Here is a 71,927-nt window from a genome sequence, read left to right as displayed (position 1 = left end):
ACAAAATAGGAGAAACGCCAAGGGGGTGAATACTTTCACAAGGCACTGTATAGAATATATATTAGAGATTTGAGTAACATCCTGCTAGCGGTCTGTTAATACTGCTAAGTAGTTCCTGAGCAGACACTCTGTCATGTGAGAGGATACGTTATAAGAAACATTCATGTGTTGAATATTCCAAATTGTTTGCATAGTTAACTTATACACAGCTCTGACACACACTTACACCACCAGAAATGCCACCATGGGTCTTTTCACAGTCCTCAAATCCACAACAAATTCAAGAAAGTGTACAGTATTATACACATCTTATATTGCTCAAATGAACATCAAACCTGGTTTAAAAAAACAGACAAAGCAACACCTCACGGCACAACGCCTCTCCCCTATTTGCCCTAGATAGTTTGTTTGTGCGTATTGATATGTAGGCTACGTGTGCCGTTTTTAAATTGATGTAGTTCTGTCCTTGAGCTGTTCTTGTATATAAATGTTCTGTATTATGTCATGTTTTGTGTTTTGTGTCGACCCCAGGAAGAGTAGCTGCTGCTTTCGCAACAGCTAATGAGGATACTAATAAAATAACAAAAAAAGATACCCAGCCAAGCCTGTTTTAATTCACTGAGTGTAATACTGCTAAATATAAGTCTTTGGTCTGAATGAACCAGTCATTAAACACAAAGCTTTTATGAACCAACAATTCATCAAATCTTAAGGATACATTTGTAGCCATGCATATCTGGGGCAAAATTTATGGTGTTACCATTATACTTAATTAAGTATTATTTCTTCATGATCTGAGTGAATAAAATATGCCAGCAGATAGACGGTGGAACAAGTTAAAAGCTTGGCAGAACGGTCTGGCCAGAATATTTACAGTATACAAGAGATAAAAGTCAGATGATAGATGAGGCTGAGCTCATTAAGCAGATGAGCTTCCCCAGGCCTGTAAAACACCTACAATGTACCAGTTCTGGATACAGTCCCCAGTTAATGAGAAATAAGATAGTCATCTACCATCTGAAGAAAAACTGTCAGAGGACCGCCCCGAAAGACACAAAATCCATTCTAATTTCTAACCATGGTGTTTTTGGAAGTTGAAGCAGAGAAATTTATCCACCCGACATTTATAACAAAGGACGGTGCCATTTTTGTCCCAGAAGTTGCTGAGCTTTTTAAAGTGACTATGTGGGAATAACATGAGTGGGTCTGTGACCGTGACATCATAATGTACAGGTACTGTGTGTTCTAAAAGTCTCCATAGATCTATTGAAAGACTATAGGCTTCCAGCTGATATAGATACTATTCTTTATCTCCATTGTATCCATATCAGAGGAGGCCGGTGAGCCCATCCTCCTATAGCTCCCAACACCAGCCTCCTCTGGTCCATATGGATGACTTTGTGCACTGCAGTGTGAAAGAGACGTTACCGTAGCCCGACTACCTCATCTGTTTGTGCTGACAGGCAGAGCTGGGGCAGGTCTCCTTCTGGGTGGAGAATGAAGATATCACCATTTAGCCTTAGCAAACAGTGAAGTAGGACGCATTCCCAAAGTAGAGAGTCCAGCCGTGTCCAGTCCTGCCCATAACCAACGTTGGACTACATCACATGACACAGTTCATGAAGTGCTATCAGTCACTCTGACATTTCACAACAAGCTTCCAGAAGGAGGAAAATCAATAAGCGTACACTTACATCTCAGCCATTTATCTTCCCATCCAGACACCCCTGAGAGAGATTCATTATTGGTGAGGTGTAATCATTTACATACACCTCCATGATGCCAAACAACCACAAAGCTGTTCCAAGGACAGGAAGTAGGAGATGGTAAAGCTGTTCCAAGGACAGGAAGTAGGTGATGGTAAAGCTGTTCCAAGGACAGGAAGTAGGTGATGGTAAAGCTGTTTCAAGGACAGGAAGTAGGTGATGGTAAAGCTGTTTCAAGGACATTAAGTAGGAGATGGTAAAGCTTTTCCAAGGACACAAAGTAGGACATGGTAAAGTCTGTCTAAGTAGAACAGATACACTTCACCTCAAATTGAAGTTGTCAAAAGTGATAATTTACAAACTAGTAATTTCCTGTGAGTGACGGTGTAATTGCTGTGTGTTATTAAATATAATAATTTGTCTCTCATGATAGGACAGAATTGGTTCAATTTCACTTCTGAAAGTCGAAAGACATTGAGAGTCTTCTCCAAGGTCATCAGCATGACGCCAGCTCCAGTACTATGCAAGAGGAGGCAAGTGAAATATTATCACATTAAATAGTGGACCACTAGGATAATAACAGTTTAGTAACTCACTTAGACCTACTCAATATCTAGTAATGGAATTCTGAAAAGTAGCCAAGTTGTAGAATCATGATCCTCCTAATGGAATTGAACAAACAATAATCACTGAGATCCCTATTTAGCATTCCCACTTCATTGTACAGTGTATTTACCACTATAAAACCCACTGTTATTAAATCTTCCATGAGAAGTTGGAGTCATGTCTAATTCAGAGAGTGGAGTGGGTGGTCAGAGGGCCAGGGCTGGAAAGAGAGGGGAGTGGGTGGTCAGAGGGGCAGGAAGGACAGAGAGGGGAGTGGGTGGTCAGAGGGGCAGGAAGGACAGAGAGGGGAGTGGGTGGTCAGAAGGGCAGGAAGGACAGAGAGGGGAGTGGGTGGTCAGAGGTCCAGTGCTGGAAAGAGAGGGGAGTGGGTGGTCGGAGGGGCAGGAAGGACAGAGAGGGGAGTGGGTGGTCAGAGGTCCAGGGCTGGACAGAGAGGGTAGTGAGTGGTCAGAGGACCAGGGTTGGACAGAGAGGGGAGTGGGTGGTCAGAGGACCAGGGTTGGACTATCAAGGCACAAGGCGAGACCCAGATGCAGACACAGGAGGTTGGAGTCTTACAATGTTTAATAAGGTCAAAACCAGATCAGAGTCCAGGAGGTACAGAGTGGCAGACAGGCTCGTGGTCAAGGCAGGCAGAATGGTCAGGCAGGCGGGTACAGAGACCAGAAAGAAAAAGGAGAATAGCAAAAGGGGTACGGGAAAAACACGCTGGTTGACTTGACTAAACATACAAGACAAACTGGCATAGAGAGACAGGAATCACAGGGATAAATACACTGGGGGAAATGAGTGACACCTGGAGGGGGTGGAGACAATTAGAGGAACAGGTGAAACAGATCAGGATGTGACATGGACAGAGAGGGGAGTGGGTGGTTAGAGGGCCAGGGTTGGACAGAGAGGGGAGTGGGTGGTTAGAAGGCCAGGGTTGGATAGAGAGGGGAGTGGGTGGTCAGAGGACCAGGGCTGGACAGAAAGGCACTGAGCTGGACACAGTCCCAGGGGGAAACAGATTGAAAAGGAGCGTAGCACCAGCCATGTGGCTCCATTAGTCAGTGGCCGTGTCCGAAATATGTCTCGGCCTACTACTTACTAAAACTTAATACTGTGTACTAATCATATAATATACCATTTAGAACGTCCTGTTTAGTTAAAATGTATGCAGTAAACACCAAACATCAACATACTGCTCACCCGTACTGAGAATGCGTCATCTGAGGCCCAACTGTGTTGTTTCCCGCTTTCGTTCATTTTCATACTTGGCGTCATTATCAGCTGATAATCAGCTGTTGTCAGACACAAATTCTGAAAAGACAATTCTCATCCTCAATAGCGTGCAGTGAATTAGTCTAGTTGAAAACACAATTCTCTTCCTCAATAGCGTGCAGTGAATTAGTCTAGTTGAAAACACAATTCTCTTCCTCAATAGCACGCAGCGAATTTTTATAAATATATATTTTCCTTTATTTAACTAGGCAAGTCAATTAAGAACAAATTCTTATTTACAATGACTGCCTACCCTAGCCAAACGTGGACGACGCTGGGCCAATTGTGCGCTGCCCTATGGGACAGTTGAATGTGAGACAGCCTGTATTCGAACCAGTGACTGTAGTGACCATTCTTTCACTGAGATGCTGTGCCTTAGATCGCTGTGCCACTCGGGAGCCCATCTAGATGAAAAGACAATTCTCTTCCTCAATAGAGTGTAGCGAATTCTACGACATGAAAAGAGAATTCGCTTCCTCAATAGCATGCAGCAAATTCTACTAGATGGAAAAACAATTATCTTCCTCAATAGAGTTCAGCGAATTCTACAGGATGAAAAAACAATTATCTTCCTCAATAGCATGCAGCAAATTGTACTCGATGAAAATGTAATTATCTTCCTCAATAGAGTTCAGCGAATTCTACAGGATGAAAATATTATTATTTCATCAATACCGTGCAGCGAATTCTCATAGATGAAAAAACATTTATCTTCCTCAATAGCATGCGGCAAATTCCCCTAGATTAAAAAACTATTATTTCCCTCAATAGCGTGCAGCGAATTCTATTAGATGAAAGAGCAATTCTCTCCCTCAATACCATCCAGCAAATTCTACTAGATGAAAAAACAATTCTCTTCCTCAACAGCTTGTAACGAATTCTACTACATGAAAAGAATATTCTCTTCCTTAATAATAGCGCACAGCAAATTCTCTGAGATGAAAAGACAATTATTTTCCTCAATAGCGTGTAGCAATTTCGACTAGATGAAAAACAGATATCTCCCTCAATTGCGTGCAATGAATTCTACTAGATTAAAAAACAATTCTCTCCCTCAATAGCATGCAGCGAATTCTACTAGATGAACAAACAATTATCTTCCTCAATAGCATGCAGCAAATTCTACTTGATGACAATACAATTCTCTTCCTCAATAGCGTGCAGCGAATTCTACAAGATGAAAATGTAATTATCTTCCTCAATAGAGTTCAGCGAATTCTACAGGATGAAAAGACTATTATTTCATCAATACGGGGCAGTGAATTCTCATAGATGAAAAAACATTTATCATCCTCAATAGCATGCGGCAAATTCTACTAGATGAAAAAACAAATATCTCACTCAATGGCATGCAGCGAAATCTACTAGATGAAAAGACAATTATCTTCCTCAATAGCGTGTAGCGATTTCGACTAGATGAAAAACAAATATCTCCCTCAATTGCGTGCAGCAAATTCTACTTGATGAAAATACAATTTTCTTCCTCAATAGCGTGCAGCGAATTCTACTATGAAAAAACGAATATCTTCCTCAGTACCGTGCAGCGAATTCTACGAGCTGAATAAACAAATATCTTCCAAAAATAGCATGCAGCGGATTCTACTTGATGAAAAAAACAATTCTCTTCCTCAATAGCACGCAGTGAATTCTACAAGATGAAAATGTAATTATCTTCCTCAATAGAGTTCAGCGAATTCTACAGGATGAAAAGACTATTATTTCATCAATACCGGGCAGTGAATTCTCATAGATGAAAAAAACAATTATCTTCCTCAATAGAGTGCATTGAATTCTACTAGATGAAAAAACTATTCTCTCACTCAATAGCGTGCAGCGAAATCTACTAGATTAAAGAATATATATCTTCCTCAATAGCATGCAGCAAATTCCACAAGATGAAAAAACAATTATCTTCCTCAGTAGCAGGCAGCAAATTCTACTAGATTAAAAAACGATTATCTTCCTCAGTAGCATGCAGCAAATTCTCTGAGATGAAAAAACTATTCTCTTCCTCAATAGCATGGCTGTAACGGTAGTCTTCGTTCTCCTCGTCTGAGGAGTAAGAATGGTCGGACCAAGATGCAGCGTGGTGTGTATTCATATTTAATCGAATACTTTCAAGAACGAACAAAACAATAAACTGACAAAAAACAACCGAAGACGCTACAGTCCCGAAAATGTGAACACAGAACACTGGAACTCACGAACAGGAACAATCACCCACAACCCACAATACAAAACAGGCTACCTAAATATGGTTCCCAATCAGAGACAATGACTAACACCTGCCTCTGATTGAGAACCATAACAGGCCAAACGACAAACCCAACATAGAAACACAAAACATAGATAACCCACCCAACTCACGCCCTGACCACACTAAAACAAAGAAAATACAAAAGAACTATGGTCAGAACGTGACAATGCAGCAAATTCTACTCGATGAAAAGACAATTATCTTCCTCAATACCGTGCAGCGAAATCTACAAGATGAAAAACAACTATCTTCCTCAATTGCATGCAGCGAATTCTACTTGATGAAAAGACAATTATCTTCCTCAATAGCACGCAGTAAATTCTACCAGATGAAAATGTAATTAATTCTCTTCCTCAATAGCTTGTAGCGAATTCTAAAGCATGAAAAAACTATTACTTTCCTCAATAACGTGCAGCGAATTCTCATAGATGAAAAAACAATTATCTCCCTCAATAGAGTGATTCGAATTCTACTAGATGAAAAAACAATTATTTTCCTCAATAGCATTCAGCGAATTCTACAGAATGAAAAAACAAATATCTTCCTCAGTAGCAGGCAGCAAATTCTACTAGATTAAAAAATGATTATCTTACTCAGTAGCATGCTGCTAATTCTCCTAGATGAAAAGACAATTCTATTCCTCAATAGCCTGCAGCGAATTCGACTCAATGAAAAAAACATGATCTCCCTCAATAGCTTGCAGCGAATTCTACGAGATGAAAAAAGCAAATATCTTCCTCAATAGCATGCATCAAATTCTACTTGTGAAAAAACTACTTTCTTCCTCAATAGCACGCAGTAAATTCTATGAGATGAAAATACAATTCTCTTTCTCAATAGCGTGCAGCGAATTTTAATAGATGAAAAAACAATTATCTTCCTCAATAGCGTGCAGCGATTTCTACTAAATGAAAAGACAAATCTCTTCCTCAATAGCATGCTGCGAATTCGACAAGATGAAAAAACACTTCTCTTCCTAAATAGCATGCAATAAATTCTACTAGCGGAAAAAACTAAATGAGTATAGCATCCTAGCATTTATAACATTCTCAACTTTCAAAGTGTCACGTACTAAAAAAAGTTATATTTCGCAATCCCATAAAGCCTATTATTTAGAACGCAAGTATTAGTATTGTGTTATTCCTCTGCCTGCCTGCCTGCCTCCTGGAAGAGCAACATACCACAACGTGGTAAAGCAGCAATCTGTTATATATTACTCTCCCCCAACCCACTCTCATGGAACAGCAGTGCTGAAAAAACACAGGAAGGGGTTCTCCATCATCTGTTCTACTAGAAATGGAGAACTGCTAAAGAGGAACTGTCCAAGGTCCTGAATCCACATTTCCAATATGAGGCTCTTACTTTTGTTGTGGGTAAGACACACCACTACTCTGGCCATGGGTAAGACACACCACTACTCTGGCCATGGGCAAGGTGGTGAATCTACTCTGGCCATGGGCAAGGTGGTGAATCTACTCTGGCCACGGGTAAGGTGGTAAATCTACTCTGGCCATGGGTAAGGTGGTGAATCTACTCTGGCCATGGGTAAGACACACCACTACTCTGGCCATGGGCAAGGTGGTGAATCTACTCTGGCCATGGGTAAGGTGGTGAATCTACTCTGGCCACGGGTAAGGTGGTGAATCTACTCTGGCCATGGGTAAGGTGGTGAATCTACTTTGGCCATGGGTAAGGTGGTGAATCTACTCTGGCCATGGGTAAGACACACCACTACTCTGGCCATGGCCAAGGTGGTGAATCTACTCTGGCCATGGGCAAGGTGGTGAATCTACTCTGGCCATAGGTAAGGTGGTGAATCTACTCTGGCCATAGGTAAGGTAGTGAATCTACTCTGGCCATGGGTAAGGTGGTGAATCTACTCTGGCCACGGGTAAGGTGGTGAATCTACTCTGGCCATTGGTAAGGTGTAGAATCTACTCTGGCCATGGGTAAGGTGTAGAATCTACTCTGGCCATGGGTAAGGTGGTGAATCTACTCTGGCCATGGGTAAGGTGTAGAATCTACTCTGGCCAAGGGTAAGGTGGTGAATCTACTCTGGCCACGGGTAAGGTGGTGAATCTACTCTGGCCACGGGTAAGGTGGTGAATCTACTCTGGCCACGGGTAAGGTGGTGAATCTACTCTGGCCACGGGTAAGGTGGTGAATCTACTCTGGCCACGGGTAAGGTGGTGAATCTACTCTGGCCACGGGTAAGGTGGTGAATCTACTCTGGCCACGGGTAAGGTGGTGAATCTACTCTGGCCACGGGTAAGGTGGTGAATCTACTCTGGCCATGGGTAAGGTGGTGAATCTACTCTGGCCATGGGTAAGGTGTAGAATCTACTCTGGCCATGGGTAAGGTACAGACAGCGGTGCTGTCAGACACACTGTCAAAATGCAATTATGCAGGAGCCCTCCTGTGCTACTGAGGACAAAATAAGTCTGTGAAAAGCATACTGCTTTCACTCTATGCAAAATATTCAGCAAGCTGTCTCACACATCCAACATCGCTATCTTGTGCTGAAGCACAGAATGCCATGATCAAACTAAACAGCAGGGGGCTGGAGATAAAAAAAAGCTTTTACAGGGTAACATTGTCACAAACCAATTATGGCTTTCTCAGTGGAGGTGAGGTGATTAAAAAGTGTTCAATGCCGTGACTAGAAATATTCTACCTCCCATTCCCTCAGTGGCCTCTCGGTATCGGCATGCCATTAAACATAGTGGGAGGCATTGCTTCAGCACCAAATTAAAGTTAGCTTTTACAAAAACCATACATTGGCATTGATTATGTAATTGACCTAATAAAGGTAAGGTAAAGCCAAATAAATCACTGCTTACTGTAGAGATGAATAACATGGTGGTGGTGTGGGTATAGCTCTATTGGTAAAGTGCATTCAGAAAATATTCAGACCCCTTGACTTGTTTGACATTTTGTTACATTACAGCCTTATTCTAAAATGTATTTAACTGTATTTTTTTCTCATCAATCATTTTTTATAAGTTATAAAAAATACAAAAAATAAACACATTTACAAAAGTATTCAGACCCTTTACTCAGTACTTTGTTGAAGCACCTTTGGCAGCGATTACAGCCTCGATTCTTCTTGGTTATGACGCTACAAGCTTGGCACACCTGTATTTGGGAAGTTTCTTCCATTCTCCTCTGCAGATCCTCTCAAGCTCTATCAGGTTGGATGGGGAGCGTTGCTGCACAGCTATTTTCAGGTGTCTTCAGAAATGTTCAATCGGGTTCAAGTCCGAGCTCTGTCTGGGCCACTCATGGACATTCAGAGACCTGTCCCGAAGCCACTCCTGTGTTGTCTTGGCTGTGTGCTTAGGGTTGTTGTCCTGTTGGAAAGTAAACCTTCGCCCCAGTCTGAGGTTCTGAGCGATCTGGAGCAGGTTTTCATGAAGGATCTCTGTACTTTGCTCCGTTCATCTTTGCCTCGATCCTGACTAGTCTCCCAGTTCCTGCCGCTGAAAAACATCCCCACAGCATGATGCTGCCAACACCATGCTTCACCGTATGGATGGTGCCAGGTTTTCTCCAGATGTGACTCTTGGCATTCAGGCCAAAGAGTTCAATCTTAGTTTCATCAGACCAGAGAATCTTGTTTCTCATGGTCTGAGAGTCTTTAGGTGCCTTTTTGCAAACTCCAAGCAGGCTGTTATGTGCCTTTTACTGAGGAGTGGCTTCCAGCTGGCCACTCTACCATAACGGCCTGATTGGTGGAGTGCTGCAGAGATGGTTGTCCTTCTCCTAAATGTAGGGCTCTGTCACAGTGACCATTGGGTTCTTGGTCACATCCCTGACCAAGGCCCTTCTCCCCAGACTGCTCAGTTTGGCTGGGCGGCCAGCTCTAGGAAGAGTCTTGGTGGTTCCAAACTTCTTCCATTTAAGAATGACGTTGGCCACTGTGTTCTTGGGGACCTTCAATGCTGCAGTCTCGGCGCTCTATGGACAATTCCTTCAACCACATGGCTTGGTTTCTGCTCTGACCTGCATTGTCAACTGTGGGACCTTATATAGACAGGTGTGTGCCTTTCCAAATCATGTCCAATCAATTGAATTTACCACAGGTGGACTCCAATCAAGTTGTAGAAACATCTCAAGGATGATTAATGGAAACAAGATGCACCTGAGCTCAATTTCGAGTCTCAGAGCAAAGTGTCTGAATACTTATGTAAATAAGGTATTTATGGTTTTTATATTTAATACATTTGTAAACATTTCTAAAACCCTGTTTTCACTTTGTCATTATGGGGTATTGTATGTAGATTGCTGAGGATTTTTATTTATTTAATCCATTTTAGAATAAGGCTGTGACGCAACAAAATGTGGAAAAAGTCAAGGGGTCTGAAGACTTTCCAAAGTCACTGTATCAGGTTGGACAATAAAGGACAGTCAAAATAAACTTGACTGAAATAAAGCAGAGATTATGTTTAAATTGTACAAACACAAACATATGGCAGTAACAATGACAGTCCTCAAAACACTGTTGACTGATTTTGATGCCCTAAACAGGTATTAATCAACCCAAATTTATACATCTAGCAAAATATCACAAACAAAGTACTTGTCTCCAACTGAACAGTTCTTCAAAAAATCTATATCTAATTTGAGAGAAAATCAGTGGCATTTGAGGACTGAAAATGATTCTCGTTCTCTCCAATGCTTCCAACGTTCCTACTAATACAGACCTATCCAGAGAGGGTAACCATGAGCCTACCCTACTGTGGTAAACAAGTTATATACAGTACATCCTTACAAACACACACACACACACACACACACATTTGTCTTACCTGGATCTGTGGGTTCTGTGGCACCACAGGACTGTGTCACTGCTGTATATCCCACAAGCCTGAGAGAGAATCAGGACTCTCGTTCTGCCTGACCGAGCTTGGAGTTCATTCTCTCTGCCTGAGAGAGAATCAAGACTCTTGTTCTACCTAACAGAGCTTGGAGTTCATTCTCTCTGCCTCTCCTGCACACACACAACCGGTAAAGCGCTCTCCCGTTGCCCAAGTACAGCAAAGAGAGAGGGAGGGAGGTAGGCAGAGGGGGAGAGAGAGGGGAGAGAGGGAAGAAAGAGAGCGAGTGGGAGAGAAATTGCCTTGATAATGCACATTGCCATAGGAGGGTTGCATTTCTGGTAATCCAATCCAAGTGGAGTAAAAGCCTCTGTCATCTCACCAGACTTAATTAAACTGATTTGATTCTGGTCTCCCTCCATTAAACTGCATGGCTTCTTTGCCATTCATTTATTCACATTTTGGCTCCCCAGCTTCTGACCACAAATGAACCTGTCCTGCTGTGAAGTTAATGGGAGTTAAAGTCCTATTATTTCTCTCCAATATCTTCAGGTACAATACTGTCGAAATATAGCATGTGGTCTGGTGCAGCTACCGTGTACAGCACATATTGAACTTCAGTATGTCTAGAGTGACTGAAGTGTGTCTTGACCATCAATGCTACCTCTGTCTGTTTGTCTGGTGGTCATTTGTGGCAGTTATGATAGTATTGCTGTACTATTGCTGAATCTGTTGCCGTTATCTGTGCAGTAAATCTACTTCCATGACATGGCAAATGTATCTTGCTTGAGCAGTAAAATATAAGCACAGGACACAAGCATGTTTTTTGTATTATTGTATATTATCAGCAGATTTATACAGTGAATTAAATGTATACCTGTCAAAGGCTGACACAGCGTCTCTCATTTGAATTGTGAAGGTAGTGCCTCTCAGCCCGGCCGGCGCTCCAGCTTCCTCCGGGCGCTCTGGAAAGTCCACTGGAGTCCATCAGCGTAATTAATATGCCACGCTCCGGAAGACACGCGGTGTACTTCTCAAAATTAGGCTGCAAAAATGTGTCAGAAGGTAATGGTCAATTGATTAATATGGCAGCTGAAGGGAAGACAGTTGTGCCTCCTGTTTTAACAGCCAGGCTGCCTACTTTTCATTGTGTCCTAAATGGTGGCTCACTGGGCCCAGCCTCCCATGGAAACTTTATCTCCAAATCCATGGGGGTTTCATTTGAGTATGCACTTTAAATTCAAACTAATAAATGTGGAAATTGCTTTTGTGACAGAGCAGTAAAATACAAGGTGCTGTTTCCTCAAATATCAATGAGGCCCGCAACATTCCTCCAATGGAATCACATTAGCAGATCTCACTGAAAAAATACTGGCTCATTTTGGGCACTGGGATGTATTTCTCTCAGCACAAACATGTCCTGCTTATTGGATTGTGTTATGGATAGTAAATTAAAGGCACAATAATAGGCTATATAATTTGTTCTTAGTCAAAAGGCAGTCACCCCACTTGTTGGTTTTGGTGTGTCTTTGGCATCATTAAAGACTGTTATTTTATCAAATCAATGCTCTGTAATTATTATTACGTGATTAAACTAATCATGTAAATTGAATTAACTAGGAAGTCGGGGCACCATGGAAAATGTTCCGATTGCAAAGTTATAATTTTCTGAATATAAATCTTCCGATAATTTAATATCTGATCAATTAGTCTTCTATTAATTAATTATTCTTTACCTTACGTCAGTCTCATTCCAAACGTCCTAAATTGTTGGTTATCTGCACGAACCCAGCCTAAACCATGAATCATCCATACACCAATTGGCTTAATAATTTATTTACTAACCAACTAAATAATCACAGAAATGCATAACAAACAGTAGATATTGGTTACTAACAATGATAGGGAATCTTCCCTAGTGAGATAAGCTGATATGACGGCTTGGTGGACAAAGGCCTGTGCATACAAAACATTCCATAACACAGACGGCTCTTTCCATGACACAGACTGACCAGGTAATCCAGGGGAAAGCTGTGATCCCTTATTGATGTCACTTGTTAAATCCACTTCAATCGGTGCAGACGAAGGGGAGACCAGATGAATCCAGGTGAATCCAGGTGAAAGCTATGATCCCTTATTGATGTCACTTGTTAAATCCACTTCAATCAGTGTAGATGAAGGGGAGGAGACAGGTTAAAGAAGGATTTTTAAGCCTTGAGACAATTGAGACATGGATTGTGTATGTGTGCCATTCAGAGGGTGAATGGACAAGACAAAATATTTAAGTAACTTTGAACGGGGTATGGTAGTAGGTGCCAGGCGCACGGGTTTGAATGTGTCAAGAGCTGCAACGCTGCTGGGTTTTTCACGTTCAACAGTCCACCACCCAAAGGACATCCTGCCAACGTGGGAAGCATTGGCGGTACCATGGGCCAGCATCCCTGTGGAATCCTTTCAACACCTTGTAGAGTCCGACAAATTGAGGCTGTTCTGAGGGAAAAAGGGAGTGCAACTCAATATTAGGAATGGGTTCCTAATGTTTTGTCCACTCAGTGTAAAGCCTGCTGTAAATATTTAAAACAGTTATGCTTGCTTATGTAAGTTGCCAAATTCAGAGTAAAACCTAACACAGCTTGGATAACTTTTTTGGGGGGGGACTGATTATGCATGTCATAAAAATGTAGCAATTAGCAAAAGCATGTTTATGAGTAGAAAAAACAATCAAATAATTGCATGAATAACCTGATCATCAGTATCATGTAGTATTTAAATTTACTGTACCTTAACATCTCTATACAGAGAACTCTGGTATGAGAAAACATGTGGTACACAGAGTAATGTACAGCCTGCTTATGAATGTATTGCGAGGTCTGACTGTGACGTTACCACAGACCACACTCTAATAACAGACAACTGGCCCAGCTCATGATTCAGTCATTTCATGTTGTTTCATTTAGAAGGGTAACTACCTGTGTGCTTTCCAGTCTCCAGTTTGTCTGTGTACAGGTGACAACTTGCTGTTCACCTGCTGTTTGCGCCAGGCCTGGTGAACCTCTGGGGCATTACCAGCCATTCATTACCAGGAGCCCAAAGGCCCACCGCACGGTTCTCCATGGGCCTGGAAAATGACTCTGTTCAGGGACACCACGGTGCTAGTCAATCCCCACCCCCTGGATGATCTGTTCTACACTGGAGCCCCAGTCAGTAGAAAATAATGATTTTTCAAATCAGTTTGCTTTATTAATACTGCTCAATCAATAGACAGTTTTGTAAACCATGATCATACAGAACATTGAAAGACCTTTATACATTCAGTTTAAGAAATTGTGCTATCTTCATTCCAGATAAAACAAAGATAAAAACACAAAAACAATTTACCTTTAGCTATAAAAACAAAATGAGTCAAATAAAAAAAAAATTTGTGAAAAAGTTTTTGCTCCCGATACAATCAAGTCTTCTTCCTCATAGTGCTGATAGGCTGATGGGTCTCCTGGTCCTAGTGATAAGACATGATGCCACGCCCCCTCAGAACACGGAGGATGATGAAGAGGATTGGTGGAACTGCAACTGCCATGACCACAGTACCAGAGACCTGAGAGAGAGAAGACAGCCCAATATCAACGTTCATGGCATACTGTACCTATGTTGAATACTACACGTTCAATGTTCAAACATCATACATACCTTGATAGTAGCACTGTAGTCCTTTTGGAAAGACTGCAGATAGGCATGGAATAGGGCAATGCTGCAGGGTAAGTAGGACTCTGCTGTGCTGTTGGAGTCTCTGCACCTATGGAAAAGTATAGGAATTGTACAGTGAGAACAGCCTAACCAGTTGATAATAATATACCAGACTGGATAAGGGGAGGACCATCCTCCTCAGTGAATTTCATAAAAATTAAAATAGTGAAACATTATAAAAGTTATCCTTTTTAGATAAAACTATACTAAATATATTATTGTCACTAAATAATTGATTAAAACACACTGTTTTGCAATGAATGTCTACAGTAGCCTCAACAGTAGGGTAGCACCATGGTGTAGCTGGAGGACAGCTGGTTTCCATCCTCCTCTGGGTACATTGACTTCAATACAAAACCAAGGTTGCTCATGGTTCTCATAGATTTACACAGTAATTATGACAACCTCCGGAGGATGTCCTCCAGCCTATCAGAGCTCTTGCAGCAGGAACTGACATGTTGTCCACCCAATCAAAGGATTAGAGAATGAATCTAGTACTGAAAGCATAAGCTACAGCTAGCTATCACTATTTAAAATGTGGTGAGTAGTTGACTCAAAGAGAGAGAAAGACAATAGTTAAACAGTTTTGAACAAATTCATTTATTCAAAAATGAAGGAGAAGCGCGAGAGAGAGATTTTTTTTTACACTTACTTAGCTAGCAAATGCAGCTAGCTAGTTAGTTTAGCCTATGCAAACACCCAGCTCAAACAGAGAGGGATGCTATGTTACCTAGCTGGCTATGGCTAACTCCTCCAAGTCAAGGTAAGCTTTTGGTTTTATTAATTTATTGCCAGCAGTGTAACTGCTAAACTGCTTGCTAACTGTACACTGTACTGCATGATAGTAGTGGATTTACTAACGTGTTAGTTCTGGTAGCTATGTTGTTGACTTGATGTTAGCTAATATGGTGACAATGATGAAGGCTGTGTGTAGTGGTTAGCAGTTTTGATATAAAGGTTAAAGATTTTCTATGCACAACACACAGACAGCTGATGTGTTGTGCACTGATGTCCACAAGCGAAGGGAAAAGGTGAGAGAGCTTGTAGATGCGAGAAGGTATTATACAATGATATGGCTGCTATGAAAGTGAACTGTGTTTGCATGTGATCAGGGGTGTATTCATTCCGCCGATTCGGTTGAAAAAGGTTTCTTAAACGGAAGCAAACGGAACGAAGCGGGGATAAACATACCTGAATTATTCCAATACAAACTCTCATTTGCAACTCTTGGACTAATGATTACACCTTATATCAGCTAGATGCAGGCAAGATTGTGTAAGGCAGTATTGAATGTTTCAATGTCTGTCACCTTGATTACTAAAATGTATCTCGACTTGTGAGGTTGTAGCAACCTCATGATTGGTATAGGGAAAATTAGAATATTATGTAGTAGTCTAAACCTATCGATGTTAAATTGAACTGGGTGAATGGAATATGAATGACAGTCATCCAATATGCTGTAACAGAAATAAGTCCATGATCCTAAAAAAAATGATCGTCCTCCCAAATCTTAACGGCACCGACCGCCACTGATATACCATCATATCCTCAGGTAGTGTGCATGGCATTCTCCTGTTGTAAATGGTGTACAGTACCACAGTACATACCTGCGGTAAAGTGTAGTCGCCAGCTCAGTGTTATCTGCCATGTAATGCTGTGTCAGACCCAGTTCAGACAGGACGGACAACGGTAACCCCTGTTCCTCTTGAACAAGCACACCAAGACTGTACCAGCCCTGTGAGAAAAAGCATGCGGACACACACACACACACACACACACACACACACACACACACACACACACACACACACACACACACACACACACACACACACACACACACACACACACACACACACACACACACACACACACACACACACACACACACACACACACACACACACACACACAAGGGTTGCAGATGAGTGGGAAGGCATTTCTTTAATGAGATGGCAATGACATCACACGTATGTAACCTGGCTGGCATACCTGAGGGTCACTCCTTAGTGCTGCCTGTTTGTACATCTCTGCTGCTGCTGCCACATCTCTTGGTCTCCGCCCATGTCCTTCATACAGCAGGTCACCCATCCTGATCAGGGCTGGAGAGGATGGATGGAGGTAATATTAAAACAATTTCTCTGAGAAAAGTGCAACGACGGAGTCAATGCAGACTGTTTATGTCAAAGACAATTCACCATAGGGATCAGGATCTTGTGCCTGGCTGGTCAGGTTGTAGTGTCTCCTCATACACTGCACTGCAAAAGTGGGATCCAGGAAACCTCCCTATTGGAAAGGTCAGTTATAACTACATGTGTCACGTATTTATATATACTGAATAAAAATAAAAATGCAAAATGAAAAGTGTTGGTCCCATGTTTCATGAGCTAAAATAAAAGATCCCAGAAATGTTCCATATGCACAAAAAGCTTATTTCTCTAAAATGTTGGGCACAAATTGTGTACATCCCTGTTAGTGAGCATTTCTCCTATGCCAAGATAATCCATCCACCTGACAGGTGTGGCATATCAATAAGATGATTAAACAGCATGACCTTTACCCAGGTGCACTTTGTGCTGGGGTCAACAAAAGGCCACTCTAAAATGTGCAGTTGTCACACAACACAATGCCACAAATGTCTCAAGTTTTGAAGGAGCGTGAAATTAGCATGCTGACTGTAGCAATTCCCACCAGAGTTGTTGACATATAATTTAATGTTAATTTCTCTGTCATAAGCCAAGTCCATGTTGCAGAGAATTCAGCAGTACGTCCAACCAGCCTCACAACCGCAGCCCAGGAACTTCACATCCAGCTTCTTCACCTGAGACCAGCTACCCGGACAGCTGATGAAAGTGTGGGTTTGCACAACTGAAGAATTTCTGCACAAACTGTATGAAACTGTCTCAGAGAAGCTCATCCGCATGCTCATCGTCCTCGCCAGGGTCTTGACCTGACTGCAGTTCAATGTCGTAAACCAACTTCAGTGGGCAAATGCTCACCTTCGAGGGCCACTGGCACGCTGGAGACGATGAATGCTGGTTTCAACTGTGCCATGCAGATGGCAGACAAGGGTGTATGGCATCCTGTGGGCGAGTGGTTTGCTGATGACAACGTTGTGAACAGAGTACCACATGGTAGCGGTGGGGTTATGTTATGGGCAGGTATAAGCTACAGACATTTTATTGATGGCAATTTGAAAGCACAGAGATATTGTGACGAGATCCTGAGCCCCATTGTCGTGCCATTCATCCGCCGCCATCTCCTCATGTTTCAGCATGATAATGCACGGCCCCATGTCGCAAGGATCTGTACAAAATTCCTGGAAGCTGAAAATGTCCCAGTTCTTCCATGGCTTGCATACTCACTAGACATGTCACCCATTGAGCATGTTTGGGATGCTCTGGTTCGACGTGTAAAACAGCGTGTTCCAGTTCCCGGCAATATCCAGAAACTTCGCACAGCCATTGAAAAGGAGTGGGACAACATTCCACAATCAACAGCCTGATCAACTCGATGCGAAGGAGATGTGTCACGCTGTATGACATGTCACCTTTTTTTTAAGGTATCTGTAAACCCAATGCATATCTGTATTCCCAGTCATGTGAAATCCATAGACTAGGGCCTAATAAATGTATTTCAATTGACTGATTTCCTTATATTAAATCTTTTCGCATGGTGCATTTTATATTTTTGTTCAGTATAGTTATAGTTATGCATTGATATACTGTATCATCACAGTGGAAACAAGTTTCACCAATCAAACTCACAGGGTTTTGTTCACATAGGTACGCCACATTGAACTGGGCGGCTGCAAATCCTGACTCAGCTGCCATCATGTAATACAACAAGGCCATTAAGCTGTAAAACAGTAGAGACATTAGATTCATACAATAACAAACATTACAAATTAGTGTTATCATGTAATGTTCTAACAAGAGAGATGGTCACCTATCCCCTTTAAAATAGGAATCCAAGGCCTTCCTGAGGACCATTCCAAGGTGTCCGTTGTGCTCAGCTGCCCACTTAACCCATCTGTGGTAAAAACAGAGTGATTGGCAAGCAATGCAAAGTAATGATTTAATCAGATTCATTAAAAAGAACTAATGAATTTAGAGACTAACAATAGAGCATCTGCTGGACGCCTCTTGACTCGGCCAGGGATCCCTGTGGTCCACACATCAGCCAGCTGAATGGAGCCATCTATGTTTCCTCTTTGGGCAGACTTCAGGTAGTAGGTATAGGCCATGAACTGGGAGAGACAAAACACTGTTGGTTCATTATCTCAGTCCAATAGATACCGGTCAGTGTGTAAGCTACGTAGGAGACCACAGGGTATACTGACAGTCGACCTGACCTTGTCTGCAGCTTTCCCAGGATACAGGCCTTGGGAGTACATGACACCCAGATTCATAGCAGCATCTGCGCTTCCTTGTTTATCAGCCTGTTCCCACAGCTGCACTGCCCGCTGGTAATCTTTCTCAAACTGCTCATAGTACCAGCCAAGGGCGTTGATCGCTGGCGTGAAACCCTGCGGGATCGAATGGTATGATGAGCATTTTTGAAGGCGTCATTGTAGTCCTACAGCCCATGTAAAATGATAAAGTCCTGAACATAATTTTGACCAACCTGCTCTACTGCTTTCTTCAGGAATGTGACTGCCCTTGGAATGTCTTTCTTGACTCCTTGGCCCTTAAACGTAATGATGGTATTGTCAAAATAGGCTAGACATTACTATCATTGAACTTAGAATGACTATAGAGACTGACTGTGTCATCAAACTGAGTAATTGACCTCCGACCTGCATGAGGACTATGGCATAGTCATACATGGACACTGGGTCCCCCAGACGGACAGCTCCTCTCTCATAGTGTCTCACAGCAGTCTGGATGTCTGGAGACACGCCCTGCTGGCCCCAGAACAGCATACGGGCCACAGCTTGCTATAGAAGAGCAGTTTAACCATTATCACAAAAGATTTATTGAGATTATGTTTAATACTGAAAACAATCAGACAGATGTATAGTACCTCTGCATCTGCGGCTCCATTGCGAGCCTGGAGTTTTAACCAGTGAAAGATATCATGGTTTTCATTGGTTTGGAACCGAAGCACTTCCTCATTGTTCAGGTAAATAGATTCTACAAACATCTACAAAACAGACATACTAGATGAGGAGCAGTTCCATTAAATAACATGTTTTAGGATTGTATAATACTTGCACAGACTGAGATGATCTTGCTTCAGGCACAAAGGCCTACCTGCTGAGGTGAGGGGTTGTGATGGTCGGAGGAGGTCTGCTTGGCGATGTTAGAGTAGTAGGCATAGGCCAGGTCAGAGTCTGGGGGGATGCCATGCTCACCTAGCTGGTGCAGGTGCCCCAGACGCAGCAAGGCCAGTCTCCAGTCCTTCTGGGCTGACAGCAGGGACAGTAGCCATGCCTGGAGGATGAGGGGAATAAGAGACATGCAAAGTACAAATAGGAGGTCTGGAGTTTCTCCTGACCATGAAAAACTCCTGGCCGTAGACATGACGACATACACCTGAATACACACACTCATCCACCCACCTTATTGGGCTGCCTCTCCACTCCTACACCACTGCTGTAGAGCACTGATGACAGGTGTAGAGCTCTGTTGTTCCCCAGACAGCCAGCTTGCAGCAGAAGGGTCATTATCTTGTTAACTACTGCAGTGAATCCAGTGCTCTCTTGACGCAGCTTACGCAGAGACAAGGAGTACAAAGCCCTTCCCACTGATGCCAGATCAACCTTTCTGCCACCTGGGTATACAGTATAAACAATAACATTAGAGAGATTGCAACATCCTCATTAAATGGTGTTGATGGTGTTAACTGGTGGAACACCTTCGTAGGTTAAAATAATTGTAGAAGAGTATTATTATGACCAGCTCTTACCATGCTTGGTGGCCAGTATCTTTGCCAGATGAACTGCATAGCGTCTTTGAGGGGCATTGGGTGCCTCCCAGGGTTCACAGTGTGGTGTCACAGCTAAATGACATTTTAATGTCCACTCATGATAAGCATCCATACAGTTCTCTGGAAAACAGAGGTAGTTTCAGTTTGGATGGAGTTTGTGAGCCACTGAATATTTTATACACCATCATGCCATCTAGTGGATATTACAAGTCATTACCAGACTCTTGTTTCTCTCTGGCTCTCAGTAAATATCCAGTCATTTTGACATGAAGCTCCAACTGAAATTCCTGACAGGACTGTAGCCATCCAGTCAAATTCAGAATCCTAATAGGGTCTGGAACAATGACTTCAGACTGCGGTAGACACATTAATACAGGTGTAACATGTTTTGTTGAATTACAGATGGATTTTGATGCGTCTGACTGTGATTCTTACCGGCCTGACCTCAGGTATTCTGTTTCGATAGTACACCAACGGTCCATAATAACCTTCAATTCCTCTCATAAATTGACCTCCACTGACCACAAAGTAGCCCTCCGTGTCATCCAGGTGTATAGGATCTCTGAACCTGTAGGAAACCAGTTCCATATTCAAAATGATGCTGACATGCTATAGCAGGGGTGGGCAACTCCAGTCCTCGAGGGCCTGATTGGTGTCACACTTTTTCTCCAAGCCTAGCAAACACAGCTGATTAATCAAAATGCATTCTAAACTGAAGATCATGATTAGGTGATTATTGGATTCAGGTGTGTTAGCTGGGGCTGGGGCAAAACTGTGACACCAATCAGGCCCTCGAGGACTAGAATTGCACACCCCTGTGCTATAGGTTTCTTTCTTTTGTTCTGTGTTCATCCTTACATGTGTTCTGCAGTATGAACCAAACGTTGCTGCCCATCAATGCACACCATGGTGACATCCACCTAAAAAGAATCCAGAAGAAGAGTGAGAAGAAGAAGAGACATTACTAGTTAGACTCCCGAAACACTGATCTCCTGTCTACTGTGGGTATGGGGTTAATACTGACCATTCTGCCACGCAGCTCCACGTTGATGTGGCACCACTGGGCCAGGGGCACCTGGAACGGGCAAAGGAACGCTGAGGATCTCCCAGTCTCCCCATGCATCTGGACATGCAGCTGGCCTGCAGAACACGTTATAACTAAGGAATAGGCATTATACTGGTATAATAATGCATCTGGACATGCAGCTGGCCTGCAGAACACGTTATAACTAAGGAATAGGCATTATACTGGTATAATAATGCATCTGGACATGCAGCTGGCCTGCAGAACACGTTATAACTAAGGAATAGGCATTATACTGGTATAATAATGCATCTGGACATTTGAGAAGTGAGGATAGAAGAGCAATGTTACCTGATCTTTTAAGGAACAAATTGGGAGTGGCATAGTTATTTTGATAGTCTATGTGGTGAAAAACGGCACACAAGTTTTCCTGGCAGGATTGGGTCAGGAACACCCAGATGGAGAACACACACCTGGCAACAGGAGAGAATAAAAGTATCAAATATTATCCTATGTTAATATCCCCAACATGAAGCCCACGTCTTTTAGCAGGCACATAGACTATGTAGCTAGTGGTCTTACCATGGAAAATAAATATCTTGGAGTCGCAAGTACTCCAGGACCTCGTTGCTATAGGCATTTAAAGTCTTGGTGATGCCAAAGTTCTCTCCAGTTGAGGCATACATGGACGACAACAAATGGACTGTCTCTGAATGGGAGATTATTTGGTGATAAAATTAGAAATGCTAGGATATAAAGGTTTGTATGAAGTTTGTTATAGTTTATAGACTAAATATGTTGAAAATTAATAGATGTCTTACACTACTATACCTTGTTTGACTATGACTGCTTTTAGTGTCTCAATGCTCTATTTGAGTGGTCCACAATGTCGTTTTTAAAATCTTTACTTTGTATTGTCAACTATTGTATCATTGTGGACTGACATTTTTCTAACTAACTCTACACTACAGTAATTACCTTGTTCCACAGGGCATTGTGAGGTGGTGGTCCTGCGGGTTAACCACAGCATCTGTGTAGCCCAGCCAGGGCAGAGTTGATGCTGCTTCATGGGGCGACTGAGAGGGGACGTGGGCTGCAAGCTGACCACCGCAGTGGCCTGGCCTGACCTGTAACTGTCCTCAGATCCCTGCTCACTGACTGAGGCACGCAGCATGCCACTGAGCACCCACTGAGTGTCAGGCACAACCCAGTCAGGATGGTACACCAGCCAGTCAGGGAGGCTCAGTAGCAGAGTCCTAATCCGGTCCGGACCCGGCTCACAGCTCCAGTGTCTCTGGAATACCGTGGAGCTTACTCCAGTGTCATAAGACACCAGACACTCCACCAGCACCACAGCTGGTTTAGAACAGGAGTACAACACTTTCAGAGAGTAGCCAGGCACTGGCTCAGCTGGTGGGTTCAGAAACATCACATGATCTGAACCCCAAACCATCTGTGTGGAGGGAGAGGAGGAAAGCCACCAAAATAGTATGTACATCGGAAGTTGATACATTTCTTTAAAATTAAGCACCTAAATTGAAACATTACTGTGTGTGCTTATAACAGGTATTTAGAAAATAGATATAGTACAACATAGCCTACCTGTAAACTGAGGAGAAACAGTAATAAAAACTTATCCAAGTCATGCTGATTCATGGTCCGAGTGTGGGGGTGTTTAATTCCTTTAAGATGATGGCTGCTCAATAAAAAGTAGTTTTAAATGTTTTCATGCTGAGAAGCACACGAAAGACAAACACTAAAATATGTCAAATTAAAAGGTTAGCAGTAAAAACGCCAATAAAGGGCCATATTGTCAAATCTAGTTTAAAAAAGGTGCGTTTGCTGTCCTTTTGAGACCTGAGAAAGTTTCAATGACGAGAACCCGGACTAATATCCTGCTTTGTCCACAAGTGAAACAAGTGCTTATGTAAATATTGGAATAAATGCACACACAGCTCCACCTGTTAGCTGCGCAATCAGACGCGTCACGTAACCAATAGATTGACGGGTTATTTGATATACGGAGCAGTCCAACTCGCCTAAATTCCCTCTGAATGTGTTACGGCATTCGAAAATGTTTACACATTTAATACATATTGCGCTTGTCTTTTACTGTGAACTAGAGGAATAATAATGTTTAAAAAAATAAATAACAATACCCAAGTCTGTTCATTATTCAGTGCGAATTACTCTAGAAAACCTCTGATACGATAACAGTTTACGCCTTGCTACTGTTTTATGTGTTAGTATTCCCACTTATAGCACACCAAACAGAGCTCTTCGTATCTGATAAACAAAGGCCATGTCTTTCATTCAAAATCGTTTATTGCTATCATGCAGGAGTGCCATAAAAGTCTAGAGAACGTCACAGAAGATGCAAAAAAAAAAATCTCTGTACAAATATATGTATTCATAAATAGAAGCTCAAAAGGAGACGTCGGGAGTTAAAGTAGGGGTGGAGAGTCATGATGCTCGAGCTGACCTCTGCCTCAAGCCCATTATAGACGTTAATACAGTAGCTGACATGCATCAATACAACTCAGTGCGGTATCCTGGCAACAGACAAACACTCATAGATAGACGGCATAATCCATATTACAGCTTCATCGTGCAGAAGAGGTACAAATTACACTTTAAAAAGTACCAATTGGAAGTTCATGTTTTCAACTGATCAATGAAAGAAAATAATTACATTTTCATCCATACCATCAATCGCACTGTGTGAGGCCTCCAATGGGGGGCGATGGTATCGTTTGGAGAACTGCTGTGGTTATTACACAGATCCAGGAGCAGTCGAGCAAGTCAATTGTTTAGGAAGTTATAGGAGTCCCTACTACCAGAATGTATCGTGACATCCTTTTCTAAACCATGTGTGCCCTCAAAACCATTAATGGCAAGTGAGTTCATAATTGTGACCAGTAGATACCATTACTGTTATTGTGTGCTTGACTTTGGATCTGTATAATGTGAATATGGGTTATCAGGGTAGTCTACAGTACAAGCTAAAGTAGCAAACACCTCTCCAGAATGCTCTGAACAACTTGGGAGTCTTTAAAATACAAACGCTGCCTGAAACTCTCTGCTTGAAAGTATGTGGGTGACAATGTCAAATTGATCACCTTATTTTGGTTTGGAGTCCCCAGATACAAAAATGGAAAGCAGTGCTACTCATTCTAAAGCAGCCTCTAACGTACAGTACATATATAGCTGATGAGAATAAAGGCCACTGGACCAGAGTCTTTGTTTTGGCATCTCCAACATCCACCTACAGCACTCCTAATGATTCACATATCTCGTACAACAACTGCAAAGTAGATTGATACGATTGGCAATTTGAAAATGTAGACGTTTACTTCAATAAACATTTGACATTGATATTACATTCATATAGTTCAAGTAGTCCTTTTAATAACTTTCCCCTCTATTAGGGAACTTAGATCGTGGACAATTACTTCTTGCCCTGTGACACAGGCTACCTAGCTTTGTATGTGCTGGGGGTCTTCAAGGGGTTTAAATCAAGCACTTCTACATCACTTCCAAAAGATGCACAATCCGAGGGAAATGTTTGCCTAGTGTGTTGCTGTGTCTGCAGCTGTACTGGAAGAGTTCTGCTAACATTGATTGCTAGATTTCTTGTTCGCACAATTGACTCGGGAGGTTTTTGCAAGTATTGTTCAGCCCCCCCTCTAACAATTGACCAAAATGACTACCATTAAGTACTTAAAAAGGTCCATCTGACACCGTTTTTTGTCAAAACACAAAAGGTGGTTGGGGATTAACCAAATGAAACTGAGTTAAGTGTTGTCTAAGCAGAATAGGGACAAGAACCAAGCAAACACCACGGAACATTCAGAGACTATCAGTCAAACAAAGGTGAAGACATGCAAACTGATACAGGTTGAAGTAAACCAAAAGACATCCACCCAGGAGACTTGTTTCCCTTTCAGAGACTGGCACCCTTTCCTACTAAATAAATAGTGCTTTACATTCCACTATACAATACCACCCATTCCCAACATAAATCAGGACAAAAATCATATAATCAGATAGCTGGTTGCTCCCACAGTTCCTCAGGGAAAGTACCTACAAATCCATAAAGGCAAAGAGTTGCTCCATCGAGTGTGACCAGTGAACAACCCAAAACAACTTCTCCAAAACAGAAACAATAATAAGTGAAACACATTGGACAGCTCTTTAATAGTCTTTAGTAGCCCTCGTTATTATTTCTTCTGTTTTTTGAAGATCTTGAAGGTGTGTTTCTTACAGCTGGCGACGGAGTCTGTGTCTTCTCCCGTGGAGCCACTGTCTTCCTCCAGAGGGCTCTTCTTGGAAGAGAGCTGTGGGATGCGGCTGCTGCCCTTGGTCCCTGCGGCCCCAGGCTGGCCCCCCGTGGGGGAGGGGGTGTCAGCATCAGTGGAGTTGGGGCTGAGGGAGCGGGAGGACTCTGACATAGATATACCAACGGGACCAACATTCATCTCTCCCAGGCTGGCTGACTTCTCGATGCTGTACACCTTCTTCATCAGGATAGGGCTCTCTGGGACTGGCTCGACCAGGGCTCCTCCTTCATGGACACGGTTCCCTCCGTTAGGGGTGTGGGCATGCAGGGAGGGCTCGTCGGAGCGGACGGGTTGGCCATACAGGAAGGAGGTGGGTTTCACCAGCTGGCCCTTGGAGCTGTAGGCGGACAGACGATCACCGATTTGGGAGAGGGACAGGGAGGAGTCTGAGTCTGAGCGGTTCAAATCCCTGTGGAAGAACAGAAGAGAGTCGGTGGAGGAAGAGAGGTACAGTGAGGCCCGGTCCAGAGACATTCTATAGCCTCTACCCCCTAGGCACTTCAAGTAGACCCGAAAGAACTGGACAGATATAAGCAATGGTAGTATCTCCATTTTCCCCTCTGATAGGCTAGGTGGCTTTTTTACCATCAGATGGAATGCCTACATATTTCTAATCCTTACAGAACTATGGGGTAAAGGCCTATGGGGTAGAGGCTGTTCTGGACTGAGCCTGACTGAAAAGTGGATCCAAGCTAAACCACTGCATGCTTGAAGTAATCTATCCCATGCCTGTAAAGCCAAGGACACAGTGGGCACTACTCGCCAACAGCAACTCCACCTCCTGTTAGTAGTGCAGGCAGAGGGACGGGTTGTTTGAGCTATCGAGAAAGACAAGAGTTGGGAGTGGATGGCAAAAACTAAAATAGGAAATAATGAATTAGGCAGAAAAATGTATTTAAAGAAAAAGTAATAATGCATAAGAATGTACGCAAAATGTCACAGGTTGCAAAATGGGTGAGTTATAGTTCGATGAAACAATCGTTTATGAAAATGAGAACACTGCAACCCAGATAAGAAAAACATTTATATATATGAAACTATGGGGGGTGAAAACGTAGGCAGAGAGAAAATCCCACGCGCATGCGGTGCGTGTGGAGGGAAGAGAGCAGAGGGGTACCCGAAGCTGCTGCTGCGCTGGAAGTCTGGGATGGTGTCCATGGGCTGAAAATAAGACGAGTGATAGACATGGGAGGAATGAGGAGTGGTGGAGTGTAAGGACGAGGAAGAGTGGAAGTGGGAGGAGTGGGGCTGACAGTAGGAAAGAGGTGGGGAGGAGCAGATGATTGCGGGGTGAGAGACAGCCGAGGACAGGTGAGGCAGGGGGAGAGCCTCAAACTGTTGGAAGGACTGGCTGTGTGACTGTTGGAGGGTGGCCCTAGACCTGGATGAGTAGGAGGTACCGTCTCCCTGCTGCCCCGCCAACAGGCAGGTCTCTACCAACCTCTGGGAGCCCATGGCCAGCTGGGTGTCCATGTGGCGCTGACGCAGGGACATCATACTGGGAGCTATAGAGACAACACAGAACACCACCATTATCAACAACCACTCTCTGATTATATACATACACACACAACACAGGGTGAGGGACAAGAGTAGGCTGGAATTCGACTGGGAGGGCACTAGCAGAAGACATGGGTGTTTGAGACATTTCAGTATTGAATTAGTGTTGTTGACCTTTGTGTTGAGCAATTCAGTAATGTTCGGTTGGGAGAAATGCAAGTGATGGATGCAAAATATCAGATGTTCAAACACCTGGGCCTTAGCTATGCCAGTATTGACAAGAGAACATGAGGGATGGCACTGTCTGGTGAGAAGTTTGTCTGGTGAGAAGTTTGTCTGGTGCCTGGTGAGGATTCTTGCAGGGGGGACGAAAGTTATATCTTTAATCATAACCAACCCTTCCCCTTCATTGTAGATCATTATTTGTAAAATCAGTCAGTGGCAGTATGTTGTGAGGGGGTCTAAGAACATGAGTTACTGGTGAGTGGAAGAGTGATCTGGGTGATGAGGAAGAAGATTGAGGATCAGACTAAGGAAGAAGAGTAAGTCATTGGACAGCTGGAGACAGTACGGCCAGGGGTATGTGGACGCAGCATGGAGAGTTTTCCTTATCCATCTACAGGCCCTGTCCCAGGCCAGAGTGTTACAGCTATATCCATTTACAAGCCCTGCCCCAGGCCATAGTGTTACAGTTATATCCATTTACAGGCCCTGCCCCAGGCCAGAGTGTTACAGTTATATCCATCTACAGGCCCTGCCCCAGGCCAGAGTGTTACAGTTATATCCATCTACAGGCCCTGCCCCAGGCCAGAGTGTTACAGCTATATCCATCTACAGGCCCTGTCCCAGGCCAGAGTGTTACAGTTATATCCATCTACAGGCCCTGTCCCAGGCCAGAGTGTTACAGCTATATCCATTTACAGTCCCTGTTCCAGGCCAGAGTGTTACAGCTATATCCATCTACAGTCCCTGCCCCAGGCCAGAGTGTTACAGCTATATCCATTTACAGGCCCTGCCCCAGGCCAGAGTGTTACAGTTATTTCCATCTACAGGCCCTGCCCATAGTGTTACAGTTATTTCCATCTACAGGCCCTGCCCATAGTGTTACAGCTATATCCATCTACAGGCCCTGCCCATAGTGTTACAGTTATTTCCATCTACAGGCCCTGTCCATAGTGTTACAGTATGTGCTCTGTGGTTTTGACAGGGGTGGGTGACTTTAGGAGATAGAGGGAGGGTTGAGGTCAGGGCGAGGGGTAGCTAACAGGCCAACCAGAGTATTTCCTGAGGGACTGGCTGTCCGAACCCACAAACCACTTGCTCGCTGGTCCTTGAGCCAATTGGTGTCTGGGGGTTGACCAGAGACACAAACGGCCGCCGCAGCCAAAGAGAAGTGTTGGTGGAGGGAGAGGGGTAGTGAGGGAGGAGGGGACATTATTAATGTGGATTAGAAGACTTACTAGCGGACTGCAGTGACAGAGGTCAAGAAGGAGACTGCAGAACTAGAGCTCAGCTTACCGCTGCAGTTAGGATCAGCCCTTCTCTCTAGGTCTGCTATAATCATAACTCAGTATCAGCCTCTCTAGGTCTGCTATAATCATAATTCACGACAGTATCAGCCTCTCTAGGTCTGCTATAATCATAATTCACGACAGTATCAGCCTCTCTAGGTCTGCTATAATCATAATTCACGACAGTATCAGCCCTCTCTAGGTCTGCTATAATCATAACTCACAGTATCAGCCCTCTCTAGGTCTGCTATAATCATAACTCACAGTATCAGCCCTTCGCTCTAGGTCTGCTATAATCATAACTCACAGTATCAGCCCTCTCTAGGTCTGCTATAATCATAACTCAGACATTATCAGCCCTCTCTTGGTCTGCTATAATCATAACTCACAGTATCAGCCCTCTCTTGGTCTGCTATAATCATAACTCACGATAGTATCAGCCCTCTCTAGGTCTGCTATAATCATAACTCACAGTATCAGCCCTCTAGGTCTGCTATAATCATAATTCACGAGAGTATCAGCCCTCTCTAGGTCTGCTATAATCATAACTCACGACAGTATCAGCCCTCTCTAGGTCTGCTATAATCATAACCCAGTTACTGCCCAGTAGAGCTGGTTACCAGAATACCATAGAACACAATTTTGACCTATTAAGTCAATAAACATGTTCCAATAAATATAATACATTTAGGTTACCAAGACAAGGACTAGAAATAAGAAGTAAAGTACGTTGTTCGCATCACAACTCCCTTTGAGATCGTAACTGGTTAATAAAAGCTGTAATTCTTCATTTCAAAATAAGAAACCCTGAGTATTTAATTCCTTAGTGGCTGAAACAAGGTGATAAATGTGTACCCCCAGGGGAATGACTTGACAACAATAGAAAGCAAGGCTCTATGTAAGGAGAGAAAACTAAAAGGGTCTTCCGGGCAGCACTAGAAGAGAGACTTAATTGAGTGCATGCACCATTGTGCCTTCCTCTTTCCCAAATAGGTCTAGATCAAAGCTAAACCTTATAGGACGACAATGGCCTTTCATATTGCTTACTAATACATGTTCAGTCCTTCATTTCAGCCGTGTCCAAACAGCACCTTCCATTGGTCAGACTAGGAGATAACTGCTAAAAATAGATCAGCACAAAGATTTGGTGTCATGATGTATTTCTTCAGAGGTTCAATTTCCACAACAATGGATATCAACATTGTGCACCTTGTTCTCGTCTTACACTCCATCCCAGAAGTGAAATTCCCATATATCGAGGCACTCATTTCCAAAATGAGAGAAAATAAAAACACCAACCAACTGAAAATATGTATTAAAAAAATATGAAATTACAATTCATACATTACAGATTTGCAAACACAGAACACGTTTTGGGGTATTTTATTAGGATCCCCATTAGTTGTTGCGAAAGCAGCAACTACGCTTCCTTGGGGTCCACTGTGGGACTCTCACTGTGGGACACTCTCAATCACAGACAAAACAACCCAGACAAACACCCCGAATACCTTCACAAACCTGGCTGCTCATTTTAATAAATTGAGATAATCGTTTATAATGTTAATATTTTGTGTCTGTATGCTAATTTTCATATGAGGGTTGACTTTTGGATTTCCCCAGGAGGCCCTTGGTGTATTTAGGAGGTCTTTTGCTACAGAGTCCCACAGTGGGGCCGAGGGAGTCGGACCAGCCCTTACATTGCAGAGTACCGGGCGATATGATGTCCTCGTCCATGTCGTCCATGTCATCAGACATAATGAAGTGCTGGGGTGTGGCCCGGCCACCCATGAGGCTGGGGTCAAGGTTCAGGGTGGAGGCCAGGGAGGAGAGCCCAGGGTTATTGACAATGGTGAACCCAGTCAGAATCTCAATCTGCTGCCAGCGGTGCAGCCTCTCCCTCAGAGCAGCAGTCACCTCACCCAGGGCTTGTCTGGATCGGAGGAGAGGAGGGGGCAGAGGAATACAAGCAGAGATCACAATGTGAACATAGATATAGGAGATATTGGCTTTAGACAAATCCCAAAATACTCTATCTGTAATGAAACTCACTTGGCTGTCAGAATCTGGTGATCCACATTGTCCAGACAGGAGCTGTGTGCCACATGGAAGGTCCCAAAGATGGTGTTTCTCTTCTTCTTGATCTTCTCTGCCTGCAGTCACAAACACGATAAAACATTCATCCCAGGTTCTTTCAACTCTGTCACACTAAGGGTCCAGAGTTTCTCCTGCTCACATTGTCAGAGAAATCTCCTGGCCCTACTCATACGGTATATCTAGTCCCCATACTGTATACAGTGCATTCGGAAACTATTCAAGCCCCTTCCCTTTATCCACATTGTTACAGCCGTATTCTAAAATGGATAAAATATTTTTTTCCTTCAATCTACACACAATACTCCATAATGACAGAGAACAGGTTTATAGAAAATGTTTAAAAATAATTAAAAATAAAAATACCTTATTTACATAAGTATTTAAACCCTTTGCTATGAGACTTGAAATTGAGCTCAGGTGCATCCTGTTTCCATTGATCATCCTTGAGATGTTTCTACAACTTGATTGGAGTCCACCTGTGGTAAATTCAATTGATTGGACATGATTTGGAAAAGCACACACACCCGTCTATAAAAAGGTCCCGCATGTCAGAGCAAAAACCAAGCCTGGAGTTTGAACGAAATGTCCGCAGAGCTCCGAGACAAGATTGTGTCGAAGCACAGATCTGGGGAAGGGTACCAAAACATTTCTGCAGCATTGAAGGTCCCCAAGATCACAGTGGCCTCGATCATTCTTAAATGGAAGAAGAGCTGACCACCCGGACAAACTGAGCAATCAGGGGAGAAGGGCCTTGGTCAGGGAGGTGACCAAGAACCGGATGGTCACTCTGACAGAGCTCTACAGTTCTTCTGTGGAGACGAGAGAAACTTCCAGAAGGACAACCATCTCTGCAGCACACTCCACCAATCAGGCCTTTATGGTAGAGTGGCCAGAAAGAAGCCACTCCTCAGTAAAAAAGGCACACGACAGCCCATTTGCCAAAAAGCACCTAAAGGACTCAAAGACCATGAGAAACAAGATTCTCTTTTTCTGATGAACCCAGGGTTGAACTCTTTGGCCTGAATGCCAAGCGTCACATCTGGAGGAAACCTGGCACCATCCCTATGGTGAAGCATTGTGGCAGCATCATGCTGTGGAGATGTTTTTCAGCGGCAGGGACTGGGAGACTCGTTAGGATCCAGGGAAAGATGAACAGAGCAAAGTACATTGAGAGCCTTGATGAAAACCTGCTCCAGAGCACTCAGGACCTCATACTGGGGATAAGGTTCACCTTCCAATAGGACAACGACCCTAAGCACACAGCCAAGACAACACAGGAGTGGCTTCGGGACAAGATTCTGAATTGTCCTTGAGTGGCCCAGCTAGAGCCCAAACTTGAACATCTCTGGAGATACCTGAAAATAGCTGTGCAGCGACGCTCCTCATCCAACCTGATAGAGCTAGAGAGGATCTGCAGAGAAGAATGGGAGAAAATCCCCAAATACAGGTGTGCCAAGCTTGTAGCGTCATACCCAAGAAGACTCAAGGCTGTAAATCGCTACCAAAGGTGCTTCAAAGTACTGAGTAAAGGGTCTGAATATTTATGTAAATGCAATATTTCATTTATTTTATTACATTTGCAGAAATTTATAAAAACCTGTTCCTGCTTTATCATTATGGGGTATTGTGTTTAGATTGATGAGGGAGGGAAAACAATTTAATCTATTTTAGAATAAGGCTGTAACGTAACAAAATGTGGAAAAAGTCAAGGGGTTTGAATACTTTTCGAATGCACTGCATCTAGCCCTCATGCAGTATATCCAGTCCTGTGGCATCTCACCCCTTCTTTAGCCACCAGTAGCTGCTTCTCAGCGTTCTGCTTCTTGATGTTGTAGTATTGCACCTCCACCTCATGGGTGAGCTGCAGCCACTTCTGGAGGGACTCTGGTGGGGACCAGCTGCAGCGAGACTCCAGCTCCTTCTCTGCCTTCTTGAGGGCCATGCGCACCTGCACACCCACACAAAGTCAAAATACAGCACATAACTTCTTATTGACTCAATACAGCAGCGAAAGGAACACACCAAAGTCCACACTTTAAGGTCAAAGTCCAACACACAAGTTGAGTATTCAGGACAAATGTGTCATTCCCACATTGTGACAAGTCTCTCTGGTGTGGATGTGGAGGTGGGAGAAGGAAACGTGATCTCATTGGCTCGTGAAAGCTAGAGCTCTTTGTCTCCTGACAGCCTCATTAAGAGCTGTGCAAATGAGCCCAGAGCCACAGAGGCATCCAGACGCCCTTAGACTCAATCACTGCCAAGCCTTAATGGAGCAGCACTGGGCCAGCCAGGGGAGCAGAGGGCCTGCAAGCCATGTGCACAGGGACAGTTAGGGCTGTATATGGGGGCCATGTGACATCAGAGTGGTTCTCCTGTCTGATCAGGCAGGCACGAGGGCTGACCTGGTTTGACCTCCACTGGGACACGACAACAAGAGAACAAACCTCCAGAGAAACCCTCCAGATGAAATGAGCATTCCAAATCCTCTGAAGAACTAGGCCATGGTTTAGGGTATGGTGCAATGGGCCCTGCAGTCAGGAGCTGCGAATCTAATTGTTATGTCATATGAAATCATTCAGAGGTGGATTCAAAATATTCTCTGGCTGATTATGTGTGAAAACAGAATAAGAATATTAATGCATTTTTTGATTTTCCTGAAATTTAGCACAGTGGTTCCTCTGCAGGAAGTAGGCTAAATAAAATACATCCTTTCCTAGGCATGCTAAAAACAGGGAGCTATCTCAGGCCCTTTCTCTAGTCAAATATTGAGAACTGAACTCAGATAAAGGAGTGACTATTGCTTCCTCCAGCAGACTGCAATGTGTCCTGTGTGAATTTAAGTATGCTCTCTCTAATTCCCTCTCTCTTTCTCTCTCTCGAAGGACCTGAGCCCTAGGACCATGCCTCAGGACGACCTGTCATGATGACTCATTGCTGTCCCCAGTCCACCTGGCCGTGCTGCTGCTCCAGTTTCAACTGTTCTGCCTGCGGCTATGGAACCCTGACCTGTTCACCGGACGTGCTACCTGTCCCAGACCTGCTGTTTTCAACTCTCTAGAGACCGCAGGAGTGGTAGAGATACTCTTAATGATCGGCTATGAAAAGCCAACTGACATTTACTCCTGAGTTGCTGCACCCTCGACAACTACTGTGATTATTATTATTTGACCATGCTGGTCATTTATGAGCATTTGAACATCTTGGCCATGTTCTGTTATAATCTCCACCCGGCACAGCCAGAAGAGGACTGGCCACCCCTCATAGCCTGGTTCCTCTCTAGGTTTCTTCCTAAGTTTTGGCCTTTCTAGGGAGTTTTTCCTAGCCACCGTGCTTCTACACCTGCATTGCTTGCTGTTTGGGGTTTTAGGCTGGGTTTCTGTACAGCACTTTGTGACATCAGCTGATGTAAGAAGGGCTATATAAATACATTTGATTTGTTCTCAGGAGACCATAGTGAAAGTAGCAGATTGATGAGAGTACACAACATGAGCCCTCTGCTCACCTGTCTTGTGCGGGCCGACCGCTGCTTCCTTTCCTGAGTGGGAGTTATGCCTACTGATCGCATTCGGCATCTAATCCATCTAAATATATAGCTGATTCCCTAGAATATATACTGGTTAACAGGGTTGTCAGTTGGGGTCTCTCCTCTTGGGCTTTACTCTACACGTTTCTGTTACTGGCCTCAACCACACCTCGTCTCTCAAAAAGTATCCCACTAGACTAATTCCCCCTCATCCACCTGCATTGATTCTCCACCCGTCCCTCTCCAAAGTGGTACAGTCCAGTACCTGGTCCAGCTCCTCCTCGGCATATTTCTGCCGACTCAGCTCGTTCTCGGTGCCCTCGCGGAGCTCCTTGAGCCGCTGGGCCTCCTGCTTGGCACAGTTAATCTCATCCCTCAGCTTCTGTTCCAGGTTCACCTTCTCCACCTCAACCGTACGGTGCTCCTCCTGGGCTATCTGCAGCCTGGGGGAGGGGGAGTGAGCGAGAGAGCGTGCGAGAGAGAAATAATCAGACAAGGAAAAGCATGAGATGTAATCTGTTCTTTTCCTGATCACATGGCCTGACCAGGAAGAATTCTAGGGTCTTGTTACAGGTGCTAGTAATCAGTGACTCAGCAATGACAGGGGCAAACAATAGAAGTGCCTGTATCTTTTTACTAATAGATGCCAGGGAGACTGGCATGTCCACATAGCATCCTCCAACCAGCTGTCCTCGGACCTCGATGCTCCTGGCTATAAAGAATGACCACTATAGAGCCCAAGGAAGCAAGGGATCCATCACTGGAGAGCTAGGAGTCTCTGTCGTCCTCTGATTTATATGCTACATGTAGTTGAGATTCCCCGGGCAGACAAAGACATGGTTTGTTTTCCAGGCAGGGCCCAGTTTCAAGAGCTAGCTACAGTAGTGGAAGTACACTGCCTCCAGCAGCCTGTTGCCTTGTAACTACATCAAACAGTTGAGCACTAGTTTGTAGTTCCGGATTGTAAGCCTATCACAGGAATTTCCACGCTTCCTTGACATTTCACACACACAACTGAACCGTCATTCATGAAAACTACAAAATAACTTAAATGCATTATTCAGTGGAACTAAAGCAACGGAGACGCAGTCAAGAGAGAGTCTACTCACTCTGTAGACAATGCCATGAGGCTTAACACCAGCCCAGCTGTTAAGTATGCGGCTGCACCAGCCCAGCGGCTAAGTATGTAAGTGACTGTGTGTAACGATAAAATGAGGGGCTTGCATCCTACAGTATGTGGCTGAAAACAATAGCTAACGTGCAGAGGGCAGCTGTCAGAGTGCTGAATGACATCAAGGCTTGGACAGGCCAGGAATGGGAGCCCCAGCTGTGACAGAGCCCAGTACTCTATGGCCTTTCTGTGTTGGGATTATGGTGCTCTTCTTCTGCCACAGTAGAATGAGAATGTACTGTATTACCATCATAAACATGTGGTCCCCAGCGCCTCAAACATTACTATATCAAGACCAACATGGAGTCCATTTGTGGGATGGCTGGCTTTGTCATGCTGGGCTAGTACAGTGTCACGTCACACTATCCTGTGAGGTCTGTCACAAGACCACAGTTCAAACACACAGAGGGCCCACATAGAGAGATAGAACTGTAGATATTCACGTGATCCACAGGGAGACTGCTTTAGCTTGTATACAACCTAGGCTGCTATGTTTTAAAGAGATCACATATATTTGAGATGATCAATATCTGATTAGAATTGGTGCATTGAAATTATTAACAGAATTTCAATTTATATAAACTAACCTGAATCCATGGAGTATCCGCACAAGTTACAAAAACAATCAGTAAGAGTGATAACAGGTTTTACTGGGTGTGGGTTGAGAGAATGCTGTTTTACACCACCAGAGAGCAGCAGCCTCCCACCAGAGGTAGAGGTGGCAGAGCTGCAGTCAAGAGTAGCCTGACGAATCACCCTGAATTTAATTATGCTGCTCTATTACATACATTGTCTGAATCTGCCATCCTACATGTTGTTTGTGTGACTTCATTTCAAAATGAGGGGAGTGTTATGCAAAAATACATCAGCGATTCAATAGCCTAACAAATCTAACCAGAGTATTGAAGTTGACAACATGATCATGTAGGTTGGCTCTGGCCCAACCCATTCGTTTCTGGGGCCAATCAGAATGGTCAGAATGTGTTGCACATTCTAGAAATTGTCAGGGAGGGAGGCAAATCCAGACTGATCATGGAGAAGAAACATCTGTTGGTCGGAATGATGTGGATGGGTAGCTAGGCAACAGTGAAAGGTGATCCTGGGGTCTGAGGATGGAAAATGTGGGCAGTGGGCCCTCCCACTAATGCTCTCGACCCTGACCTCTACCATTCACTAGCCACAGCTCCAGCAGCAGGCCAGGCAGGCACTCCACTGAGAGAAGACCAATGCAGACACTCAGCCCCACTGCATGGCAGGGTCCAACAAAGGACTTATGTACTGTACAAGCGAACATCATCAAAGCCTATTTGCAGGACCGGCTCAGTACCTCCAGGCTGTAACTGGGCTGATATAGATTTGCATGAATAGCATTCCTACGAGTGAGACTAGTTTTAAATCAATGTCATTTATGAGCAACTGGAAAATGAGCAGCAGCAGAATGTGGAGATATATATACACATCTGTTTATACAACGGGTGGATCTAATCCTGAATGCTGATTGGTTAAAACCGCATTTCATTCGGTGTCTATTCCACAAGTTACCACCAGCTAAATCTATGATGTTAAAATGCCTATTTACTCTGTTCCATCTGACTGCGCAATCCACTGTCTCATCAGCCCTGCCAGGCAATTTATACATTTGATCTCCACTATAAAAAGCATCTAGACATTATCTTACATTTCTTTTAGACTAGCATTTAGTTTAACAGCGGAGATTTGTATAAACCTTTGTCTGTCTCTCCGACATTTGCATCATTGTTCTAATATTCAAATTTGATCTCCAGCTGTCCCATAGTAATGAACGTGTCGGGAGTTGGGACGAGACAGACTGGCTAAGAAACGCTGCCTGTCTAAATTATGGATCAGCTGTCATCATTTTTATGGATACACTGCATTCAAAAAGTACTCAGACCACATGACAGCCTGTATTTGAGGAGTTTCTTCCATTCTTCTCTGTAGATGCTCTCAAGCTCAGGATAGATGGGGAGCGTCGCTGCACAGCTATTTTCAGGTCTCTCCAGAGATGTTCGATCGGGTTCAAGTCCAGGCACTGGCTGGGCCACTCAAGGACATTGAGACTTGTCCCGAAGCCATTCCTGCATTGTCTTGGCTGTGTACTTAGGGTCGTTGTCCTGTTGGAAGATGAACCTTTACCCCAGTCTGAGGTCCTGAGCGCTCTGGAGCAGGTTTTCATCAAGCATCTGTACTTTGCGCCGTTAATCTTTCTCACGTTTCTGACTAGTCTCCCAGTCCCTGAAAAACATCCGCACAGCATGATTCCGCCACCACCATGCTTCACCGTAGGGATGGTATTGGCCAGGTGATGGTGGTGTCTGGTTTCCTCCAGACGTGACGCTTGGCATTCAGGCCAAAAAGTTCAATCTTGGTTTCATCAGAACAGAGAATCTTGTTTATCATGGTCTGAGAATCTTTTAGGTGCCTTTTGGCAAACTCAAAGCAGGCTGTCATGTGCCTTTTACTGAGGAGTGGCTTCCGTCTGGAAACTCTACCATAAAGGCCTGATTGGTGGAGTGCTGCAGGGATGGATGTCCTACTGGAAGGTTCTCCCATCTCCACAGCAAAAATGTATAAAAACCTGTTTTCGCTTTGGCATTATGGGGTATTGTGTGTAGATTCATGAGGGAATACATGTATTTAATCCATTTTAGATTAAGGCTGTAACATAACATTTAGAAAAGTTGAAGGGGTCTGAATACTTTCTGAATGTGCACTGTATGAGGACTAGATATACCGTATGCACTGTATACAACGAAATGTCAATTGAAAAAAGGTCAAACGAAATGGAGTGCAGCTAGTGTGCAGTCTTTCCAGCTTCAGTTTGAAGTGAGTGTGTTAGCTGTGTTGTTGGCTAGCTCCTCTGAACAACAGTGTCCTGACAAGTGAGCACATTTTCTATGCCAGACGAAATTGCACCTCATTAGCTCATTGTTATGGATGTATCCAAATAATAATACAGCTTAAACAAATGCAAATGTAGCTACTTTGCTGTTATTCTGGCTGCACTATTTGACGTGACCATAAATTAGCCGTAGTTGGCTAGCTAGCAAGCAAGAAGAACGTTACCAGCCAGTATCGCAATGGAACATATAGAATGAACGCCTGGGTCGCGTCCATAGATACAGAACAAAAAGACTGAACGACTGGGTCTCGTCTCTGGCAACGGAACTGATAGAACAACCACCAGCCGGCTTGGGTAGCAACCCTAGATTTGTGTCGGGACTATATCTTGTGGAAGGATGAAATAGTATGAATAAATTCAACAAAAAAAATTAAATTAAAATATGTCAATCATTATTTGAATATGTTTGTAACCCATTGTAAAAAAGTGATAATGCCCTCGAAGCCAGTGTTTGGAGGATATATTGGCGCATTTCAACTTCGTCTCGGGCCTAACATCCGTGCCAATATATGCTCCAAACACAGGCTTCTCTGGCATTATCACTTAAATATACCTATCAAGAACCATATATAGGAGGTGTATAAACACAATATCCATCACCCACGTCATCTAATGATCCTATTTAGTAGAGACCTGTCCTTGTCCTGCATTAAGCAGACACACTACAGCAGACACACACTACAGCAGACACACACTACAGCAGACACACACTACAGCAGACATCCGTCCACATAGGAGTGAGTAAGTGGTGGAGGTGACATGGAAAGCGTGTGAAGAGGTAATGCCTGGCACCCGCTGGTGTTGTTAAAAGGCACCCAGAGTAAAAACGAGGTGAAATATGCCTACCGGTCCACGGAGCGCCCCCTCCCTCCCTTACGTCCCTCCCTACATCCGTCCCACAGCAGTTAAAACGGAAGGCTGAGGCTCGTGGCCAGGCGACTTGATCCGGCCACGGGATCTCCCTTGAAGGTCTGGCCAGACAGCAGCTGTCAGCAGGAAGCAGGAACGGCTAAAGACACAGAGGAGATGACCCCTCTCCCCAGCTCCCCGGAGGAGCACAGGAGACATTGCCAGCCTGTCCACCCAGTCACACTGAGTCACCCTGTCTTGCATGTTCTGTTCCCCTGCTTCCATTACAGGGCTCACACACTCCCACACAGTCAGTCTGTATGCTCCCATTCACTGTTACAGTAACAAGTGTTTAACAGGAGGGTACCAGGCATCTCAATGCTTTGGTTTGCTGTGGTATAACAACTGTAGATGAAAGTCTATAACCCCATAGTAACAAACTACAAAACAGCAACAATACAAACACTGCATGCACATTACCTAGTAGGCATGAGATATTGCACTGCCTCTGAAAAAAAACAAGAATACATACATACAATTGGCACGTCAAATGATTATGCTTTATAAGACAGTCACTAGGTGTTTCAGAGAGTTGCAGCCTCATCTGAATGTCCCACAGCAGGGGGTGAGATTGTTTTAAAAAACAGACAACACAGACAACATGGTGGCGTGAGGAATGCCAGAGATGTTTTACTATCACAGTGAATGAACGGGGAGGGCATTACTAACCCCTGTTCCCAACTGACAGGATGTGATATACAATGTTTCTGTCTGGGGAGAGAGGGACGTCAAATAACATGACTCTGTTCCAGGGCTGCTCTCCTCTCAGCACAGGACACAGCCCCGGTAAAACTCTCAGCTAGCAAGGCTATGGAACACACACAGCACGCCCATGCAGAATCAATGACCTGGTAGCAAGGACATCAGATGGGGCCTCTTTATGGTTAGGCTAGGTTGGTGGATCAGTAGGCCTACGTCACAGGAGGTTGGCTGGTGGACATGCTTGTGGCAATGGCTGGAGTGGAATAAGTAGAATGGTATCAAACACATGGTTTCCAGGTGTTTGATGCCATTCCATTAGCTCCGTTCTGGAGATTATTATGAGCTGTTCTCCAGTCAGCAGCCTCCTGTGGTCTACGTCAAGTAAGCCACTGTACGAGTCAGCATGATTGAGCCATAGATGAACAGGAGGATGTGAAAATAACCCATCTCCATCCTGTCATCAGAAAGCATGAATATAGTCAGTGCTAATGGCAGAAATTACAAGGCAAGAAACTACAGTGTTCTACAAATGTTCATACTGTTTCTGTACCATACCGGGGATACGGCGTTACCAGAAGTGCATACAAGAGGCAGTATTTCAAAGTTATATTATAAATAAGAAACAGTGACACACAAAACTATTTAGGCAACAGAGATCTTGATCCTGGAGGGGATTGAATCTCTCTGCTGTAAACAAGAAGCTTAATCTTGACATCTAGCCACTTAGCTAGAAAGTTAGCAAACCAAATGCATAGCTGAAGCTGGATATCATTTATTTGACATATCTTAGATTTCTTATAGTTATACTTAACTTCTTGTTATAACCAGTGGCGTAGCACTTTTTTTAAAAGGTACTGAAAATCATGCCATCTGTATTTCTAAAATATCCTGGTATACAGTTTATCGCCCAAGCCTAAACTGCAGCATATAAAAGGGGAGGACAGCCAGGCAGTCTGCCTGCCAGGGGAAAGCGCTTGAGCCTCCTGGCAAAAGGGAAAGTGCTTGAGCCTCCTGGCAAAAGGGAAAGTGCTTGAGCCTCCTGGCAGGGGAAAGAGTTTGACCTTCCTGGCTTGTCCCCATGCCCTGGAATGGCGAATGAGCCTGTTGGTCTGTATTCAACAGCCACACTACACCATGCTGTAAGACATACTATCCGCTCCCCTGTCACGATACAGAAACACCCACCCACGCACACCCCACCAAAGCAGCTGTGCGGGGTACTATAATACTAGTAACCAGGACAGAAGCCAGAGAGAGAGGGCCACAGAAGAGGAAGGGGAGTTGAGGTATACTTCCACTAGATCCCAATGGGAGAAACCAAAGACTTCAGTTTCTCTCTCCGAGTCAAACCACAAGCATATGCTAGCTCAGATTTCAAAAGGTGGTTGCGGAATAATCATTAAGAAAAATCATTTCCATGGACAGGTGACAACAAGTTCCTCTTGTGATCAGCTGTGAGGCTTAGTTCAAAGGATGTTCATTGCTGTTCCATAGAGATCACTTCCACTCTTTGCGGCCAGGATTTTTTTTTGACTGCACTAAAAGTTTGGACCCAAGTAAGACTAGCCGCTATAGAATGAGGAACTCAACTGATGGCCTCAGAACAGTTAAACCTCCACCTTCTGTTTCCGTTAGATTATGGATTGGCCTTTCAACATGACAAACTTGAAAAAGCCGCTAATTCTTGACTAAATGGACACTGACTGTCCCCAAATTCCCACCACAACGTCAAGCCACCACGAGATCAAGTAGGAGACGTTTTATTATGAGAACAGCAAACCAATATGATTAATCTGCTAATGAAGCAGGCCTAATAGAAAGAGCCTAGATTAGTACCAAAAACAACATAACATGGAACTGGCTGATACTATGAAACACCAGCAGATAAATGAGGCTCCATTAGAATTCTAGAATGACATAATTCAGTCACTACTTCTATGGGCTTACATTGGCCTGCTTCCTTCTGTTACAGTGGCTGAAGTGAAAGACAAAACTCACTTCTTCTGTAGATCATGCAGGCTCTGCTCAGCCCTCTGTAGTCCATCCAGGTCCGTCATCATCTTCTTCATGTGGTCCTTGGAGTAACGGTTCTGGATGTAGGCGAACCAGCAGCCTCCAATGCCGATCACTATGGACACCACCAGCATGAAGTCCTTCAGGTGGTTATGTCTGTTCACTGGGGAGAGAGAAAAGTGTTAGGTTAAATGGATACCTCAGGATTTTGGCAAAGAAGCCCTTTATTTACTTCCCCTAGCATTAGCGCAATGACTGGAAGTCTGTTAGCATGCTAGTGGATACCATTGCCTTCCAGTTGTTGCACTGACCCTAGTTAGCATTGGCTCGCGAAACTACCTCCAACTTCCTTCATACTGGATGCAGACACATAAAATGGTTTACATGGGTTCATCTGACTCTGGTTAAGTAGATAAAGGGCTTCATTGCCTAAATGTATCCCTTTAAAGAATAGCACACATTGTATGGCGGTAACGTTTTCGGATTGTCCCTTCATCCAGAAAACTCATTGGTGGTGAACTAATGATATGAAAATGTGAAACTGAATGAATTCAAGTCATGATACTGTACTGTGGCGAGGTCTGTCCAATAGAGATGTGTGATAGTAGTGTGTGTGTGGGGGGTTGAGGAGGCACCAGGCCAAAAGACCAAGATAAAAGGCAGATTAACACGCTATTTCAGTCTGCTAAAAGACGCTGAGGAACACGTTGAGAACACGAGGACATGGGAGTTTACGTTTACATGAGGCAACGAATCAAACCCCCGGCCCTGACAGCCACCGTCTCACCCTTCCTGTCCTCTGAGGGATTGACTCGGCCCGGGTAGAGAGGTGTGAATGTCCTCCGTCATAATGTTGCCATCCTAAGGGATCCAGAACAGTCCCATTCCTCAGTCACCACGCCAGCCAGGCAGGCAGCAACTAACCCTCATGTAAAATTAGCCACAACGCCTTAGACACGATCCATCACCCTTAAAGCACAGAGAGACAAAGGATTACAAAGCCCATTCTCTTAAAGCTGTGAGCCGCCGTAGGGCCTGGAAAGGGATAAGATCTACGCAAACACATAGCATAACCTATTAGCAAACACAGCACTTATTTCCTGGAGTTTAACAAAAGAGGAAGTGGAGTGTCAGCTAAAGCCTGGGTCTGGCATCCCTCTCTATACAGGCTCAGAGGGCGTGCCAACTTACAAACAAGCCTTACACACTAAGCTCTCTCTGCTGGCTGTTACTGACATGGAACAAAGACCTCCCTCCGTCTCACAGAAAAACAACATCCCCCTGACACAAGGCTCCCTTTAATGTCACCGACATAGGGTAATGTGCTCATCATTAGGCAAGCAATATTTGCTTGCCCTCCGTCATGAGTCAAGAGCTCTGTGTGGGCTCTTGTAGCCTTGCCTACACAATTCAGTACAAACAGTTGGCCATTGACAGTGGAACTTGGCCGGATAGTGGTGAATGACTAGACTGGTGTCGGGCCAAAGATACAGCAACCAGGAAAACCATACGAGGGGGAACTAGCTTGGCTATAAAGTTCTAGGGCAGGCGTCCCCAATTACAGTCAGCTGTGGACATATTTTTCCTTGAGCGGATGGTCGGGGGCCTGGAACATAGTTATAAATAATTTGTACACTGCAAATTGACCGCAAGAAACCCAAACAGATATGGTATTTGACAAAAACAGAATAATTCTAACCTTGACTACATTGGGATACAATCACATAAGCCTCTATTTAGGCGTGGGAATACTTGGGAACAGATTTCGTGAATTAAAAATCACTTTGAGCCGATTTCCTTTTGATTTTAAAGTTATGTCCAACAAACGTTTGTTTGTTTTTTGATTTACTGAGAGAAATTGTGGGCAAAATAAAAATCACTTGTGGGAAAAATTTGGCCCGCCTATATGGGAACAATGCACTAGGGCTTCCTACAGTAACAGTACAGCAGAGCTGTGTGTATCTGTGGCCTGACAGAAGAGAGATAACAGGGTTCATAATATTATTAATCATCTAATATACACTACATGACCAAAAGACCAAACATCTCATTCCAAAATCATGGGCATTAATATGGAGTTGGTCGCCGCTTCGCTGCTAGAACAGCTTCCACTCTTCTGTGAAGGCTTTCCACTAGATGTTGAAACATCCATTCAGCCACAAGAGCGTTAGTTAGGTCCGGCACTGATGTTGGGCGATTAGGCCTGGCTCGCAGTCGGGGGTTCCAGTTCATCCCAAAGGTGGGGTTGAGGTCAGGGCTCTGTGCAGGCCAGTCAAGTTTTTCCACACCGATCTCGACAAACCATTTCTGTATGGACCTCATTTTGTGCACAGGGGCATTTTCATGCTGAAACAGGAAAGAGCCTTCCCCAAACTGTTGACACAAAGTTGGAGGCACAGAATTGTCTAGAATGTAATTGTATGCTGTAGCGTTAAGATTTCCCTTCACTGGAACTAAGGGTCCAAGCCCGAACCATGAAAAACAGCACCAGACCATTATTCCTCATCCACCAAACTTGACTGTTGACACTATGCATTCAGGCAGGTAGCGTTCTCCTGGCATCCGCCAAACCCAGATTTGTCCGTCGGACTGCCAGATGGTGAAGTGTGATTCATCATTCCAGAGAACGTGTTTCCACTGCTCCAGAGTCAATTGGTGGCGAGCTTTACACCACTCCAGAAATGTTTTTCTTTGGAGATTACATGGCTGTGTGCTCGATTTTATAGATATCAAGCCAATCATCCGTTCCATCCCACAGGAAAAGAACTCCCTCTCGCGTTGTTGTCATGACATTTCAGTTCAGTGTCTTCACGCTCAATTTGCAGTGGGTCTGCAGCATTAGAATCCAACTCTTCATCCGTGGAAGACCAGACACTGCAGAGGAATATATGATCCCCTAAGGTCATACTCAACTAAATCATTTAAATCTCCTGTTGCTATAGTCCAATTACTGGTGGTTGAATACAACCATTTTAACACACAAACATGTTCAGGTAACTGCCAGTATAAAACAGGTAACTGCCAGAATAAAGGAAACACTTGAGTAAATGAGGGACACAAGTATATTGAAAGCAGATGCTTCCACACAGGTGTGGTTCATTACTTAATTAACATCCCATCATGCTTAGGGTCATGTGTAAAAATGCCTAGACCGTGACTAAAATAGATCTCAGTGACTTTGAAAGACAAGTCTCAAAGGAGCATAGGGGGTTTAACAGGTGTGTGTGCATGTGTCTGTCAGCAGATCTTAACCCTATTAAACATTTAATCAAATCAAATTTTATTGGTCACATACACATGGTAGATGTTAATGCGAGTGTAGTGAAATGCTTGTGCTTCTAGTTCCGACAGTGAGGTAATATCTAACAAGTAATCTAAAAAATTACCCAACAACTACCTAATACACACAAATCTAAATGGGTGAATGAGAATATGTACATATAAGTATATGGATGAGTGATGGCCGAGCGGCATAGGCAAGGTGCAATAGATGGTATAAAATACGGTATATACATGTGATATGGGGCGGCAGGTAGCCTAGTGGTTAGAGCGTTGGGCCAGTAACCGAAAGGTTGGTGGATCGAATCCCCGAGCTGACAAGGTAAAAATCTGTCGTTCTACCCCTGAACAAGGGAGTTAACCCACTGTTCCTAGTGGGTCATTGTAAATAAGAATTGTTCAGAACTGACTTGCCTAGTTAAATAAAGGTTAAATAAAATAAATGTAATGCAAGATATGTAAACATTATTAAAGTGGGAGATTCTGGAGCGGTACGTGAGACTGCGTTTTCCACCCCCATCAACACCAAATGATGGAATATCTTGAATGTTGTCGCATCCCTCCAATAGAGTTCCAGACAATTGTAGAATCTATACCAAGGCACAATGAAGCTGTTCTGGTGGCCCAACGCCCTATTAAGACACTATGTTGGTGTTTCCTTTATTTTGGTAGTTACAGTGCCTTCGGAAAGTATTCAGACCCATTGACTTGTCCACATTTTGGTATGTGTATCTAAAAATTACAATAGCATTCAGACCCTTTACTCAGTACTTTGTTGAAGCACCATTGGCAGAAATTCGCCTCGAGTCTTCTTGGGTATGACACTACAAGCTTGGAACACCTGTATTTTGAGTTTCTTCTCAAGCTGTCAGGTTGGATGGGGACCTTTGCTGCACAGCTATTTTCAGGTCTCTCCAGAGATGTTCGATTGGGTTCAAGTCCGAGCTCTGGCTGGGCCACTCAAGGACATTCAGACTTGTCTCGAAGCCACTCGTGTGTTGTCTTGGCTGTGTACTTAGAGTTGTTGTCCTGTTGGAAGATGAACCTTTGCCCCTGTCGGAGGTCCTGAGTGCTCTGGAGCAGGATCATCAAGGATCCCTTTGTACTTTGCTCTGTTCATCTTTCCCTCAATCCTGGCTAGTCTCCCAGTCCCTGCCACTGAAAAACATCCCCACAGCACGATGCTACCATCACCATGCTTCACCGTAGGGGTGGTGCCAGGTTTCCTCCAGACTTGACGCTTGGAATTAAGGTCAAAGAGTTCAATCCTGGTTTCATCAGACCAGAGAATCTTGTTTCTCGTGGTCTGAGAGACTTTAGGTGCTTTACGACAAACTCCAAGCGGGCTGTCATGAGCCTTTTACTGAGGAGTGGCTTCCTTCTGGCCACTCTACCACAAAGGCCTGATTGGTGGAGTGCTGCAGAGATGGTAGTCCTTCTGGAAGGTTCTCCCATCTCCACAGAGGAACTCCGGAGCTCTGTCAGAGTGACCATCGGGTTCTTGGTCAACTCCCTGACCAACACCCTCCTCCCCTGATTGCTCAGTTTGGCCAGGCAGCCAACTCTAGGAAGAGTCTTGGAGGTTCCAAACTTCTTCCATTTTAGAATGATGGAGAACACTGTGTTCTTAAAGACCTTCAATGCTGCAGACATTTTTTGGTACCCTTCCCCAGATCTGTGCTTCAACACAATGCTGTCTCGGAGCTCTACGGACAATTCCTTCAACCTCATCGCTTGGTTTTTGCTCTGTCGTGCACTGTCAACTGTGGGACCTTATATAGGAAAGGTGTGTGCCTTTCCAAATCATGTCCAATCAATTGAATTTACCACAGGTGGACTCTAATCAAGTTGTAGAAACATTTCAAGGATGATCAATGGAAACAGGATGCACCTGAGCTCAATTTCAAGTACCATAGCAAAGGGTTTGAATACTTATTGGTATTTGATTTTACATTTTAATACATTTGCTAAAACGTATAAAAACCCGTTTTCACTTTGTCATTATAGGGTATTGTATGTAGATTGCTGAGGATTGTATTTATTTAATGAATTTTAGAATAAGGCTGTACTGTAACAATATGTGGAAAAAGTCAAGGGGTCTGAAGACTTTCCAAAGACACTGTACATGTAGGTCTTTTCCTCCATTAGCTTTTTCTTTCTCTGAAAACACGTCGCTGATTAGCAGGAATGTTGCCTAGAAAGTCCAAAGTGACATGTTTAACTGACCATTAGACTGGGAATGACTTTGCTCAAACCGGTTTCTTCAGGTGAACAGTCCAGCTGCATGTAATAAGTCGTAAACAGGGCTGTGGAATGGGTTCCCTTTGGTAAATGTGTTAGCCATTAAGACAAGACAAGGAGTAGTGTCCATTTCTGACGGGCCCATTGTGAAAGGTGTCTTAAAATGCTGCTGCTGTGCACAGACAGTCTGTGCCACCAACAGCAGGACCTGTGGCTTTCTGCCCGGGGCTGTCATGTCCAGACGACCCCCTCTCTTCCTCCAGCTGAGACTCTTCCCTAAACAAACACAATGACACATTCCAGACACAGACCCTTAACTCTCCCTTATCCTGATGCTGCTGCAACCTTCTTATAAAACAACCCAAATTCTCCTTTATTTCTCCCCCCGTTCTCTAGTATGGAGAGCAGAGCAGACAGAACTTCAAGGCCAGAGGAAGCCCAAGGCGACATTAATATTCTGGTTTCCTTACATAACCTGATCACGGATTCTTGTTCTACAGCCAAAAATGAACATTTCTTAGATTTTTCACAGACCTGAAAAGTGGTCTCCTGATGTGGTTTAGACATTGTTGTGCACTTAAAGATCACAATTTGATGTTCTATTTAGAAAAGTGTGATTTTGAGAGTGAAAACCACAAACGGAATTTGAATATTATAAGATTTTATAGAGCCACCACACTCCACTCTACACAATCTGTCTGTGGTGCAGCCCCAGAATGTGAGCCATCAGGTTCTCCCTCCCTGGTACAATTCCCATGAACCCCCTTGTATGATGGTGACATTACATCAGTAGTTTCTCTCAAGCCCCAGCCCCCACTGACAGGGTATGACCAACAGAATGACATACATTTACAGTAGGAAAACAATGGGGGAAAAGGGTGTATCTACATGACCAACCACTGATACAGCAGGAGCCTCCGGGGACTAAAGATTCATGCTGCAACAGGCTGAAATATGTAACTGTGAGATAGCTGTCAGGAACCTAGTCCTGTGTTCTTCCTGTTTAACCAGGCCCAGGGTTGCTGTGGGAATGACTGATCATGCTCCACATAAATACAACTGACATGTTCTGTTTCCTATCAGGTCCTTTAACTCCATAACTGGTAGGACTTAGGGCCAGGTTGGGACATGCACCTTGTTAACTCAAGTGTGCACCAGCAAGAGACCGTTGTTTGGTCGTTGTTTGGTTAGCCATGTTCCTATAGCGCTCATGTGAATGCAGAATTTTCAAAACAAATGGCCACTGGATTGATGAAAATAATCATGATATCATTCTGCCAGGTAGGCATTGGCTACTTTGTAGTTAACATTTAATTGAGAAGGATTCTGGGAAAGCCTTTCCATCTCTACTAGAATGTTATCATTAGCATCATCGCTAACTCCTACATGTGTAGGCATACACGCGCACGTCACGGACAAACGGGCATACCTGTGCTGTTTCAAAACGCTGCAGGAAAATACAAATCACTGATTCATTTTGTTAATATCTGATGAGTAACTTGGGAAAATGTCGGAATTTTCTAATAAGTTCAATACATTTAGTTGATTTCCTACTACAGTTCAGTACATTTAATAATTGTTGAATTCCATTTTAATCTCTGTATTCCATGATTCCATTCGCAACACCGATTTCATAGAGTTTTGGTGTGTTTGTCTCAGTGCGCCAGAGGTGTGATTTTATAGGGCCCTAGAGGTGTGGTGTGTTTGTCTCATTGCGCCAGAGAGGTGTGCCTAGAATACAGAGTAGCTCAGCCTGAGCATCAACTCACCTCCTCTTCTATAGTACTGCTCTCTCTCTGCTGAGGCTGGAACAGGCTGGCTTTTGGTACGGCACACAGAGCACCACAAATTATAGCCTTCCTAAAGAGGGCTTCACTTCCTTTACAGGAAAACATGGTGGTTTCTGGCCTTACAGTAACCCCGGTGATACTCACAGTTTGTTATTTATCAAAGGACATTGTAGCAGAATTGAAATGAGTCATACTGATTCACGGTTTTCTGTGCTGCAGCAACAAGGCTGCCTGCAGGTAGTCCTACACGATTACTAGCTAAACGTATAGGGGGATAAGCTTTTATAATTTCTTGTGTTTTTTTGTTCTACCTTGTTATTTTGAGTATTACATTGTTATTGATTACCGCATTGTTGGGTTTAGAGTAGCAAGAAAGGCATTTCACTGTATTTGTGGTGCATGTGACACTAAAACTTGAAACTTGATAAGAACTAGTATTTTCTAGCACTGCCAAGCTGCTGCTTGAGACTAATGAACACAGTTTGGAGTTGTGGAGTTTAAACCAACTGTCTCCAGCTGGAGAGACAAACAGAGCAGACACTGTTCTTCCTCTTATAATTACAGTCACAAACAGTCGCTTCAGAATGCAACAGAAATTCTCCTTTATCGGTCTGGGTGAAAGATAAACACACTAACAGGTCATGTAATTGTAAAAAAATTATAATCCACTTACTGAGTGGGGCGCCGAACAGCACAGTGTCCAAGGCCTTGAGCTGCAGCTTCTGAACATGGCTTCGATCCAGCATCTTCAGAATGGACACAGTCAGAGTGACGTTCTTCACAGCCAGCCTGAAGGGAACAGACAGATTGAGATTTTCCAGTGCAGTCACAGGAACATTGAGGAAGAGCGCAAGACCAGGAGGGTTAGTATGAAGGATGCTATAGGTTCATTTACCTGGGCATGACAGTGCCGTTGAAGTGCATCTTGCGGAAGGCGTCCACATACTGCGGCAGCTCCACGTAGATGAGCCAATTCTCCACATCGTCCACTGTCCAGTTGCACACTGCAATACAAAAACATGATATTACCTCTCTCTCTCTCTCTGACCGTTTCAGATGAGACGTTTCAGTAATCCCCATCACTGGTTGTACGCCAACTTTGAGCCAACGCCGACCCACACACAGAGAACATCTGTGATTCTGCTTTATATCTTAGGAGTGTATCCAAAATCCCTTACAGGTATCCTCTATCATAACACACTGTTAAATGTAGCTACACACGTTAGACATCTCTTAATAAAAGACAGAGTAAGGGAAACAGGACTGGCAGGGAGTCAGCAGCAGTGTGGTGTGGGCACAGGCTGCCTAGTCAGCTGGGTGGGTTAATGTGCTGCTGGGTGGGTTAATGTGTTGCTGCCTAGCTAGCTAGCTGGGTTAATGTGTTGCTGCCTAGCTAGCTAGCTGGGTGGGTTAATGTGTTGCTGCCTAGCTAGCTGGGTGGGTTAATGTGTTGCTGCCTAGCTAGCTAGCTGGGTGGGTTAATGTGTTGCTGCCTAGCTAGCTAGCTGGGTGGGTTAATGTGCTGCTGCCTGGCTAGCTAGCTGGGTGGGTTAATGTGCTGCTGCCTGGCTAGCTAGCTGGTTGGGTTAATGTGCTGCTGCCTGGCTAGCTAGCTGGTTGGGTTAATGTGCTGCTGCCTGGCTAGCTAGCTAGGTGGGTTAATGTGCTGCTGCCTGGCTAGCTAGCTGGGTTAATGTGCTGCTGCCTGGCTAGCTAGCTGGGTGGGTTAATGTGCTGCTGTCTGGCTAGCTAGCTGGGTGGGTTAATGTGCTGATACCTGGCTAGCTAGCTGGGTGGGTTAATGTGCTGCTGCCTGGCTAGCTAGCTGGGTGGGTTAATGTGCTGCTGCCTGGCTAGCTAGCTGGGTGGGTTAATGTGCTGCTGTCTGGCTAGCTAGCTGGGTGGGTTAATGTGCTGCTGTCTGGCTAGCTAGCTGGGTTAATGTGATGTTGCCTGGCTAGTTATCTGGGTGGGTTAATGTGTTGCTGCCTAGCTAGCTAGCTGGGTGGGTTAATGTGCTGATACCTGGCTAGCTAGCTGGGTGGGTTAATGTGCTGCTGCCTGGCTAGCTAGCTGGGTGGGTTAATGTGCTGCTGCCTGGCTAGCTAGCTGGGTGGGTTAATGTGCTGCTGCCTGGCTAGCTAGCTGGGTTAATGTGCTGCTGCCTGGCTAGCTAGCTGGGTGGGTTAATGTGCTGCTGCCTGGCTAGCTAGCTGGGTGGGTTAATGTGCTGCTGCCTGGCTAGCTAGCTGGGTGGGTTAATGTGCTGCTGCCTGGCTAGCTAGCTGGGTGGATGAATGTGCTGCTGCCTGGCTAGCTAGCTGGGTGGATGAATGTGCTGCTGCCTGGCTAGCTAGCTGGGTGGGTGGGTTAATGTGTTGCTGCCTAGCTAGCTAGCTGGATGAATGTGCTGCTGCATGCTGCTGGCCTGAGCACAGACAATTTCCTGGCTCCCAACCTCCGCTCTGAGCCCCCTGACAGGAAGCTGCAATGCAGAGAGACTGAGACAACCAGAAAGGGGGTTGGGGGGGGGTGAAAGAGATTTGGAGAAACAGGGGAAAGAGCAGCAAGGTAGGGAGAGGGAAGGGTTGAATGAGAGAGAAGGAGATGAAGAGAGCGGGAGGAAGAAGAGGTGAGGGACAAAGAGAAGAGAAAAGAGAGGTAGATGTGAAAAGCCATGAACGGTATATGATAAACGGGACAGAGTACTGCCAGCAGAACAAGGAGGCGTAGGTGGTACGTCAGTGTGGATGGTTGCTATCTGTGTGTGTATATGTTATGATGACAGGGCCACTGATCACCCTCTGCCAGGATGCTTGAGCTGCTAAGTGGTCTGCACTTTACTTGACAATGCTGACATACCAGCTAATAAGTTTGACTGCTGTAGCTGGGATGGTTGGGCAGCAAAAACTCTCCCTTACCTACAGTCACCACACAAAACATCAAGCATTCAATCTAATTACTGAAGATAAAAGCGTAAATACAATGCAGTACTGTAAAACAGACAAAGCACAGGGAGTGTAGCTAACACGGTATCAGTCAGCAGTGAGACATCACACAAGGTGGGCTGGACCAGCAGAGCTCTGGGAAGAGAACACACTGTACCGAATGAGATTCATCGTCTGAGACTCTCTTATATGCAAACAGATGCACTGAGTGGGGCAGCGTGCCTGGAGGGGAGGCTTGTTTGTGCTGCTAGTCTGAAAAGAGCAGAGAGAGTGGGGAGCTGCAGCAACACTACGGTGTTAGTTCCAGCACCTTCAGAACCCTTCCAGGTATTCCACAGGTCTTCCACACTGATGAACTGGTCGTCTCCGTGGAAACTGTTGTGCTTGGCTTTGGGATCGTGGTAGTTCAGGTCCTCCCTTAGGAACTGGAGGTCACCGAGGTCACATAGGGGGGAGAGAAGGGAAGAGAGGTGTCAATCAAATCAGCCAGAAGGATTATGTGGCCTGTCACTTATAGGATGATGTCAGAGCAGAGGGATCAAACCGTTTCATCCAGGCTGAGGTAGACTTAGGAGACTGCAAAGTGTTAGCTTGCTCAGAGAATAACCAACAGAGAAGCAAGCCTTGTGCGTCCCTGTGCCTGCAGTGTGCATCCGGCCTTGTAACATTATCACAGTGTTCATGACAAGCAGTAGAGGAGGCTGTGGGGAACAGCCAGGAACCCCATTATTTACTCACACTGTGAGAAGGGGCTAGAAAACACTTGGTCTTTTATGACTGAATGTCAATTAAGATCGAGACATTGTCTTAATAGGTGAATGTCAATAAAGATCTATAGGTTTGAGCATGCACATGTGTCATTTTCCACTGAAGCTTTACTGGCCTGAAAACCTGTGATGTAAAGTACAAACCTATAACTCCATTGCTAACAGATGTGGACACATCATTTGATGATGAGGAACACAAAACAGGAAATCAGGTGTTCCTCTTTCTACTCTAAACACTCGACCAATATTCCAATCTAATGAGCCTACTGTAAGTAATACCGGACACATTGAGTGTCTCCAGTTCTCTTGAGCAACAGCATAGCAGTGCAGCGACAGGGCTTAGCTGACATTATGTTTCATCCATTTCTAGCCAGCCCCCATGCTGTTATCATACCATTTCTTTGACAAAATAGCCAAAGAGCTGATGTTTTAAAAATCCTAGTATGGTGTGTTCAACATGTGTTTTTTAGTTGTGTCATGTTACAATTATCTTATCTTGTTTTAAATGTAGTTCTGTCCTTGAGCTGTTCTTGTCTATTAATGTTCTGTATTATGTCATGTTTCGTGTGGACCCAAGGAAGAGCAACTGCTGCTTTCGCAACAGCTAATAGAGATCCTAATAAAATTCCAAAACATGATCAAAAAAAACTATTATTTCTTTAAGAAGTGCCCAGGCATCAGAGCTGCTTTGGTCCGAACGCTCCACATGTTTTGTTCAGCCTTCCTCAGTGTTGGCTCTGAGCCAGGACTGGTACCAGAGATATGTGCTTAATTCACAGGCTGGCTGCTTTTAGGATCATCAACCAGAGCCAGTGTCTCCTTCTCTAAAACTGCTCAGCCCCTGCAGAGGAAGAAACCTCCGGCTGCCGTACAGGCCTCTCCTCTCCCAGCCTGCCCTACTACTGGATGCAGTGCAAGAGAGAAGCCTGCTACGGGGACGGTAGAGGGCAGGCCACATCGGTGTCATTTTAGCAGCCCTGACCTCTGACTGCAGACATTCTTTTCAATGTTTTTTTGTTCAACCTTTATTTAACTAGCAAGTCAGTTAAGAACATATTCTTATTTACAATGACGGCCTACACCGGCCAAACCTGGACAGCGCTGGGCCAATTGTGCACCACCCTATGGGACTCCCAATCACGGCCAGTTGTGACACAGCCTGGATTCGAACCAGGGTGTCTGTAGTGACACCTCTAGCGCTGAGATGCAGTGCCTTAGACCGCTGCGCCTCTTGGGAGCCCAATGCCTGGCCAGGAAGTGGACAAATCCACCACTTACTTCAATAGCAAAATAAAGGCCATTACCAGGCAGCCATTAACTAATCTCATTATCTCTGGCCATCTTGGGAAGGAGTCCCTGCTGGTGGATGACAGGGGATTAGAGTTACTCACCCCGTCCGTCTCTGACACGTCCACATTTCCATTAGCATCATCATCCATTTGCTTGTGGATACTGCGGATCGCCTCGAAACTGAGGATGGTATTCTCATCGTGGCACCGAGGCTCGTCGATGCGACAGAGTTCTGAGGGAGAAAAGACAAGTTCAACCTGAGTCAGAGCTCGTACTGAAGTTTGAAGTGATAGCAGTTGTACAGGGCTCCCAACAACACCTGATATGTTCTCCATCATACTAGGCTTGGGCGGTAAACTGTATAACAGGGTATTTTGAAAAACTGATGGTATGACAGTTTGGGGTGCCCTAAAGCTACACCACTGCTTATAACTAAGTTAACTATCCAAGATGTGCCAAATAAATCATCTCCAACTCAGGGCTCCAGCTATGCATTTGGTTTGCTAACTTGCTAGCTAAGCCCTAGCGTCCAAATCAAGCTTCTTGGTTACAGCAGAGACAATCAACCCATCCTGGATCAAGATCCCTGCTGCCTAAAGTCGTTTTGTGTGTCAAAACAAAAATACATAGTTATTTTGGGGGGGAAATAAGCAGTGCCCCATGTGTGCTGCCGGTAATATCGTTTCCCCGGTATGGTACAGGAATGGTTTGAAGATATAAACATCTGGATAGAGCCCATCCCTACATCATACAGTAGGACTAGTGGCTATCGACCTGTAACACACCGCAGCTTATGGGTAGGCCAACAGCCAAAACTCTGTCCACCTTGAAACCATCCCGAGCCATTTGTTCAAATCCCCATAGTAACCTGGGAGCTTTGCTGCTCACAGCAGAAAAGCATAGGGATGCTAAATTTAGCTGAGCGTTAACTAAACCTAGCAAGAGGCTATTTATAACCAGGCTGTGTCCAGCTGTATGGTTACATTGGAGAATGGTGGGGAGGGTAGGAGTTTGCTTTCTTTTCAACAGTGTAAGCAGAGTGTTGCCTACACTCAATGTGACATGGGTGCTGATATGTCATCAATCCCAGTGCAACACGTGTGTAGGGAAGTAGAGTTCTAGTGAGGGAAAAGTCAATGACAAGAGGGAACTATGAGGGCAAAACATACAAATCATGATTCATTACTAGGCTGACGTCATTTTCCTTTGCATAGCCTACTAGTAGGCCCATTAAACTAAGTGTCCTTTAATATAGAGCACATGGAAAAATTCGATAAAAATGTGATTCTATACATGACTTGTGAAAGCGTAAAATGTCCCTCGTCATGTTTTTCCGACTACTAGAAAAAAAATTACGAACTTAACCCCAACATTTCTTCAAGTTTTAACCCTCATTGTAAAGCCCAAGTTATGTTCTTGCTTTGATAAATAATAATCTTCAGAAATAACTTTGTCATGTGAATAGTGATTAAGTCCGTCCCTCATTAAAAGGTCAACCCTGTTACTTGAACTGAACTCTTGTTTTAATATGGTAAAGGCCTATTCCTTTTTAAATAATTTTTATAAAGAAACATTGAACATCTAATAGACAAATAACAGTGTTATTTGTGTTGGTTCTACTCTTTCTCCATTTTATGGTGGAAAAACAACTTGTAGAGCATAACACGTCAACCCTGTTACCAAAAACAACTTGTAGAGCATAACACGTCAACCCAGTTACCAAAAACAACTTGTAGAGCATAACACGTCAACCCAGTTACCAAAAACAACTTGTAGAGCATAACACGTCAACCCAGTTACCAAAAACAACTTGTAGAGCATAACACGTCAACCCTGTTACCAAAAACAACTTGTAGAGCATAACACGTCAACCCTGTTACCAAAAACAACTTGTAGAGCATAACACGTCAACCCTGTTACCAAAAACAACTTGTAGAGCATAACACGTCAACCCTGTTACCAAAAACAACTTGTAGAGCATAACACGTCAACCCTGTTACCAAAAACAACTTGTAGAGCATAACACGTCAACCCTGTTACCAAAAACAACTTGTAGAGCATAACACGTCAACCCTGTTACCAAAAACAACTTGTAGAGCATAACACGTCAACCCTGTTACCAAAAACAACTTGTAGAGCATAACACGTCAACCCTGTTACCAAAAACAACTTGTAGAGCATAACACGTCAACCCTGTTACCAAAAACAACTTGTAGAGCATAACACGTCAACCCTGTTACCAAAAACAACTTGTAGAGCATAACACGTCAACCCTGTTACCAAAAACAACTTGTAGAGCATAACACGTCAACCCTGTTACCAAAAACAACTTGTAGAGCATAACACGTCAACCCTGTTACCAAAAACAACTTGTAGAGCATAACACGTCAACCCTGTTACCAAAAACAACTTGTAGAGCATAACACGTCAACCCTGTTACCAAAAACAACTTGTAGAGCATAACACGTCAACCCTGTTACCAAAAACAACTTGTAGAGCATAACACGTCAACCCTGTTACCAAAAACAACTTGTAGAGCATAACACGTCAACCCTGTTACCAAAAACAACTTGTAGAGCATAACACGTCAACCCTGTTACCAAAAACAACTTGTAGAGCATAACACGTCAACCCTGTTACCAAAAACAACTTGTAGAGCATAACACGTCAACCCTGTTACCAAAAACAACTTGTAGAGCATAACACGTCAACCCTGTTACCAAAAACAACTTGTAGAGCATAACACGTCAACCCTGTTACCAAAAACAACTTGTAGAGCATAACACGTCAACCCTGTTACCAAAAACAACTTGTAGAGCATAACACGTCAACCCTGTTACCAAAAACAACTTGTAGAGCATAACACGTAAACCCTGTTACCAAAAACAACTTGTAGAGCATAACACGTCAACCCTGTTACCAAAAACAACTTGTAGAGCATAACACGTCAACCCTGTTACCAAAAACAACTTGTAGAGCATAACACGTCAACCCTGTTACCAAAAACAACTTGTAGAGCATAACACGTCAACCCTGTTACCAAAAACAACTTGTAGAGCATAACACGTCAACCCTGTTACCAAAAACAACTTGTAGAGCATAACACGTAAACCCTGTTACCAAAAACAACTTGTAGAGCATAACACGTCAACCCTGTTACCAAAAACAACTTGTAGAGCATAACACGTAAACCCTGTTACCAAAAACAACTTGTAGAGCATAACACATAAACCATGTTACCAAAAACAACTTGTAGAGCATAACACGTAAACCCTGTTACCAAAAACAACTTGTAGAGCATAACACATAAACCATGTTACCAAAAACAACTTGTAGAGCATAACACATAAACCATGTTACCAAAAACAACTTGTAGAGCATAACACATAAACCATGTTACCAAAAACAACTTGTAGAGCATAACACATAAACCATGTTACCAAAAACAACTCAGTTGTTTAAAAGTTGTATAAAATGATGTTGCATGCTGAGAGTATCTCTGGGTGGATTCATGGTTATGAAATTGTTGTGTTGCATCTAAGCCTGCCTGGCCTGCAGTCTTCCCCCTTCTCCTGGGGGATTAAAAACCCTCAGCAGATCACAGATAAGGCCTTGCTTCAAGTCACAGGAAAGCCTTGTTTGGCCTGAGCTGCTGTCTGCAGACATTCTGGGCTGTGTGCAGGAGCATGACCAAGGCTGCCTCTAAGCCACAGAGATTTTCAGTGTAGCCAAGTGTCATTTCAGAAAGCTTCAATGTTCTAAGTTTCAAGTTCACAATCTCAGGTCAAAAGAATGTACCTTCTATGTCTTTGCAATGTAGTCTACATGATGAAACAGCAGGATAAAAACTATTTAAAAGCAGGCAAAATGGCTGAAAGAAGTCATAGCATAGTCCCTAAATGGGAAAAACCTTAGATCAAAGCTAAGTCTGCAAAACATTGCTGCTTGTATGACTGTGGGTTATCCTGCCCAGAAACCAGCCCAAAACAGAAATGAAATAGGGCATGGCCTAGATTAGTACAATGTCTTCAGTTATCACACTAAGAAACGTGATATCAGGTTTATTCCTGTGTGGTGCAATCTATCATGAGGAAGCACACAACAAGTGTACATGTGTGTGTTTATTTCCAGCTTGCTCTCCCATTTGCTGCACAAGGCAACTCGTAGTATTACAATACTAGGCAAGACCTACCCCGATTGGCCCATGCAGAGTGCAACGTATAGGCATGAATCAGCATAGCACAGCACAAGGCAGGCAGGAGCTTCTCTGGCATGGAATACTGCTGCAGATTTATTTATGACAAAGACTTAATTAAGGCAGCAAGGGCTGAAAAGAAAATGGCAACAAAGCCAGAAAAGTAAAGCTGTGGAATTGCACTCTATCAAGCAGCCTAGCTGTAGGCAACTACAGAAAAGGGGTCAATTGTTAAACTTGTTTGGATCCACAAAAGTCACTATACCCGACCGGTCAAGATCTAGAGCAAGCCAGCCACAGAGGCTACGACAGGTGGCCATTGTGGAATCAATTCTATAATAGCCAGGCATATCAACAAACACCACCACAGCTGACACATCCTCACCTAAAGACTCATACATTCCCCATTGTGTGTGTGACTGTTCATGTTCATTTGTTAAAGCGCCCAGTTTTGCAGTCATTTTTCATATCCTGCCAGTCAGACGTATATTCTGCTACAGTTGTGTGTAATTATGTGAGGAATGTGTTGAGTCAGGATAGGCTAATAAGATAATTGAATACAGGTATATGTGGTTATGAGAGGTAGTGAGAGTAGTTGAAAGCAAGAATAGAGAACATGTTTTGCTCTTACCTTTTCATCCTTGTTTTAGCTCAAATCCTGATTTTAACCATAGATGTATACAATCTATTTTTCAAATAAATGCTCAATTTTGGAGTAAAACTGTTCCTGACTTCAAGAAGCCTTTATGTGCAGGAGGGAACGGCCAACTTGGTTACACACCCTCCCACTCTACTGGGAACTCCAACAAGAAAATAAAGAAATGAATAAAAGTGTAAGTATGCTACAACAAGCTGCTAATCCATCAACTGCCATGCTGTCAGGTTGCCCATAGCTGCTTGTTAAGACATGTTAACATTCTTTGACTGTAAAGCCTTCTATTCAACACATACAGGCAGCAGCATATGCCACATAAATGTGCCACTGCACTGCAGCAGAAAGTGGGGTGGAGCATTTCTGATCAAAAACAGTATTTCCTCTGCCATAACTAGGCTCTACAGCTGCAATGGAAGGCAGTGAATCTCAAACATCGTGGCAGCTTGACTCTAAAGTCACACCCCTATTGGTCCCCATTTCAGGTGCAATGAGTAGCCTATCTGAGCAATCTTGTGCCAGCGTACAGCCTTTAGCAAACAGAGTAACCGAAGCTAATAGGCCTACTACTTAGACAATAACAATGCAGCTCTAAATGAAAGCCTCCTGGCTAATATGGCTCCAGATAACCAAATAACAAACTCTTTTCAGGTCAACCTGTTCGTTAATTCAACAATCTAACAGCATAAATCCTGCTGGGGGCTCCAAATCAACCCACGCAAGTCAGTGTGCTGAATACAGCTAGCCTACTAGATAAAAGGTTAAGTCTAAAACCCAAGGGTGTGGTGGTGCTGGTTGAAAAAGTAACTTTTTGGGCTGTTTTCTGTGCATTTGAAAATACCAGAGTGTCTACATTCCAGAACTGCAGCCCAGTACTTCAGCAAACACGGCCATATTGAAAAAATAATGACGTTTATCACCTGCAGCTCTCACACACCCTCTTCCTCATTTGGTTTGCAAACAAGATGGATATTAAATATTTACATACGAGACTACCTTTTCAAAGAGGTTTAAGTTATCTAACCCTCTGTGTATTCGCTTGTAGAAGACTGAACACACACTTGCCCTCTGCACCACTCCACCGGTGTAATGACTGTTTCCATCCTGACTCCAGGATGCCCAACCAGGCTTACTGTAGCTGGCAGTAGTCTGTAGTAGTCAACCCTCTCCAGGCCCGAGTCTCTTCATCACACAAATGCCACAAGCTAGTTAAACTGTTTCTGAGCACAGACAACCTATACATTATCTATGTGGGTAGCTAGGCCACATTCACTGAATGTCTCACCACCAACAGGTCCAACAGACCACTACAACAGTCTTCAATTGTTTTACCACAAATGCAATCTTTATTGGAGATGGGTGACTGTGACAGCCAACATGTATCACTCCATGACTGGGCCTGTCCAATTCAGCTGAAGCCTTTACACAGTCTGGCCTCATTGCATGACGTCAAATCAAAAAACCTCTCAAGTAGAGGCACAATTACTGTAAGTGGTATAGAATAGGCTAACTTTCAAAAGTCATGGCCGAGAGTAGTCTTCAAAGCTATTGTTATTCATTTCTAAATGTCTCCATTTTTTAGGAATAGGCTTACAATAGTTAAGGGCCCCTTGGACAGGAAGCATGGCACTACATGATACATTACAAATGCCACAAGTTCAACATCAACACTGTTCATGTGCAATCATAGGAGCCCTGTGTAAACAGTGTTGATAAAATTATGGGCAGGCACCCAATTCACCCACAGCTGTATAAATATGATATGACTTTAGTATACATACCCACCCAAAATGGAACAAGAGGAGACTGGTTTGGTCTAAAACGAACAATGAATAGGCTAGGTCTAGGGTACTACTGTAGCCGACATGAGGCTTAGACACCTATATGATGTTCCTTACATTTTGCTAAGTCCCAAACATCTTCAGTGTCACATTGTTTAGTTAAAATAACTTATAACAATAGTTTCACACATTCCGTTTTGGAATTATATTGAATGCTGTGGCAAAACTAGTGACAATGAGTAAAATACATTTTGACTGACTTGTCAAATCGACAAGAAAAGAAAAAAACACTACCAAGATGCACGACTCCCTGACTTGACTGTGTGCCATGATCACCCGAGGACAGAGCTTAATGGAGAATGCATACCCTAACTATTCTCAGCATGGCTGCATTTAGAGCTGGCACAATTTCTAAATACAAAACTGGTACTGGAGATTCTAGTGCACTGATAATGCAACAAATGTTTACAAGTGACCAATTTTGATCACTTTGTGTATGGAGTATTGTATGAATACACACTTGCAGGCGAGCCATAATGTTTGGACATTTCTCAATGATATTTACATACCTGACACACCACTATCAATATGATGGTGGTCTGAGATGGCTTGGACCATCCAACTTTCGCTCAGGAGGCATAAGCATACAATCCACAAGGTCAACGATTTGCTGAAATCCATAATGGAGGTTTGCTAGGAAGAGGGTGGAGAATAAATGTTTTAGTGACATCTCACATGAATGTATAACGTTAGATACTGTACTAGCCTAGTGATTTAACTATGACAACTCAAGATTTCAAACCAATGACACCAATTACAAACCAATGACTTAAATTATTATTACAATCTAAAAGAACTAGCTAAAAAGTGTCAAATGAGATCACATCGGAAACTTTAAAAGCAAACTATCATCGGACAAGGCGGGTTGGTAGCCCATATCTGGGACATCTAACTTGGCTAGTTACTCAGTTTAGAAGTCACATAGTACAGGCTCTACCTGCCTACAGCCCGTAACAAAATCAGTGGTTGACTCATGCTAAACATTATCATGACCATAATACTACTAGCAAACAATTAACATGTTTAGCTATTTCAATAAAATCATTACAAGACAATATTAGCTGGATATGGATCACAAGCAATCATAGCTAACGCGTTAACAGCTAATTGACAATAAAAAATGGCTGGCTAACCAACCTTATCAAAACATAAGTGAGTTTGACAGCCAGGCCTGAATAGCGATCATAATCGGGTCAGTTGTTCCATGATTTTATAGGAAGGCATTCAATTGTAGTTATTTACCTTTCAAGACTTGTGCATTTGATGCTCTTTTTACAACTCTCGTGGTTACAGTAGAATCAAAGGCACGTCATCAATCGTAGGTCCAAACTGCAAAGAGAAACTCCTCTGTACTCCATGGATAAAGAGCTAAATTAGCTGGCTAGCTGCATATGACAAATGATTTTCCGCTCTGTTTAGCCCGCTAATGGCAATCCAAGGCAAGGGCCGAGGTGGTCGACTAACACAGACACTAAGATAAAGATAACTTAGTAACGTAATGGTTCGGGCCGCGTCTTCAGCTAGCTAACCAACGCACCAACGCAGGCTTCAGATCATTGTCAGCAGCTAATCATAGCACACGAGCTATACACAATGACAGACCGCGAGCCAACCCGTCCTCTTACGTCAATTTACTGGATAAAATACACTCGAGTAAGGAAAAAAGTACTTATGATTGATTCAAACACAGAGCGATTGTCATCCACTAACTACATGTCTGCTACAGCTGGTTTCCCCCCCACACTCAAAAAAGCTGGCTTTGGAGCTGACTCGTTCAATTCTCTGGACTGGGTTGCTTCACCTGTGAATCAAGCAATTTTAGTGAATCACTTCCTGTCACGTGCTTTTAGTAATCCTTCAAAATAAGAGTACCACCCTGTAAATGGTGTAAACGAATTATGAAGATACAATTTAAAAAATATACATATATTTATATATTTGAATATATTTATATATATATATATCATAGCACATCATAGCACACATGCACATATATATATGCATTGTTGTGGAAAAGTACCTAATTGTTATAATTGAGTAGAAGTTTTTTTTTACTTTATAGAAAATTACTCAAGGTAAAAGCGGTGTCAATGTAAATTGTCCGGTGGCGATTTTTATTAATTGTTCAGCAGTCTAATGGCTTGGGGGTAGAAGCTGTTGAGGAGCCTTTTGGTCCTAGACTTGGCACTCCAGTCCCGCTTGCCGTGCGGTAGCAGAGAAAACGTTTAAGTAGACCTTTAAAGTATTTTTACTTAAGTACTGTGTGTGTATATATATACACATTTATATATATTTATATATATTATATACATTTATATATATTTATAAATATATAAGAAATGTATTTCGACCATAGTATCCTACATTTGTACCAATATCAACACGTAATTTTTTTTTTTTTTCAGGAAATCGCCTAGGCCTTATGTTGCTAGCTGTTGCTCATGCTGGCTTCAAACACATATTAGTTCGGATGTGTTTGAGGCATAGAGATAGATAGAGAACTCTAGTGCCCAAAACTTAGTTTTAGCATGTGCAGCACCAGGACTTTCAATATTTTGAAGTAGTCAACTGGGTGGGACTTTCGTATGATTTCAGGAAGGATCCCATTATTCCATCCAGGTCACCAGGAGGGATCAGCCAGTTAATTATACTTGTGAGGAAACCATATCTGCAGGTGGCAGTATATCGCCAACCTTGGCCTTATACTTGTTCAAACAAAACACTATAGATGGCAGTGTGCACCCTTTCAGTTTGTTTGCCAACTCATAGAAGTTGTAAAATAATAACATTTACTACTTCAAAATGGATATGGCCTCAATGGCGGTGCCTGTGCTCCCAAATACGCCATAAAAGAACAGATACAATGATGCGATGTCAATATAAGTCTATGGTTAAAGCAATCATGATGAGCAGCGCATTGGATCCAACGTCACGACTACCGGAAGGTAGTTTTAACGATAGCTGGAAGACTGCAGTCTATGCTGTCCACTTCTTCAATCTGATTCTGACATTATACCTCCACCTAAAGGTGTGTGGATGTAGGCTATTACAACATACGAACGGTGGAGCTCATCGACTCATCAGTTCCACACAACTAAGCTCAAGCATGCCACCTTGAGGCTGTGGGCTACACAACGCTAACAGGAAAACAGTAAAACAGGAGGGGAGACATGATTTTATGGGGAGGCATACCATCAGAAGGGGGGGGGGGTACATCTTCTGATGGTCTTAATACCCCCATCAGAACAAATCTGAGCCTAACTGGGACAGCCAGTAGGCCTTATCATGCTAAATCCCAACTTTTTATAATAAAGGTGTATGATACACCTTGATCTGATAATATATCATAAGCTAATGATACGTCCTCGAATTCTCAGTTTAAAGGCCCAATGCAACCATATGTATATCAATATAAAATAATTTCTGGGTAACAATTAAGCACCTTACTGTAATAGTTTACCTTAAAAAAAAAAAAAAAGAAGCTTTTTAGCAACAACAAAAAATTATCAAGCAAGAATTTTGCTAGGACAATCTGGGAGTGGTCTGAAAACTGAAAACTAGCTGTTATTGGCAGAGAGGTTCAGAAACTCTCTGTTATTTGTCTATTAACCAATTTACAGACTGGTGATGTCACCAGGCAATTAGAAATCCCCACCCATGCAAACATGCTGATTAGAAGGTCCTGTGTAGATTGTATTTTCAACCAGGAACTATATCAGGAATAACACTAATTTTTAAAAAAATCACACGTTTGCAGTGTTAGTTTCATCAGCTGTTGTACAAGATGATAAAAAACACAAGAAAAACTCATTTTGACTGAAATGGGCCTCTAACGACTATGTGGTTATTCCTATTCTGTACATTTGAATGTCAAATAAGGTAATTCATTGGGTAACATTTGTATGTAAAAATCCTGTTTAATATTCTACCAGCAACGTTTATTTAAAACAATAGCTCAGGCTGTCATGGTGAGAAGACAAACTTCCTCACAGTGCTATTATTGCTCTAGCGGCTTCCTCTTCAGCGAACACTCACACTTCCTCCACTACAGCAACACTTTGCTTGACTGCTTTGACGCTCTCGGACAGATTGTAGGCTATATGTTCATACAAACCCTGCCACTGAAGATAGTATGTTTGGTGAGTCTGACTTGGTTTTAACCTTTGCATGTGTTTTATGTGCTACTACTGTATAATAGATATGTAGGCTCAGAACACAATCTTACGGAAGCACTTGAGTGACGCAACATAAAGTGAGGTAGCCTACTGCTGTTATAATTTCGGGAATGCGCTATTCTATATCAAAACACTATAGGCCTACCATAGGCAAGCAATGTTAAAATCCACTATTGTAATACTTATTTGTGACAGTTATTTTGTGTTTCATTTAGCCCGCTCAAAGTTATAAGTGTCTCTAGTGATTATATTTGGCTCTTTTTCTATGAAATGATGATGATGGTGGTGGTGAAGAACATTCACTGTAATTCATGTTGAAATATTTTCTAATTTCAGGGGTACTATTATGCCCTATTTACGCATAGCGCTTTTCTTAATTGTAGCCTAATAATCTAGGTGAATTATATTAGAAGAATATGTGATCAGAACGCTATGGCCTTGTTGATGGCCTACACTGTGAAATGCACCTATCATAGATATTCAGTGGATAGGCCAATGGTATGTGGCAGTGGTGATGAATACAAAGGTTTATTGGATTTGATATAGTATCCCCAGTCAGTGTGCAGAGCAGTACATTTCAGTGCTCCCAGTCTCAGGTCCCTGTAGGCTGGGTTGAGCTATATTCACATTTTCTCCAACATTCTCAGAGAGTAGTGGGAAGAGTCCAGCTCTCCTCTCTCACAATGAATTACAATTACTGCCTCTATTTCATACTATCCAGTCTCCACCCATATTTTGTAGTTTCGGTTTTCTCACTTGAATTCATGGGGAACATACGCCTTCTGTACTGTAACTATAAATTAAGTAGGCCCACAGATAAACATTATTTTCAAGTCGAAATGAAAGATAATAGATCAACAAAGACGGATATGAATAGAAAGTGTCAAACTGTATTGTGATATCTAGGGTGTGAAAGTGATGTTCATATCTGATAAAGTGTCAGAGCAATTTAAACCACAAACCTTACTTTTCAACAGTTTACATTTGTTGGGCCCTAGCCAGTGTCTCTTTTGGTGTAAAGTGCATCTGAAAATTGTAGCATAAAGTGCATTTCTCCCTGTGTTTCTCATGTCCAGGTGTCTGAGACAGTGAAGGGGCCAGAATGCAGAGCATCAAGTGTGTGGTGGTAGGAGACGGTGCAGTGGGGAAGACCTGCCTCCTTATCTCCTACACCACCAACGCCTTCCCCAAGGAGTACATCCCCACTGTGTTTGACAACTACAGCGCCCAGGTGACTGTGGACAGCAGGACTATTAGCCTCAACCTGTGGGACACAGCAGGCCAGGAGGAGTACGACCGCCTGCGCACCCTCTCCTACCCCCAGACCAACGTGTTTGTCATCTGCTTCTCTGTTGCCAGCCCCCCCTCCTTTGAGAACATCAAGCACAAGTGGCACCCAGAGGTCACCCACCACTGTCCCAATACGCCCATTCTGCTGGTGGGCACCAAGAAGGACCTGCGTAATGACCCAGAGGTGTTGAAGAAGCTTAAGGATCAGAACCAGACGACCATCACCCAACAGCAGGGCACCGCCCTGGCCAGGCAGATCCAAGCCATCAAGTACCTCGAATGCTCTGCCCTCAACCAAGATGGAATCAAAGAAGTGTTTGCTGAGGGTGTGCGAGCCTTTCTCAACCCACAACCTGTCGCCACCAAGAAGCCCTGTGTGCTATTGTAAAGGCAGTAGGAAACCCTGTGTGCTATTATAAAGGCAGTAGGAAACCCTGTGTGCTATTGTAAAGGCAGTAGGAAACCCTGTGTGCTATTATAAAGGCAGTAGGAAACCCTGTGTGCTATTGTAAAGGCAGTAGGAAACCCTGTGTGCTATTATAAAGGCAGTAGGAAACCCTGTGTGCTATTGTAAAGGCAGTAGGAAACCCTGTGTGCTATTATAAAGGCAGTAGGAAACCCTGTGTGCTATTGTAAAGGCAGTAGGAAACCCTGTGTGCTATTGTAAAGGCAGTAGGAAACCCTGTGTGCTATTATAAAGGCAGTAGGAAACCCTGTGTGCTATTGTAAAGGCAGTAGGAAACCCTGTGTGCTATTATAAAGGCAGTAGGAAACCCTGTGTGCTATTGTAAAGGCAGTAGGAAACCCTGTGTGCTATTGTAAAGGCAGTAGGAAACCCTGTGTGCTATTATAAAGGCAGTAGGAAACCCTGTGTGCTATTATAAAGGCAGTAGGAAACCCTGTGTGCTATTATAAAGGCAGTAGGAAACCCTGTGTGCTATTATAAAGGCAGTAGGAAACCCTGTGTGCTATTGTAAAGGCAGTAGGAAACCCTGTGTGCTATTATAAAGGCAGTAGGACACCCTGTGTGCTATTATAAAGGCAGTAGGAAACCCTGTGTGCTATTATAAAGGCAGTAGGACACCCTGTGTGCTATTATAAAGGCAGTAGGAAACGCTGTGTGCTATTGTAAAGTCAGTAGGAAACCCTGTGTGCTATTATAAAGGCAGTAGGAAACGCTGTGTGCTATTGTAAAGGCATTAGGAAACCCTGTGTGCTATTGTAAAGGCAGTAGGAAACCCTGTGTGCTATTGTAAAGGCAGTAGGAAACCATGTGTGCTATTGTAAAGGCAGTAGGAAACCCTGTGTGCTATTGTAAAGGCAGTAGAGATACTATCACAGATGCATATCCAATAGAACAATATCAATTAATTTAATGTGTGTAAACCATTGGAGTTGATTTTATTGTGAAATATGTTTTTGTTGTACTGCCAATAACAAACACTGCGATATCAAGACTTCATTAAGAAAAAAGGGGATCTCAGAGGCATTGGCTAAAGATGCATGCTTCAAAACTGACCCAATGTTAGGTAGGCGAGAAGGGCCTTGCTCAAACTTTGTCTGTCAGAATCCGTGCTTTTGTATATCCATTATTTTTCCCTCTTCCTATAAAGCAATTGACAAACAAAACCTGAGACTTGATGGGAGATACATTCACTCATTTATCTGTGTTCGAATAATTGTCAAATTTGGACATGTATGGCCTTTACAAAAGTAATTAAATAATGCACGTGTAAAAAGATAATATCAGGAATTTAATTTACTGCAGTGGGCGAAAACAGGATCACACAGTGTTTCTTGGTAGTCTTAAACAAATCTACTTTGAAACAAAAGTATAGACCTATGGGCTTAAAAAAAGAAGACACCTGTACCATGTCCGATATAAAGTTGTAAAGATATATAAAGATATAAAGCATCCTATATTAATCGTTATATACATCACAGAAGACTGAAATATAACAAAACCATTTAACATAGAAACACTGGATTTTCGGCTGCTTTTTAAAAATAATGGCAACTTTAAAAAAAAAAAAGTGTATTAATTATGAAAAATATTAATATCATTCCACCCATGAAGCCACTATGTCATTTGACTGCAGGAAAGGGCTACATACCAATTCTCCCATTATATTTGTTTTACCATGTACTATATAGTGGGTTTAAAACATCATTTTTTTGTAAGCTAACATAGAAGAAGATTTTTCTACACCATCAGTTTTTTTGTGTGCTGTGTGTGACTATCAAGCCACCAAGTTAGTGCTAGTCTACTCTGTCTGATTGTGTTGAATACTGGACACAAAAGAGGAAATGCAGAGAGGTCTTTGATAAGAAATGCATAGGCTGATTTTCCTATTGCCGTCATTAGTCAGTGTGTGTTAGAGAGAGAGAGAAATCAAAAAAGGGAACCTCGTTGTAACTTCCCTCTGAAAGTCCATAGGTTGCCGTCTGTTTTGTTATGTTGGGGTTCTGGTTGTTTTAAGGTTGTGTAATCATGTTGAGAAGGCCTGGCCGTGACCCCACTCTCCGAGGGTTTCTCAGGGAGAGTTGGGATATGGTAACCCTGGCCGTGACCCCACTCTCCGAGGGTTTCTCAGGGAGAGTTGGGATATGGTAACCCTGGCCGTGACCCCACTCTCCGAGGGTGTCTCAGGGAGAGTTTGGATATGGTGACCCCGGCTGTGACCCCACTCTCCGAGGGTTTCTCAGGGAGCGTCGGGATATGCAAAAAACACATTTCCATTTCACACATGCGTATTAATACAACATTTTACATGTGTGAAATAGGACAAATGTAAGCACCCACCAAATGATTATTATTACATCTACTGTTATAAATGAGAGATGGAAATTGTGTACAAACTGTAGTGTAGATTAATGTGACATATCTTTATTCTTATCATAAGCAACAGCAAATAAATGTGTCTCAAATTGAAACAAACAAACCCATTGATCAATGCATACAATTAAATTGATACTTCAAGAATACCAATACCTTTCCAAGGGAGGCATGGGATGTGATAGAACCAGCGTGCTGAACAACGATGAAGTCCCTGATTTGCCTGAAAATTATTTGGAAGTGAAATTATCCATCTGGCTGTTACAGAGTTGTGAAATATTTATTTTCATGTGATGCCCAAACATCACTGTCCTCTCCCATACTTCAGGCCACTGGACTCATTTGACAGTGAAATAAGGCCTCTGCTCTGTGTGCTGGATAACAGACACCTCTTTGTGTGGGAACAGTAGAGGGACATACAGATAGATCTCCTTACTGTTTTAGTACAGTATATATTGTTACTGTATACATCACCCCAATCTACTAGTCTCTCTCTCTCTCTCTCTCTCTCTCTCTCTCTCTCTCTCTCTCTCTACAAATGAGGAAGAACATGTATTTGTAACTTCCTTAATTTAGGTTGTGGACCTCACTGACTGACTCACTCACTAAGCATGTAATTGTGGAACTCAACATTTCTGAAATAATTGTTTAATAAAGCTAAATGTTTACGCAAAAAAAATCACTATTAGGCTATTATTACCTTTAAGATGTCTCTCTCTGCCTGAGAATATATACTGAACAAAAATATAAATGCAACATGAGCTGAAATAAAAGATCCCAGAAAGGTTCCATATGCACAAAAAGCTTATTTCTCTCAAATGCTGTGAACAAATTTGTTTCTATCCCTGTTAGTGAGAATTTCTCCTTTGCCAAGATAATCTATCCACTTGACAGGTGTGGCATATCAAGGAGCTGATTAAACAGAAGGATCATTACACAGGTGCATCTTGTGCTGGGGACAGTAAAAGGCCACTCCAAAATGTGCAGTTTTGTCACACGACACAATGCCACAGATGACTCAAGTTGAGGGAGTGTGCAATTGCCATGCTGACAGCAGAAATATCCACCAGAGCTGTTGCCAGAGAATTTAATGTTAATTTCCCTACCATAAGCCGCCTCCAATGTCATTTTAGAGAATTTGGTGGTACTTCCAACTGGCCTCACAACCATAGACGACGTGTAACCACGCCAGCCCAGGACCACCACATCCGGCTTCTTCACCTGCGGGATCGTCTGAGACCAGCCACTCGAACAGCTGAAGAAACTGAGGAGTATCTCTGTCTGTAATAAAGCCCTTCTGTGGAGAAAAACTCATTCTCATTGGCTGGGCCTGGCTCTCCAGTTGGTGGGCCTGGCTCCAACGTGGGTGGGCCTATGCCCTCCCAGGTCAACCCACGGCTGCGCCCCTGCCCAGTCATGTGAAATCCATTGATTAGGGCCTAATGAATTTATTTCAATTGACTAATTTCCTTATATGAACTGTAACTCAGTAAACTCTTTGAAATTGTTGCATGTCGTGTTTATATTTTTGTTCAGTATACAATATGATATTTGCATTTGTCCATAGTTGCAGGTAAACTCCTTTCTACAAAGATCTGAAGACACTCTTCAGATCACATCATTGGCAACAGTCAGCATTTGTGACCCGTTTCAAAAAGCTAGGTGTATATCGCATGTCACTACTTCACAGGAGAGGCATAAAAATAAAATCTCTGAAATTTCACAAGTGACAAGTAATAGACATGTGAGCATGACTACATATGGACATACTCATAAGTCAAGGTGATCAAGTCGAAATGGCCCCACTGTCCCAAATCATAGAGCACTCTAAGTATGTCATTTATCATACAGTATGTTAAATATCAACATTATCAAAGTGTTGTTGCAGTAATATTAAAATATAGGTTGCAGTCCAGATAAATAAAGTTATTATTTACAGTTATGACATCCACCATCATGTAAATACATGGGAGAAGGTGCTCTCTTCCTGCTCCTCCTCCTCAGTAACAGTGTCATCTCTGCTAGGTGTGTCCTAAGTGGTTGAACCCCTTTCACCTGACCCTCTGTTGCCCAGTCCGAAGTATTTGCACTCCTCTGGGAGATGACCACCGTCTCTCTGCTCTTAAAGTCCCAGAAGGCTGTTAGGTGGAAGGCCATGTTGGAGAACACCACACAATACTCGAAGAGGGTGAAAAAAGTGTAGCCTGTAGAGGTTAGGAAAGACAGGAGACTTTAACAAAAAATGTAAAAGGAAAATAGACTTTTGTATCTAATGTTTATTAAATAATCTTTGTCAAGAAATTGGATGATGTTTGAAGGAAACCAGTTCAAAGTATGATCACCAAAGTATGATCATAAAGTTACTGGCCCCTCCCCCATGTCAAACACTTGGATTCATTATTAAGGGAACAAGGTGACATCACCTTACCGCTCATTTTAATACACCAATGGTAACATGATATTCTGTTACCTAATTTAAAAAATGACCGCCTTGTAACCAGCATCGGAGAAGGTGTGTTTGCAGTTTATATAACTAGATAGTGTCAAGGGGTGCGTAACTGGTGGCATGGAAG

At 43.4% G+C, this 71,927-nt stretch overlaps 3 protein-coding genes across 7 annotated transcripts; 1 reads left to right on the top strand and 2 right to left on the bottom strand.

Moving 5' to 3' along the window:
- Positions 1-13,889: 13,889 nt before the first annotated feature.
- On the bottom strand, positions 13,890-23,277 carry LOC139548278 (protein sel-1 homolog 3). 3 transcript variants are annotated; one of them, XM_071357853.1, is made up of 23 exons: positions 22,970-23,272; positions 22,346-22,820; positions 21,950-22,076; positions 21,719-21,840; positions 21,368-21,483; positions 21,202-21,263; positions 20,779-20,911; positions 20,561-20,696; positions 20,323-20,463; positions 19,976-20,187; positions 19,668-19,847; positions 19,438-19,557; positions 19,211-19,351; positions 19,039-19,101; positions 18,767-18,940; positions 18,534-18,661; positions 18,361-18,444; positions 18,180-18,270; positions 16,611-16,698; positions 16,405-16,514; positions 16,020-16,147; positions 14,356-14,461; positions 13,890-14,263 (listed from the first exon to the last, which is right to left on the bottom strand). In XM_071357853.1, exons 1-23 carry the CDS (start codon positions 23,021-23,023, stop codon positions 14,168-14,170), a joined length of 3,087 nt encoding a protein of 1,028 aa, XP_071213954.1. In that variant the 5' UTR covers positions 23,024-23,272; the 3' UTR covers positions 13,890-14,167. The 3 variants fall into 3 exon arrangements, with proteins under 3 accessions (XP_071213954.1, XP_071213955.1, XP_071213956.1); XM_071357854.1 differs by having other exon boundaries at positions 20,788-20,911; XM_071357855.1 differs by lacking the exons at positions 13,890-14,263; positions 14,356-14,461; positions 16,020-16,147; positions 16,611-16,698 and having other exon boundaries at positions 16,406-16,514; positions 22,970-23,277.
- A 397-nt stretch (positions 23,278-23,674) lies between these two features.
- LOC139548277 (stromal interaction molecule 1-like) lies at positions 23,675-62,861 on the bottom strand. 3 transcript variants are annotated; one of them, XM_071357850.1, is made up of 13 exons: positions 62,296-62,861; positions 61,563-61,686; positions 54,467-54,597; positions 52,619-52,733; positions 50,256-50,364; positions 50,034-50,149; positions 42,036-42,213; positions 34,601-34,778; positions 32,593-32,760; positions 30,768-30,868; positions 30,416-30,648; positions 26,825-27,212; positions 23,675-26,116 (listed from the first exon to the last, which is right to left on the bottom strand). In XM_071357850.1, exons 2-13 carry the CDS (start codon positions 61,672-61,674, stop codon positions 25,588-25,590), a joined length of 2,358 nt encoding a protein of 785 aa, XP_071213951.1. In that variant the 5' UTR covers positions 61,675-61,686; positions 62,296-62,861; the 3' UTR covers positions 23,675-25,587. The 3 variants fall into 3 exon arrangements, with proteins under 3 accessions (XP_071213951.1, XP_071213952.1, XP_071213953.1); XM_071357851.1 differs by having other exon boundaries at positions 27,089-27,212; XM_071357852.1 differs by having other exon boundaries at positions 27,149-27,212.
- A 1,873-nt stretch (positions 62,862-64,734) lies between these two features.
- LOC139548276 (rho-related GTP-binding protein RhoG-like) lies at positions 64,735-68,147 on the top strand. The gene is made up of 2 exons (XM_071357849.1): positions 64,735-65,192; positions 66,305-68,147. Exon 2 carries the CDS (start codon positions 66,331-66,333, stop codon positions 66,904-66,906), a length of 576 nt encoding a protein of 191 aa, XP_071213950.1. The 5' UTR covers positions 64,735-65,192; positions 66,305-66,330; the 3' UTR covers positions 66,907-68,147.
- Positions 68,148-71,927: the final 3,780 nt, after the last annotated feature.

The sequence above is a fragment of the Salvelinus alpinus genome, chromosome 21 (genome assembly GCF_045679555.1).
Source record: "Salvelinus alpinus chromosome 21, SLU_Salpinus.1, whole genome shotgun sequence".
Classification (NCBI taxonomy): Eukaryota; Metazoa; Chordata; class Actinopteri; order Salmoniformes; family Salmonidae; genus Salvelinus; species Salvelinus alpinus.
Note: the sequence above shows the minus strand (reverse complement) of the source record. Positions and strands in the feature narration are given on the sequence as shown.

Excerpts from the sequence above, each read along its gene's own strand:
- LOC139548276 (XM_071357849.1), top strand. The coding sequence starts at position 66,331 with ATGCAGAGCATCAAGTGTGTGGTGGTAGGAGACGGTGCAGTGGGGAAG.
- LOC139548278 (XM_071357853.1), bottom strand. The coding sequence starts at position 23,023 with ATGAATCAGCATGACTTGGATAAGTTTTTATTACTGTTTCTCCTCAGT. Across the intron at positions 21,484-21,718 it reads TTTGTTCCTTAAAAGATCAG|GCCAGCTGCATGTCCAGATG; the intron begins GTAACATTGCTC and ends CGTGTTCTGCAG. Across the intron at positions 19,558-19,667 it reads ACAACCCCTCACCTCAGCAG|ATGTTTGTAGAATCTATTTA; the intron begins GTAGGCCTTTGT and ends TCTGTTTTGTAG.
- LOC139548277 (XM_071357850.1), bottom strand. The coding sequence starts at position 61,674 with ATGGATTTCAGCAAATCGTTGACCTTGTGGATTGTATGCTTATGCCTC. Across the intron at positions 54,598-61,562 it reads TATTGATAGTGGTGTGTCAG|AACTCTGTCGCATCGACGAG; the intron begins GTATGTAAATAT and ends TTTCTCCCTCAG. Across the intron at positions 34,779-42,035 it reads CTGCATGATCTACAGAAGAA|GCTGCAGATAGCCCAGGAGG; the intron begins GTGAGTTTTGTC and ends CCCCTCCCCCAG.